Source organism: Andrographis paniculata, unplaced genomic scaffold (genome assembly GCF_009805555.1).
Source record: "Andrographis paniculata isolate CXL003 unplaced genomic scaffold, ASM980555v1 Contig14END, whole genome shotgun sequence".
NCBI classification, from domain to species: Eukaryota; Viridiplantae; Streptophyta; class Magnoliopsida; order Lamiales; family Acanthaceae; genus Andrographis; species Andrographis paniculata.
In genome coordinates, this window is record NW_026137424.1 from 1,628,880 (window position 1) to 1,689,827 (window position 60,948).

General features: G+C 30.8%; 4 protein-coding genes across 6 annotated transcripts; 1 reads left to right on the top strand and 3 right to left on the bottom strand.

Annotated features, from left to right (window-relative positions):
• Positions 1 to 22,873: 22,873 nt before the first annotated feature.
• On the bottom strand, positions 22,874 to 31,100 carry LOC127259078 (NADPH--cytochrome P450 reductase-like). Its single transcript, XM_051286230.1, has 18 exons — positions 30,584 to 31,100; positions 28,710 to 28,769; positions 28,517 to 28,593; positions 28,351 to 28,408; positions 28,175 to 28,258; positions 28,044 to 28,080; positions 26,837 to 26,906; positions 26,580 to 26,756; positions 26,413 to 26,505; positions 25,639 to 25,864; positions 25,476 to 25,559; positions 25,238 to 25,389; positions 25,071 to 25,167; positions 24,844 to 24,993; positions 24,602 to 24,679; positions 24,260 to 24,382; positions 24,058 to 24,171; positions 22,874 to 23,133 (listed from the first exon to the last, which is right to left on the bottom strand). Exons 1-18 carry the CDS (start codon positions 30,851 to 30,853, stop codon positions 23,053 to 23,055), a joined length of 2,031 nt encoding a protein of 676 aa, XP_051142187.1. The 5' UTR covers positions 30,854 to 31,100; the 3' UTR covers positions 22,874 to 23,052.
• Positions 31,101 to 34,595: 3,495 nt separating this feature from the next.
• On the top strand, positions 34,596 to 40,222 carry LOC127257872 (uncharacterized). 2 transcript variants are annotated; one of them, XM_051284372.1, is made up of 12 exons: positions 34,596 to 34,708; positions 35,036 to 35,107; positions 35,232 to 35,360; positions 35,923 to 36,214; positions 36,462 to 36,580; positions 36,674 to 36,806; positions 36,894 to 36,970; positions 37,572 to 37,769; positions 37,944 to 38,133; positions 38,907 to 39,076; positions 39,307 to 39,407; positions 39,866 to 40,222. In XM_051284372.1, exons 1-12 carry the CDS (start codon positions 34,694 to 34,696, stop codon positions 39,990 to 39,992), a joined length of 1,623 nt encoding a protein of 540 aa, XP_051140329.1. In that variant the 5' UTR covers positions 34,596 to 34,693; the 3' UTR covers positions 39,993 to 40,222. The 2 variants fall into 2 exon arrangements, with proteins under 2 accessions (XP_051140329.1, XP_051140338.1); XM_051284381.1 differs by having other exon boundaries at positions 35,304 to 35,360.
• A 4,987-nt stretch (positions 40,223 to 45,209) lies between these two features.
• Positions 45,210 to 47,082, bottom strand: LOC127258944 (uncharacterized). The gene has a single exon (XM_051286037.1). The coding sequence runs from the start codon at positions 47,037 to 47,039 to the stop codon at positions 45,498 to 45,500; it is 1,542 nt and encodes a 513-aa protein (XP_051141994.1). The 5' UTR covers positions 47,040 to 47,082; the 3' UTR covers positions 45,210 to 45,497.
• Positions 47,083 to 49,411: 2,329 nt separating this feature from the next.
• On the bottom strand, positions 49,412 to 55,999 carry LOC127258145 (adagio protein 1-like). Of its 2 annotated transcripts, XR_007840229.1 has the most exons (3): positions 55,489 to 55,999; positions 50,676 to 52,418; positions 49,412 to 49,736 (listed from the first exon to the last, which is right to left on the bottom strand). XR_007840229.1 is itself a non-coding variant. In XM_051284851.1 (2 exons), the coding sequence occupies exons 1-2, from the start codon at positions 55,755 to 55,757 to the stop codon at positions 50,810 to 50,812; spliced, it is 1,878 nt and encodes a 625-aa protein (XP_051140808.1). In that variant the 5' UTR covers positions 55,758 to 55,999; the 3' UTR covers positions 50,431 to 50,809. The 2 variants fall into 2 exon arrangements, 1 of the variants encoding a protein (XP_051140808.1); XM_051284851.1 differs by lacking the exon at positions 49,412 to 49,736 and having other exon boundaries at positions 50,431 to 52,418.
• Between the last annotated feature and the right edge of the window lie 4,949 nt (positions 56,000 to 60,948).

The window sequence follows — 60,948 nt, forward strand, 5'->3', positions numbered from 1 at the left end:
AATATGTTGAACAATAAACATAAAATGAAACTAATTTAATGGCGCAGCAAAAAAAAAAATGATATAAAATATTGGTTGCAACATTTGGATTTGAATTGTATTTCTTCCTTAAAAAATATATATATATAATAATACTCTCTCCATCCCATATTTTATGTCTGAGTCACTGTAGACACGAAAATTTAGGATAAATATAATTAATAGTTAATTAAAAATGTATTAGTAAAAATAATTATTCTATAATATAAATAATTATAAATTAAGGTTAAGATAACTAATTAATTTAATTAAAATTAAAAAAATTAAATTAAAAAATTTTAAATGAGATAAAATGTATAATCATTTTCCTTTTTGAAAAATGACATAGGATGTAGGACGGACATAATAGGTGGGACAGAGAGAGAAATAATTATACGCTTGTTTAACTATAAAAAAAAACTTTAAAGGTATAAATATTAATATTTATAAAATATAGTTAAATTTTTATTTTAAAGTTATGATTGTTAACTTATTACTTTAAAGTAAAATAAGACTAATTAAATGTGACATCAAAATAAATAAATAAATCTTAAAAATAATGAAATAGTAATTCCTCCTTTCTACACCAATTTACACTTTTTTTTTATATATTTTTGAAATTTTTGCATTTTAGATCAAATTTACTAAATCAAATATATTTAATAAATATAAATTCAATTTAATTAACTATATGATATATAGTAATGTTATACATCATGTATGATTACTCAAAACTCCTTTATCTCTATTTATCTCGTAAAAAAAATAAATATTTTTATCTATATTTAAAACACTATTTTTTTTTATAAAATTAATTTATATTAATTATAAATAAACAAAACGTATTTTTTTCTTTACTTGTATTATAAAAAAATTTATATTCTCTAAAATTATATATATTGCATTATTTTTTTTATTACGATATAATTTTTAAAATATTTAAATACATATTCTAATTTTTTTAATTATATGTAATAAATTTATTTTAAATCACTATTATCAATTAATTAATTATTATTATTATTTTAAATATAGTGTGTGGTCAATTATTTTGCAATGGAAAAAGTATATCACAGCCCTAATATTATGCAATTGAAATATTATTAAATTATTGCGACAATAATTATGAGATAGGAGAAAATAAAATAAAATATTTTGGAAGAATAAAAACAAAAAAGGCTGTCAGGTCACCGGAATATAGGGAATGAAGAAATCAGTAGAATGAGGTTATAATATAAAAAAATATCATTTCTTTGTGACTTATATTCATTTTCATATTTGAAATATAACAAAAATTATTTTTGATCATATTCAATATTATAATTATCAATTTTGGTTTTATTAAAAAAAATATTAATTTTTGTCCCACTCAAAAGAAATTTATCAATTTTAGTCGCAAGATGGTTGACTGGGACTGAACACGGCCAACAACACGGCCGTGTTTGATGACTCAGAAGGTGACTGGGCGTCCCACGATCGTGTTGCTGCCCGTGTTCTGAACACAGCCATGTTCTAGGCCATGTTCCTGCCCATGTTCTTAACACAGTCATGTTCTAGGCCATGTTCACGATCATATTTTCAATATGATTTTTCAATATAATCATATTGTAGGTCATATTTATTATTATTTTTATTTTTTGGTTAAATTATTTGATAGATATATATTTATAATTTAACAAAAATATTTTTTTTACAATTATTTCATAATATAAAAAATAATCAATTTTTAATATTTTAAAAATATATAAAAATAATAATATATTAATATATTTTTAAAAGTGATAATTATATATATTTTTAAAAATTTATAGTAGAAATTTTAAAATATTATTTCAAAATAATTATTTTTATAAATTATAAATTAAATTTATTATTCAAAATAATATTTTAAAATAATACTCTTCCATCTCACGTTGGATGTTTGGGTTGCTATAGACACAAAAATTTAAGATAAATATAATTAGTAGATAATTAAAAATATATTAGTGAAAATAATTATCATATAATATATATAATTATAAATTAATATTAAGATAACTCATTAGTTTAATTAAAATAAAAAAATTAAATTAAAAAATAGTATGTAATTATTTTCCAAAAAAGGAAAGTGAAATGAGATTTGGGACGGACAGAATCGACAATGTGGACATGGTAAGCGGGACTGATGGAGTATTATTAAAAATATATATTAATATATTATTATTTTTATATATTTTTAAAATATTAAAAATTGATTATTTTTATATTATGAAATAATTGTAAAAAATATTTTTGTTAAATTATAAATATATATATCAAATAATTTAAAAAAAAATAAAAATAATAATAAATATGACCTACAATATGATTATATTGAAAACATGGTCGTGAACATGGCGGCGTTGAGAACATGTGCAGGAACATGGCTGTGTTGAGAACACGGGCAGGAACATGGCTGTGTTGAGAACACGGGCAGGAACACGGTCGTGTTTAGAAGCACAGGGTAATCAACACGGCCGTGTTGGCTGCATGAGACGCCAAGTGACTTTCTGAGTCATCCAACACGGCCGTGTTCAGTCCTAGTCAACCATTTCGGAACTAAAATTGATAAATTTTCTTTTGAGTGAGACCAAAATTGATAATTTTTGAATGAAACCAAAATTGATAATTATAATATTGAATGGGACCAAAAATAATTTTTACTCTTTGAATTATTTTAAAATCAAATAAAAAATTTATTTGAGTTTGATTTTATATTTTATTATTTTTGAATTTTGTTTTACATAATAGTAATAATAATAATAATAATAATAATACTTTCTTCATTCTACCTTATATGTTTAACTTCCGTAGATACTGAAATTTAATTAAAATATAATTATTAAATCATTTAAAAATATATTAGAAAAATAATTATAATATAGATAATTATAAATTAAAATTAAAATAATAATTAATTTAAGTAAAATTAAAAAAATTATTGATTATGAAATTTAAAATGTAATTAAAATGTATAATTATTTTAAAAAAAAGAATAAATTATATTAGACAGACATAAATAGAAATAATTAACAAATAATGTGGGACGAAAGAGTATATTTTTATAAAAATCACAAAAACTTCATACTCCCTTCGTTATTCAAATCTATGCTCACTTTTCTTTTTGGGTTGTCATAAAAAAAATATTCTCATTTTTTTTTAAGTAAAAAATTATTTCATTTTTGTACTATTTTTTTACTATAACATAATTAACAATTATTACTCACTTTTATTAAAATTTATGCTCGGTCAAATGAGCATATATTTGCATGACAGAGGGAGTAATAAATAAAGTAAAATAATATATTTAAAATATGTTGATAATATAAAAAATTAACATTATTAAATCAACACTGAACAAATTTATTAAGGGGCTGTTTGGTTCAAGGAATCCATGAAATTTGAATTTTAAAATCCCATAAAATCCATGTTTGATTAAAAAAAAGTGTGGAATTTAAAATGATAGAATTTGAAAAAAATGATCCAAAATCCTACAAATAAAGGATTTTTTTTGTAATGAGGTACTCAGTTACTTTTAAATTTCATTCTTAAGATCTGAGACTCCAATTGGATCCGATTATACTAAATCCGACCGATACTATACCCGGTAAAATTTGATGGATCCGAAAAAATCCATTTTTTTACAATTTTAAAATTTTAATTTAAAATTACACATGTATTGGATCCAATGTATATTAAAATTTATGTATTTTATTACAAAAATATTATAATAAAATAATGAATACGTTAAACTCAAAAAATATTTTTAATATAATTTATATTATTCGAAATTATTTTTTCATATGTATACTTGATATATTATTACTATATTACTCCGAACATGATCCGGATCCAAGCCTAAAACTCAAATAATTGGATTCAACTTCAAATAAATAGGTCGGGCCCGGTCAGGTCTCGAGTTTACGCGAATCTATTGTCATTCTATAAAATTATTGATATCTTTTCAATTTATATTAATAATGAATTAGAGGTTTAATTTATCAAAATAAATAAAATTTATAAGAGGACAATTATGTCATTTAGAATATAAAAAATCCAAATTCTTCAACTCATACGAAAAATAAACAAGACGTGAGAAATATAAATCCCACCACATTTTACCAACCAAACATAATATGAAATTCCAAATCCTAAATACTCATTCCATTCCATAAGTAAATATCCATTTATTTTTTCACATAGTTTTAGAAATATTAGTATTATATTGAGATATAATAGAAATAAAGTAGAAATAACTAAAATAACCTTATTAGTACGTGTGATATAAAGATAATGATATTTGTGTAATATATTGTAAGTTGTAAGGGTATTTGTAATGTTAGCTAGATAGTACAGTTACTAAAAAAAAGAAATGAATACTTTGCTATGGGACGAACTAAAATAAAAAAATGAATACTTTATTATGCGACGGAAGGAGTATAATAAATTTCATCATATATAAATCATATTGTGAAATCTCAATCCCATTAAAAAAGTCCATAAACCAAACAACCCCTAAATATATTTTAAAATCAACACTGAACAATATTATTAATTTTTTAATAAAAATACATTATTTTTTCTAATAAAATATCATATCAAAATACTATATAAATAAAAACTTAAATTAAACATCACAATTTGAAACAATGTCAAATTACAATCAAATAAATATTAAATCAATACTAAAATAATATTTATTTAATAATGAACTTATCCATTACTATTAATGGATGGTAAAAAGCCTTATAGCAAAGATAAGAAGAGATCTGACGTAACTCTGTCCATTGTTTTTCTCATTTTTTTGTCATATTACTCCTATATCTTTTTTTATTTTAATATTTTGTAAGTCCCATATCTATGTATCTGTTTATTTTTCCACTGAATTTTAAAAATATTAGTATTATCTTAAAATATAGTAGTGTTAAGCACAAATAATAATAATAATAATAATAATAATAATAATAATAATGATAATAATGATAGCAGGATCTTAAAGGAAGTTAGAACAAGAAATCGGGCGAAAAAAGAGAAAATATGCACTCAAGGTCGGTTGGTCCACGGTTAGTTGGTCCGGTCGGTTGGTCCGCAGTCGGATAAGCAGGTCGGTTGATCCTCGGTCGGATAGGCAGGTCGGAAGGTCCGCGGTCGGATAGGCAGGTCGGAAGGTCTGCAGTCGGATGGGATGGTTTGCAGTCGGTTGGTTCGCAGTCGATTGGTCCGCCATCGGTTGAGTCGGCCAATATGGAGTTTGGACCAAACGAAGGTCTGTTAATTAGTCGCCTAATTAAGTGAACAGTAGTTCAGTCGCTTGGTTGGGGCGACCATTAAATCGTCTGAAAAGACCAGAGGTTGGTCGCTTGATGGGGCGACCAAGGAGTCGTTTGGTCTAGCGACCAGTTAGTTTCTGGATTGGTCGGTTGGGTGATGCGGTTGGCGAGACGGTTGCCGTAATCGCCCAGAGGACGTTTCAAAAAGTTTCGTTGTGGGCGGTTGACAACGGTTGCTGGCGACGGTTCTGAAACGTTTTCTTGAAGAAATATTTAAGGATTTGGATTGATTTTGGAAAGGCATCTTCGAGAATTGCTTTTGGGGATCACCACTTTATTTTTCAGTCTTTAATTTTATTTTTCTATTTTATTTATGTATTCTACAGTGTTTAGAGATCCCTAATCTCAAACACTAATTATATCAAATTCGAAGATAATTTCCTATTTTCGGATTTTACTTTTTTATTGTTGAAAAAATACATCAAGTAGAAATAAAAGTAAAATGACTAAACTAACCTTATTAGTATTGTATGATAAAAAGATAATGACATTTGTAATATGATAACTAAAATTTGTTATTGTAGTTTGTATACAAATTCACAGGGAATTTTATTCGAAAATCAATGAGTAGATTTTTATAGGAAAACGATCAGATATAACAATTGTGTAGTTGTAGACCCTAAATAGTTATCACAATTATTTATACTCTTTTTACTGGTGAGTTTCCAGGTCGAACACAAGGATTTAAAGTCATGAATTTCAATGGTGAAAATCTTGGAGAAAGCGACGAAGGAATACAAGAGAGGGTTCGCTTGAAGCGGGCCTGGATTTTAACTACTGGAAGCGGTAAATAAAGCACTAAAGATGAGGTGAACGGAAACGAGCGAAGCGAAAGCGAGAGGTGGAATTCCAGTGGTAACCAGATGATCGGGACATGAGCGAAAATGGGGACCAGATGATCGGGGCATGGATGAATCGTGGTTATCAGAGGATCGGGGCGTGAGTGAGCGGCATATTATATATATATGTATATGAGCGAATTATAGTGAAGGGGAGGTGCTGTGTCTGATTTGTGCGTTACTAAATGGATAGATTTCCCTGAATGTAGTGAACGAATGACGTAAGTATGTTATCGGAAGAATATATGTATATTATGAAAATGATGAGAGAAAGATGTTGTAATTATATAAACTGGATTATAAAGAACTCATCACGCTGGTATTTTTGACTTGGGGGATTTACAACAAGACTTCAATGACGCCCAGAATTAAGACATTATAAGAAAGAGACCCTACTGTCACTAGGAATTTCTGCGACCTAATAGACCCCCCGTCTATGTCCCGTTAATTTTCCCAATTTCTGCCTCATTAGTGGCTTTACCCCCTGATGTTACTACTATTTCATCAGAATCGAATTTAGCACAGCAGTTAAGCAGGTCGACAAGGCTCCCGCGTACTTAACTACATTGAACTACCTTGAAACCGCTTTTGGCGCATAACAAGGCTTAATTAATCAATTCTTCTCTCGCTCTATACCAGTGATATGAAATTCTCTAAACTTGATTTATATAAGTATGGAAAATTGTGAAAGAATTTAATTCGAAGAAGTGAATAATATTTTTTTATATACTACGAAAGCGCAAAAAATTAGACTACAAAGCTGTAAATGAAAGCAGTAATCTAATCTAATAAAGCAATAAAGACGTGGCCAAGGGAAAGGGAAAACCCCTACTCCCTTGGCCTTTCCTGTGGAGAACTCCCTTACAGGGTTGGAGCTCTCGGAAACAGGAAGATGATGAATGCTATATGTATGCTGAAATCACCAAAAATTCGATATATTTACATAAAGATATCTGGCCCTATTTATAGCAGATGTAAAAAGGCGGTTGCAAGTAGCTGTTAGGCAGTTCCAACCGCTGGGCAGTTAGGCGGTTGCTGGTGGTTATTCTGTTGAAGCAGTTGCTGGCCATAACTCCCAGAGTGCCCGCTTCGCTTGCCTTGAAGGTTAAGGGCACAGATCTTCCTCGCTTGCTGGGGCGCTGGAGGGTATCAGCGCAGCTCGGCTCGCTTGTGCTGGCTGGAGTTAGAATGGCTGTACCGCTGCAGTTGAAGTACTTAGTTGAAATCTGGTGATAGTCTGCAGCGGTGGGTATCTGGACTGTCGCTTGCAAGTAGGAGAGGTTATCGCTTGCGGGCTGTGAAGGTGACCGCTTGCCTCTCATGCCTTAGTATTTTCAAAATATGTTCTGGGCGCTTGCAAGCGAAGGTGGTTGTCGCTTGCGGCGTCTGGCTTAGCTTTTCTGGTTCCAGATTACCGCTTACGAGGGCAAAAATCGTTAATAATCTCAACAACAAATTCTGGATCATGCCTAGTGATATAAATCAATATTGTATGCCGATCACGAATTATTTTGATGGTTCTTATGCAGAAATTCGAGTAATACACATTTTTGTCAAGCTAAGAATATGCTCATATTTGGAGTCATCATAATACAATATATTGTAAATTGGAAGGGTATTTGTAATGTTAGGTAGATGGTACAATTACTTTAAAAAAAAGAAAAAAAAAAGGAAATGGATACTTTGTTATGGGATAAATAAAAATAGAAAAATAGATAGATTGTCAAGGGACGGAGGGACTATTAAATTTATTTTTAGCCAATTAGCATTGAATTTTTTACTTCCTCGTTTATGTAACTAAATATTTATTTACTTTTTATCCATTGATATTTGAATATTAATTATTATATTATAACGTATTAGAAATCAAGAGAAAATAGACAAAATAAAATATCATTATATTTGTATAATTTTTTGTACAAATGTTATTTTATTAGTATTATAAGATACTGATAGAAGTATTTTGTTTTTTTTCCTTATTTGTACTATGTTTTGATATTATAATTAATATTTAAATATCAACATATAAAAAGTAGATGTAACTCTTGTATCAGGTCGGATGGAATACTATTTAGGTTAATATGGTGAAGACATTGTCGGATTTCCAATTGAAAATGACGTCCGATGGGTTATTATTATCTTTATGCTTTTTGCCGGGTTCTTCTCGTAGAAATTTTGCTCGAACCTAGCTACATTCACACCTTTGAATGTGCTTTACTTAATTTATACAATTGGGTTCTTTCGGATGTGTTTTTTTTTTTCACCTTGAAATAGTTATTAATACTCCATCCATCCGCTTCTAAGGATTACATTTACCTTTTGCGTCATTATACTTATCATTAAAAATATCCTTATATCTGTATAATTTTTTGTACAAATGTCATTATATTAGTATCATAAGATTTTGTAATTTTTTTTCTTAATTTGTTCTATATTTTTATATAATAATTAATATTCAAATATCAACACGCAAAGAGTTAATGAAACTTTTAGAGTCGGATTGTGGTCCCTCACGAATGGATAAAAACACACATGTGACTTTATATACCGGTGGATGATTACATTGTGGTCCTATATTGAATAGTAAAATATATTTGGGGGGGGGGGGGGGGGTTTGGTATTTTAGATGTTCTAGAATACGACTTCGAAAATATATATATAATGGTCCTCCAAAGGTGGGATGACGATGATAGCGACGATCAGGAGTGGAATATCTTTGTGAGTGATGAATTTGATAAGGATTTTAATTTTGACAACGAGGATGATATATATTCTAACATGATTGTTCGTTGATCTACGAGAGGACCTTCTTAGGGGAAAAGCTTCTTGAGGGACGACTACGAACCATGTCAAACTTGATGTTAGTGGATGGAACAACGGTAGTTGTAGTGAGAAGTCCCGCAAAATTGGAAGGAAAGCGTGGTTCATCTTACCTTATGATGAATGAGATGACTCAAAGATCTAGTACATATGAACTTGAAGATGGGATTAAAGTTTGTTAATCGGAATAAATATAAGAAAATACTCAGGGATTGAATTGTCTGAAAAGGTTGAAATTTGCTATAAATTAAAAATGAACGGAAGAAGATAAAATCATTTTACAAGAAATGGTGCATATGGTGCATCCGTGCTTTGTGAAGATATTGTATATCTCAGTATATTATAAAATAAATTGAAAAGCAACATTTGACTAATTGAAATTGCTTTACTTTATGGGGTGGTGATAACAAGTTCGAGGTTGTGCAGTTAAAAGCTCGAACTTAAGCATATGACATATTTCAAGTATGTGGCTATCCTTGTTGCCATGTTGTAGCTGTTATAGAATATCATATGTTGTCTGTTGAACTTTATCTGAACGAGTGTTTCAAATCACAAACATACAATTTGAGTTTGAGAAAAATATAATTCGGGCCCGGTTGCACCCCCATCATCAAGATTTGAACTGGGAGGCCCAAAAAAAATGTGACAACATGATGGAGATGATGATCGGAAAAACATGAAAGCATCGCAGAAAGGATTGACCACCACATGCTCTAAATATCGGCAAGAAGGTCACAACTGAATAAGCTACAATAACAAATAAAACAACATGAATAATTTAGGGTATGCAATGCACCTACATGAAAAATAATTTTAAATACTACTCCCTCCGTCCCAGATACTGTGTCTGCTACACTGTAGACACGGTATTTTAGGAGGAGTGTAATTAGTAGATAATTAAGAATGTATTAGTGAAAATAATTATTCTATAATATAAATAATTATAAATTAAGATTAAGATAACTAATTAGTTTAATTAAAATTAAAAAAAATAAAAAATTTTAAAATGAGATTAAAGTGTGTAATCATTTTTTCAAAAAGAAAGTGACATGGAATATGGATACGACAAAAACGGTAACATAGACATGGTATCTGAGACGGAGGGAGTACAATTTTGTAGCTAAAAATATATAACTCTCACATCTACCCAAAAGATGTACATTTTTTGTTATTTTTGTTTATGACTTACATATTTTTCTTTTAATAAATATGGACCCCACAACATTATAAATATCTTTTAAGTTTTCAATTGTTTTTTGTTGTGTTCTATTTCCAATTTTTTTTACAATTTTTACTATTTAGTTTCTTTTTCCTCTTTAAAAATATTTGTATTTTTTATATTATATTAAAAATTACTATTTAATTAAAAATATTATATCAATATATATTTATATCATATTAAATAATTATTCAAATTCAAATTCAAATTTTACTATTCAAACATTCAAAAAAAAAAAAAAAAAAAAAAAACTAAATCCACGACCAAACACACTCGACTTTATACGTAAAAGGTATCCATCCATCAACGATTATTTAAATATAATCTTTATTAAACATCATTTCAACTTGTATTTCTACTATTAAACTTCAGTGTTGTCTAAATTAAATTTTTTTTTTTATATAAAATATTTCACTATACATTATTTTAATATAAAATTCAAATCAAAATTTTTTCAAACCGAACATAAAAACATACTCTAAATGTATATCTTTTAAATGGAAATATATATACTCCCTCCGTCCCAATACAATAGTCATGTTTATCATTTTTTTTCGTCCCAAAACAATAATCTCATTTCCATAAATAATCATATCACTGTAAAACTACCCTTACTTTTTCAATATTATTACACAATTGTCACTACTTTTTATACTAATATACTCACAAGAATAAAAAAGTTTTTTATCCATATTTTTTACTCACTACCAATATAATATTAATATTTCTTAAATACCGTATAAACACAATCCAAATTATAATTTTAGGACCGAAAGAATATATCCTATCTAATAAAATATCATATTAAAATATTATTTGAATTAAGACACAAATACAAAGAAAACACATTGCATAGTGCACGCCTAAATTAAAAGACAAATTAACCCAGCAAAGAAGAGGACCATAGGACCAATGCTATTATTATTATTATTATTATTATTATTATTATTAAAATAATGAAAATAGGACCAATGCCATTTATAGTAACACATGACCGCTAATAAGCGGATAATGTGTTCACTATTATCCTAAAGTATATTTACACGATTTGTTAGGTGATTATTTTTTTGTTATGAATTGACAAATTTGTCCTTAATTGTATGGTAGAGATGAAAAGTAATAAATGAATGAAGGGTAAAAATTAAAATTTGTGTTTAAAAAAAAAATAGGACAATAGTTGTTGAACGTCCAAAATAGGAAAGTAGGACATTAGTTTGTGGACGGAGGAAGTAATTAATTAGTAAGATAATCATAATAAAATAGCTATATGGTGAGTTGGTATTTTACTATTAAGCAGTTTTTCATTTTAAATTAAATTATGATATAATATACTCTCTCTATCCCAGAACTATAGCCTCGATTTTATTTGACACAAGATTTAAAAAATATTGATATTATATTGATAGGGGGTAAGAAGTACATATAAAAAACTTTTTTTTGCCCTTGTGAGTATATTAGTGTAAAAAATAGTCGCAATTGTTTAATAATAATGAAAAAATACGGGTAGTTTTATAAAGATACGATTATTTATGAAAGTAAGATTATTGTTTTGGGACGGACAAAAATGGTAAACAGGACTATTGTAATGGGACAGAGAGAGTATATTACTTCATCATTCTTTAACAATTTATTTATTTTTCTATTTTGATATGTTCATAACAAAATATTCATTTTCTTTAGTAACTGTATTATATAAATAACATTATAAATACTTTTTAAATTTATAATATATTAAACAAATATCACTACTTTTATATTATATAATACTAATAAATTTAATTTTTTTTATCTTTACTTCTACTATATCTCAATATAATACTAATATTCATAAAATTTTGTACAAAAACCAGATAGATAAATATATATGAGACAAATAAAATATTATATTTGACTTACATAAATAAGTCTTACATTTTCTTATTTAGAGATGTCATATATAAGTCTTAGTCTTACATTTTCTTATTTAGAGATGTCATATATAAGTCTTTGTTTTTATTTTTCATTTATAATTTGTGTCGTTCTTGTCCAATTACTAATTCACTCAACTCTTATGTCTATTTATTATTTTTTTCCGTCCGTCACATTTATTTTGATTTCTCTTTTTAGTCCGTTCGTTAAATTTATCATATTACTAATTTTGGCAAAGCAAATAAATCGATATTTAATTATTATTCTTCATTCAATACTTATTTACAACAAATATCACTAATTTTATTATATTTTCTCTCTTTATTTACTTTAATTTTTAGTTAAATTTTAAAAAATACCCTCAACTATCTCATACTTTTTAAATAAAATATTAATTTTTTTAATCTCTGTACCGGACCAAAGTGAACTAATTTTAATGGAAAGAGAAAATAAAATACTACCACACATGCTATAAAGCTAAGGATGTTATTGTCTATTTTTTTTTTTTTTATAGATATACAAACTCACGTAACAATATAATATTGTTAACTTTAATTTACGACAATTCTTTTAGTGGTATTTACTTCGTGTTATACAATTTATTTATTTTTTTAAAAAATACTCCATATTCTTTTAGTGGTATTTACTTCGTGTTATACAATTTATTTTTTTTTATAAAAAATACTCCATTTGTCTTCGATAGAGTGTTAGTATGTATACAAGAATTTAAAAGAAATATAATTAATAAATAATTAAAAATATATTAATAAAATTAATTACAATATAATACAAATAATTATATATTAAAATATCAATATCTAATTAGATTAATAAATTAATAAATTATAAAATTTAAAAGGTAACTAAAATATATATATATATTTTAAGGATGTGTTTGTTTGGGGATTTGGATTTTGAATTGAGATTTAAATAGTAAAAATTTTGAATTTAAATAGTTGTATGATGTGATATAAATAGGTGTTGATGTGATGTTTTGAATGTAAAATTGATTTTTAGTATAATATAAAAAATAAAAAATAAGTATTTGATTTGATATTTTTGAAAAAAAAATAAAAATAAGATGAATAGTAAAAATTAAATCCAATCCCCCAAACAAACACACCCTAAAAGTGACATTGGAGGTGAAACCGAAATGTAAAGTGTGACAAGTAAGACAGAGGCAATAAAATATGTTTTGAAGTTTGTAAACAATAAGTCTCTCCAACTAACATTTCTCAGATAAATAATTCTCTATAAATATTATTAAAAAATATAAGGTCACGTTTGGATTGGTTTCTGCTTCTAAAAAAATAGTTGCTTTTGAAATAAACAGAAGTATTTTTCAGTTAAAATTACTGTTTTATTCTTAATAATAATAATAACAATAATAATAAATACAATAATATAATATAATATAAAAATAAATAACTTATATATTATATTTTAATACAAATTAAAAAAATATAATTAATTTATTATTTTTAATTTATGTATTATATTTGGATTAAAATTTAAAATTTAAATAGCGAATGTAAATAGGAGTATATAAATTTTTTTAATTATTCTTAAATTACTAAATATAATTTCTAAAATACAAATTATATAATATTATACTGTAATTTTATGTTTAATTGATATATTATCCTTAAATTAAAATTTTAAAATATAAATAATCAAAATTTAAAAGTACATTTTTTATACTTTAATTTAAAATCTTTAAATATAATTTATAAAATTTAAATTAAATTATAAAAGTGTTATAGAAAAACTAGTATTATATTAACCGCATGTCTTTTTAAGTAATTGTAACAGTTTAAAAGCACTTTCAACTATATAACGTCCAAACAGTTTTTTACGAAAATAATGATTTATCCAAGCACAAAATCGAATTGCTTCTACTTTTGGCTTCTGTTTCTGCTTCTGCTTTTGGCTTCTACTTATTTTGTAAGTCAATCCAAACGGGCCCTAAATATACACAAATATTAATATAATATATACATTATTCACTCATAAAAAGTAAACAATTAATCCAAATTATTATTTTTTATACTACCAACTACAATTTTGCATACCACACAAAAAAAAAAAAAAAATTACTTTATCTAAAAATGCTAAATGAACATATATTTAAATAATGTGAATTCAATATATATTATTCGACAGTAAATAGAATATTTTTCTAATAAAAATAAATAGATAAGAATTTTAGAAATTTAGAAATTTAGAAATACTAAGAATTAGATATTTGATGTAATATTTTAAGAAAAAAATTATATACTCTCTCCGTCCCATAACTAGTTATCTATTTGTTTTTTGCACTTAGTTTTAAAAATATTAGTATTATATTGGGATGTAGTAGAAATAAAATAGAAATGACTAAAATAACCTTATTAGTAATGGTGTAATATAAAGGTAATAATATTTGTGTAATATATTATGTGTTGTAAGAGTATTTATAATGTTAGATAGATAGTACAATTACTAAAAAAAAGAAAATAAATATTTTGTTATGAGCCGAACTGAAATAGAAAAATAAATACTTTATTATGGGATGAAGGGAGTATTTGATATAATATTTTAAAAATAAAAAATAAAAATTATTATAAATATATGGTGTCAAGATTTTCAAAGTACTATTATGTAAACCGGGCTTAAACACATTTGGCCACTATTTATCTAATATCAAATAATACTCCATTTGTTCCAAATAATTTGTGTATATTTTTTATTTTCGTTCGTGTCACATAATTTGAAAAATTGATTATACATTTTAATTATATTTTAAATTTTAAAATTTAATTTTTTTTTATCTTAATTAAACTATTTAGTTATTTTAATTTTAATATATAATTATTTTTACTAAATAATAATTATTTTTATTAATATATTTCTTAATTACTTACTAATTATACTTTACCTAAATTCTCGTATCTACTTGTAATGTGTCCATCTTATCCACGACGGAGAAGTAGTACTAATTTTTGAATTTTTCCAAAGCTTTTATCCAAGGGGTTCTATTTTTTTTTTGTATTATTTAATTTACTTGTTATCTTTGAAAATAATAATTAAAAAAATCAAATAATAAATATATTCCAAAATAGAATCTGACCTACTCTAGCCTACATGACTTGTCAATATCGATATATATCGATCTCGATTGCCCCAGGCTTCTATGGACCAAACGATTTTGAAATATACATTAATTATATATATATATATATATATATATTTATTTATTTATAGTTACCGATCAGGTGGGGAAAATATTTTCAGCTCTTAACTGAAAAGTTATAAAATTAATTATACTCTCTCCCTCGATTACTTAAATAAGTATTCATTAGCTTTTTGAACGTAGTTTAAGGTATATTAGTATTATATTGATACCTAGTATGAATAAATTAGAAATAATTAAAATAATTTTTTATTAGTACGGTGTGATATAAAAGTAATGATATTTGTGTAATATATTGTAAGTTGTAAGGGTATATGTAATGTTAAGTAGATAATACAGTTATTAAAAAATAAAATTGATACTTTTTTATGGGACGGACCAAAATTGAAAAATGAATAATTTGTTATGGGACAGATGAAATATATAATTATATTAAGGGTAAATTATATAACATATCCTTGTATTTTACTAAAAATGCACATAACACCCTCCTTGTCTAAAATTGTTGTTTGGTTCGAAATAAAGACTTAAATTATGTAAGTTTTATACAAATAAAAAAAAGTAAAATATCTTAAATAATTTTTTTGAATAAAATAAATAAATAAATAATTGATCAATTATTTATTTTTATAATTTTTATAAAAATCAGACAACAATTTGTCTCCAAAAACTATAAAATGAAGGATTAATAAATTATTTATTTATTTATATAATGCCAAAAAAAATTTAATTTATTTTGCGCTTTTTATTTGTATAAAACTTGCGTAATTTAGGTCTTTAAAACTAAATATCAGTTTTGGACAAGAAAGGTATTTCGTGCAAACTTTACATTAATACAGGTTTCACGCAATAAATAAAATAGAGTGTTTTGTTTTGTGCATTTTTACTGAAACACAAGAGGATGTTATATATATTAATTATAATATTTAATAGTATAAATCAACAGTAATTAATATCTAAGTACTATATTACATACTAAGAGCATGTTTGACAAATAGTTTTTTCAACCGTTTTAGCTTATTGAAGAGCTTTAATTGTTTGACAAGTAAATCAATTAATTTTGGTGTTTGATAAATTAGCGTTTTTAATTAACATATTAAGTTCAAAAAACCTAATTTTGAAAACATTGTAACGTTTAAATTAGCTTTTTCATTTTAATCTTTCTTATTTATTATTTGTCCTTAAAATTAATTAATTCTTATACATATTATTAATATATTTTTATTACACTATTTTTAAATTTTTTTTAATATATTTTATTTTAATAACTTATAAATTCATTATAATAAATTTAAAATAATTATTTTTTTATATGTCAAATATTTTATTTATAAAAAAATTTTAAAATTATTAAAATAGATAAACTAAAATAATTAATATTATTAATTTATTATATATTTTTTATCATATAAATTTTTTATTAAAAATGAATACATTTATTTAAATTTATAACTTTAATGAAAATATATATTAATTAAAAAAATTAATTTAATAATAATTATTTATATATTTATACTATTATTAATGAAACATATATCAATAAAATTACATTAATTTTCTACAAAATATTTAAAAAATTAAAATAAATATTTTAATAAAACTTTCCTAATTTTTAATAATTAATAATAAAATTTTTAAAAAGTCTATCCATCGAAAAAAATTTAATTAAATATATTTTTAAAAAAATATCAAATGTTCTTGATTGTCAAACAGTTGATACAAAACTTTTATTTTATCAAACACTTTAGCACAAACAACTAATACGTTCATCTAGTCAAACCAACTATTAAATCAACTAACATCTAATCGACTCAGCAGCTCTCTGCTAATTGCCAAACACCCTCTGAAAAAAATATTTTTAATACCTTTCTGAATAATTATAAATTAATTATATATATTTATATTAATTATATTATTCAATAGTATAAATAAACAGTAATTAATATCTAAATATTTAGCATAGTGCTGAATTAAAAATGATCACCATGTGATATATCATAAAGTTTACAATATTTATTTCTAGGCAATACAGGAAATAAATAAATGATGTCTTTCCGATCAAATAAATAAAAAAAAAATAAACTATTTACATTTTTAATCTGGTCTAAAATATTAGGGCGTAACGTGATTTTTAACTGTTGTTATCATTCAATGAAATACACACGCCATGCGAAGACAATAAATTTCATGCAATAAATAAAATAAAGATATTTAATGCATTTTTAATAGAATGCAAGGATGAGCAACATATAGGGACGTCAACGGGGTGGGTTCGGGACGGGTTCACCACGCCCCGAGACCCGCCCCGCCCCGCCCCGCTTTCACTCAGTCCCAGGATCCGCCCGGGCCAATCCGGTAAATTCGTTTTTTTTTTAAATATATAACTATAAATATTTTTTTAACAATCGAATACTAAAACAAATAGCATTAAAAGCACAAAAAAAATTTAAAAACAATCAAATATTGATCCATAAAAATAAGATAAATAAATAAATAATATATTTTTATTATATAAATGTACATATATATTAGTTATAATAATTTTAAAAAATATCCGGGTCCGAGTCCGGGTCCAAATTGGGGCGGATTTTTAGTAAAACCTGTAATCGGCCCCGAACCCAGCCGGGTTTAAAATTTTAAATCCACAACCCGCCGCGAAACATATTATTTAGACCCAAATCCGTCTCATTAAGAGCGGATCCGGGGCTAACCCGCCCCATTTGACATCCCTAGCAACATATGTGTATATTATTCGATTTGAACCAAAACTATATGTATATATGGAAGCTGCCGTAGTTGTGTTTTATTGTTTTAAATCGGGATATATACCTCATTTGTAAGTAGAGGCATTTTTCGTATCGATTGGTTTTCTTGTGCAAAACTATTACTACTGTTGAAACGTGACTTGGATTTAGCGGTCTACCCGATCCTAAACCAAAGCGAAAGGGCTGTTTCAATTGGCAAGGTTCCTTTTAGGCTTATCCTAATTAATAACAAATGGGCTTAAGGTGTAGGGTGTTTTGGGGTGCTTATAAATAGATAACTATGGTTCTTAGTCGGATGACATATTGTAAATCTTTAAATCAGTATAATAAAATCTCTCCGGTTCCTGCCCGTGGACGTAGGTTGACATACTGTCACCGAACCACGTAAAACCTCTGTGTTCTTTATTTGCTTTCTTTCTCGTTTTCTCATAACAAGTGGTATCAGAGCCATATCTCATTGATTGAAGATGTCCTCGTATAAGTTTGATCTGGAGAAGTTTAATGGGTCGAATGACTTCACGCTCTGGAAGGTCAAGATGAGGGCACTTCTGGTTCAACAAGGATGTGCGGCTGCGTTGGACGGAGAAGACAAGTTTTCTAAAGACACGAAGGATGAGGTAAATAAGGAGATTTTGGCAAGGGCTCATTCCGCGATCTTGCTGTCAGTTACTGATGAGGTGTTACGGGAGGTTGTAGATCAGACAACGGCTTTTGGGTTATGGAATAAACTGTGTGAGAAGTACCAAAACAACTCTCTCACGAACAGGCTATATCAGAAGCAACGTCTTTACACCCTCCGGATGTCCGAAAGTACTCAGGTAAAGGATCATCTTGATACCTTTAACCGTATCATTTTTTATCTTCAAGGAGTTGAGGTCAAAGTAGATGATGAAGACCAAGCCCTAATTTTATTGTGTTCACTACTGGTTCATATGAGAATTTTGTAGATACTATGCTATATGGTAGAACTACAATTTCTGTTAATGATGTGAAAGATGCCCTTATGTCCAAAGAATTGAAAAGAAAGGTTTCTCTGGAAGAGGGTTCTGGTTCAGGTTTGTTTGCAGGTAGGGGAAGACCACATGAGAGGGGTAACGGGAATGGGAGGTCGCGTTCAAAATCAAAATCCTCTAGCAAAGTTAAGTGTTATCTTTGCAAGGAGAAAGGGCACGTTAAAAGGGATTGTCCACAGAAGAAGGGAAATACAAAAGTTTATTCTAGTAACAGTAGCAGCAGTGCTGCTGTGGTACAAGACAGTTCTGATGATGGGGACTTTGGTGAAGTTCTGACAACGTGTAGTGCTAGTACTGCTGATTCCTGGATTATGGATACCGGTGCTTCTCACCATATGACGTTCTCTCGTGATCTACTCACTTCTTTTAAGGAATGGTGAAGTTAGGTGATGATGGGGTTCTAGCCATAAAAGGGAGCGGGATAGTGCAGATAAAATTGCATGACGGTACTGTCAGGAAATTTGACTGTTGGTATGTTCCTGAACTCAGAAAGAATTTGATTTCTCTTGGTACCTTAGCCAAAAATGGTTTAAAATATCATGGTGAAGATGAGTGGGTGAAAGTCCTGAAAGGTGCTCTGGTAATGATGAAGGGGAAAACTGCAGCATGAAATTTATTTTCTACAGGGCAGTTCAGTGATGGGAACGGCGGCGGTATCCCAGTCCTTTGATAAACATGATGACAGGACAAATTTGTGGCATTGGCGATTAGGTTACATGAGTGAGCTAGGGTTGTCTGTGTTGAGCAAGCAGGGTTTATTTGGTGGGGATGTGATAGGTAAAATTCAATTCTGTGAGGCTTATGTCAAAGGGAAGCAACGCAGGGTGAGGTTTAGTACCGGTCATCACACCTCAAAAGAAATTCTGGAGTATGTTCATTCAGATCTATGGGGTCCCTCTCGGTGAAATCGCAGGGCGGGTGTTCTTACTTTGTCACTTTCATAGATGATTATTCGAGAAAAGTCTGGTTGTACTTTCTAAAGACTAAAGATGAGGTGTTTGGGAAGTTCAAGGAGTGGAAGACCATGGTTGAAAAACGGACGGGTAAACAGGTCAAGACTCTAAGAACTGATAATGGGTTGGAGTTCTGCAACGCTCCATTTGATGATTTCTGCAAGAAAGAAGGTATAGTGAGGCACCACACTGTACAACACACACCACAGCAAAATGGAGTTGCAGAGCGAATGAATAAAACCCTCATGGCGCGTGCTAGGTGTATGCGTATATTTGCTGGCTTATCTAAGCAATTCTGGGCTGAAGCAGTAAACACTGCTAGCTATCTGGTTAATAGATCTCTATCAACTGCAATTGACTTAAAGACTCCTCAAGAGGTATGGTCCGGTAAACCCTCTGATTACTCTAATATAAGAATATTTGGATGCCCTGCATACGCTCATGTGAATGATGGTAAGCTGGAGCCGAGGGCGGTAAAATGCATATTTCTAGGGTATACAACAGGAGTAAAAGGTTATCGACTGTGGTGTACAGAAGGTAAAAATCCTGGTAAATTTCTTATTAGCAGAGATGTAACCTTTGATGAATCTGCTATGCTTGATCAGAGTAGAGGTTGTGAAAGTATTGCAGGTACAAAAGATTGTGGTGCTAACCAGAGGGTGGAGTTTGAGACTCCTGACAGAGTTGTGTTAGAGGAAAAGCAGCAGGATAATACTATTGATCAATCCGATCAACCAGATCAGTCAAAACCTCAAGGGAAACCGGTTGAGGGGGAAGCTGATGACGCTGGTACTGGGGTTGAAGATTCCATAGCAGCAAGAAAGGGAAAGAGAAATATTCAGAAACCAACTAGGTTTGCATGATGTGTCAATACGTGTGACATGAATTCTGTTGCTTATGCACTAGCGGTTGGTGATGATCTTGGCTCTGATGAGCCAAAGACATATAAAGAAGTTGTGGCGAGTAAAGATGCAGAAACCTGAGTTATGGCAATGAATGAAGAGATGCAGTCTCTTGAAAAGAACAAGACTTGGGATCTTGTTGCACTACCAAAAGGGCTGAAGCCAGTGGGATGCAAGTGGGTCTTTAAAAGAAAGGAGGGAATTCCTGGTGTTGAACCTGCTAGGTTCAAGGCGAGACTGGTGGCAAAAGGGTTTTCACAGAAGGAAGGAATCGATTACCATGAAGTCTTTTCTCCTGTGGTGAAACACAAAACGATTCGGGTTCTTTTGGCAATGGTGGGTGCTTTTGATCTGGAGCTGGAGCAGCTTGATGTAAAAACAGCATTCCTTCATGGTAATCTAGAAGAACAGATTTACATGTCTTAACCGGAGGGGTTCTACAGTTCTAACGGGGACCAGGTATGCTTGTTAAAGAAATCTTTGTATGGCTTGAAGCAGTCTCCGAGGCAATGGTACAAGAGATTTGACTCATTCATGGTGTCTAATGGTTATGCTCGTAATCAGTTTGATAACTGTGTTTACTCGAAGAAAGTTTCTACTGATTCCTTTGTGTATCTGCTGTTGTATGTGGATGATATGTTAATTGCAGCTAAGAACATGGCTGTAATTAATGACTTGAAGGCTCTACTAAAGGGTGAGTTTGAGATAAAGGATTTGGGTGCGGCAAAGAAAATACTTGGTATTGAGATCTGGCGTGATAGAGAAGCAAGACGGTTATGGGTTTCTCAAGAAAAGTATATTGAGAAAGTTTTGCAGGCATTCTCTGTTGATCAGTCCAAACCGGTAAGTACCCCTTTGGCGGCACACTTTAAACTTGATCGAAGCACTATACCGGCTACAGATGAAGAGGTTAGTTACATGAAAAAGGTTCCATATTCAAATGCAGTTGGAAGTCTTATGTATGCGATCTTATGCAGTTAGTGTGGTGAGCAGGTTTATGGCTAATCCGGGTAAAGCTCACTGGGGAGCTATAAAGTGGATCTTGCAATATTTGAAATGAGCGTCTGATATTTGTCTGGTATATGATGATAAAGGCCATGGTGATGGTCTTGTTGGCTATGCAGACTTTGATTACGGGGGTGACTTGGTGAAACGAAGATCACTAACTTGTTTTATCTTCACTCTGTTTGGATGTGCAATCAGTTGGAAGTCTACTTTACAACCTACGGTTGCACTGTCGACGACTGAGGCGGAATACATGTCAATGACTGAAGGTATTAAGGAGGGTATCTGGTTACATAGTATGGTGCAGAGTTTGGGTCTGATGGTGGAGAAACCGGTGTTATTCTGTGATAGTCAAAGTGCTTTGAGTTTGACTAAAAACCCAGTGTATCATGAGAGAACCAAACATATTGATGTAAGGTTGAATTTTATCCGTGATGTTCTGGAGGAAGACAAGTTTTCTATTCAGAAAATAGCTACAGAACACAATCCAGCTGATATGTTGACAAAGGCGTTACCGACGGAGAAGTTTGAGCATTGCTTGAACTTGGTGAATATTCGCAGGAGGTAAAGCCCTCTCGAGGCATCTGGCAGGAAGAAGACGACTGAGAAATACTGACGAACCTTTGGCGGTTGGAGAAACTCCAAGTCAAGGTGGAGATTGTTGGAACGTGATTTGGATTTAGCGGTCTACCCGACCCTAAACCAAAGCGAAAGGGCTGTTTCAATTGGCAGGGTTCCTTTTGGGCTTATCCTAATTAATAACAAATGGGCTTAGGGTTTAGGATGTTTTGAGGTGCTTATAAATAGACAACTATGGTTCTTAGTCAGATGACATATTGTAAATCTCTGAATCAGTATAATAAAATCTCTCCGGTTCCTGCCCGTGGATGTAGGTTGACACACCGTCACCGAACCACGTAAAACCTCTGTGTTCTTTATTTGCTTTCTTTTTCGTTTTCTCATAACAACTACAAATTAAAAAGTACGTGGAACACCATACCTCGCGTTAATACAACAATTCAGACGTAATTTGCCTAGTTCATAGAATCATAACTTAGCACGTAGACCATGTTTCTCGATCGAACATTGCTCACCAAACATCGCGTAAATATCTTCCGCTCACTTGCAAACTATTCATGAAGCTCTCGGCTTCGGAACCGCTTAGCACACCCTGCAATACGACGGGAGACTATTAGTAACCTCGCAATATTACAATTTTCTCATAGAGAATTTTCAAAATCTATGAATTCTTCTTATTGGTGTTTGGTTTTGTTTTCTAATTTTGAATTCTGATTTAGAACGTGTTTGGTAATCAGCTGATAGCTTTTAGCTGTTAACTGATTCAATTAGTTTTTTGTATTATAATGTTTGGTAAAATAACTGTTTGATATTAGTTATTTATATATAAAATGACAATTGAATATAATATTTTATAAAAAAATAATATATTTTTATAAAAAATCACAATGATTAATGGCCGTACAGGATTTTAAAAAAAACTCCAAAAGAGCTTAGCTTGTTTAGTGTGTTTGATCTATGCTTAAACAAGGGTTTGATATAATATTGTACGAGAAAAAAATATACTATTTTGGTCTTATTTACTTTTGCGTGTTGATCTTTGAATATTAATTATTATATAAAAATGTAGTATAAATTAAGAAAAAAATTGCAAAAATACTTATATTAGTGTCTTATAATATTAATAGAAGGATATTTGTACAAAAATTATGCAAATATAAAGATATTTTTAATATTAATACAATGACGTAAAAGATAAATATGACCCCTAGAGTTGGACGGAGGGAGTATATTTTTTTATCAAGAATTATATAGTAAAAAAAACTCTCGTAATTTTAAATTTGTCAAGATTGACAAGAAAATATGGCGCAAGACAAAAGTCCAGCACAATATTCTTTTCATCAATTTTGACTTCCCAAAAAAATTACGAGACTAAAATCATTAAAACAGGTCTCATATTGGATTCGAAATCCTAAGATGATAGAAATGAATGTATAGTACCAAAATCGCAAATTTTCATACGATCGCAACACAAGAGATAAAGTGCGAAAATTGCACAAAAAATGTAAAACCGAACCTGTTCTTGCACAATTGTGTGTAGAGTTCGATGGACATCGCGTGCCATGCCCTTAGCGTCGCCACAGACATAAACATAGCCTCCATCGGAGATAATTTTCCAAATATCCGAAGCCTAATATTAAACATCATTTTTTTTAATCTCTCAAATTTTTCGAACCAAACATAAATTCGAAAAATTAACTATGATATCAACAACTTACCTTTTCAATCATCTTATGTTGCACGTATACCTTGGAAGGTCCTTCGCGCGAAAATGCAAGCAGAAGCTCGGAAAGAATTCCATCTTCGACAAATCTTTTTAACTCATCTTCATAAATAAAATCCTAGGTCCAAATCGAAAATCTTTAGTCTAACATTCGATTGTTTAGACACATATATATATATATTTTGCAGATCTTGATTTGGCCAAGTCAACATGATACTGATTTGATCAGATCAATATATACTATAAGGATGACCAACATATATTTATATATATTTATAATTTAGCATATGTTATCTACGGATCATATATATATAAATGATTTTCTGTACTGTCTAACCATTTTTCGGTTTCTGCATCCGAAAAATAACATGGCTTGGCCGAGTTCAGCTCCGGCTTCCCTTAGAGCTAATCGTTCCTGAAAGAAAAATACTATTAAATGATCATCTCATCTAAAAGTTTAAACTCGTAGAAAATATATTATTAATTTTCCGACATATACATAATTTTACAGCAATATTCCAAATATAGGATTAAAAAATAAGGCAAGAGAAGAAGAAGCTCGAGATTTTTCATTTGAACCTGAAGAAATCCCCTAAACGGAGCCAAGCCGGTGCCGGGGCCAATCATTACGATTGGTACTTTAGGATCGGTCGGGAGTTTGAAATTAGATGTGCGAACAAAGATTGGAGCCGAACTACAGTCGAGGCTGTCATCCAAAGGCACGGCATTCTGGCAAGAAGCTGATCGTTAAGACTCGAAAAGTTAAAAAGATTCGAGTACGCTCCACATGGAAATTTTAAAAATACCTTCATCCATGTCGAGCAGACGCCCTTGTGGATTCGACCCGTGGGTGTTTTTTCGCAAACCAAAGCACACGTGACGTGGATTCGGGATGGCGCAATCCTGCAAAAGAACAATTTATCGACAAACCAAATTCGACGATGAATGAGAAACAAAAACGACGAATACGCACTTTGGGGAGGATGAAATGGAATAAAATCGAGGCTGCAGGCGAGGAGCGATGGCTGCAAAGAAAACGCCGAGCGGAGGCTTAGCCGAAGAGAAGTCTGCCATGACCTCAAGTAGACTTCTCTGACTTACAGTTACATACAGCTGATATTCTTTCTGAGCTCAAAAACACAAAATTCTTACATGAGAAAGCTAAACAAGAAGTTTCGACAATAAAGAAGGCGATTCGATTTGATCTAAACCTTTCCACGGGGGGATGCAAGATTTCTGAGTCGATATGCCTCAGCAGGGTCCGAAGCATATGCAGCTAAGGCAAGTAGAACAGACTGCAAAACAAATCGATTCCTGATTTAATTTCGCCGCAGGAAATTGACAAAAACGTGCAATAAGTGAAATTTCAAGTACCTTTTTCGGAGAATTCAGAAGATCTGCGTATCGAGTTAGAGCTGTTCTTAAGGTGCATGGAGGGAATGGAGTCGGCAATGAACCTCCGGCGAGTGGATTACCGTCTTCTTGATCGACATGAAGTGAGAAGAATACATTTGGGGGGAGATTTAGTAACTTCTCGGCTTCTTCCACGACTTCGATTGAATTCTCACAGTAGACGCCGACATGGTCCCCTGTTTCGTACCTGTGATAAAAAAAGTGTTGGAATTTTAACGATCGACCACCAATTAGACTAATATACGAAGCAGGATAATAACAAAGAACAATATATGTTGTAACGGATTAGGATTAATGATCGAATAACAAACAAAAACGTAAAGAAAGACACAGATTTACGTAGTTCACCATCAACGTATTGGCTGCATCACACACAAAAATGGAGAGCAAATTTATCGAGAACGGCTAGGTTACATAACACAGATACCGATTTTCGATACAGATTAACCTAAATTGCATACTGTAAGTCTATTTAAATAAACAAAAAAAATACATATTCAACTCAATACAAATTCAAAAGTCCAATACTGCATTAAACTCAAGCCAGGGCCACTCTGCGCCCCTGACCCCAAGCAAGGGGGACCCCTTGACCCCCCTGACTCGCTGACCGGGCAGCGAGACCCCGTAAAAACTCAACGAAGTGGCAAACTAAATTCAATACATATCAACAGTAAGGTTTCTCATTTTGCATCAAATCTAATTAAAGGCGACGACGATCACTAAAAAGAGGCTTACGAAAGTCCAGCGCCGGATATGTCAAACTCCAGATGAGTACACGAACGATCGGATGCAGGAGTGTGAAGCTCTTTTCTTACAGCTACATTGGCTCTTCAGGAAAGAAACATACAGTTGTTATAAAATGGATAATTTTAGACACAGAGAGAGTTAAGCAAGATTATTACCGGCAGGGATGTTGAGAATCATGGCCATTCGCTACGCCATTCTCCGAAATGGACACATCTCTGGTGTCGTGGTACACGACACGGTATTCCAAAATTGAGGCAGTGTACGGAGTAGAAACATCTGCATCATTCTCGCTTCGAAGCAACTTATCTAACACGGGCCACGCTAACTCGCGCCTACCTCGCCAAACGAGTTGGTAAATTACACTGTGTGAGGAGATCAATAGTAGAGAATCTATTTTTTCGACAATTATTACCATGCATAATAGTCATCTTCGAGGCATTGATCATCGTTTCCAAGTCCGACTGGCAGAAGCCGTATTGCTCCTGAAATTACGGAGACAGCAAGAAATACATGGGAAGAGAAGTAAGCAAAACATTGAAAAAGCCAACACACAACGAGAATGATTCGACTTAGATTATAAACTTCCCGAAAAATTGCTTATAAACACACATGTGGTTTGAAAATTCGGTACCATTTTCTATTGTGATTTAAAAGCTGCATGAGATTCCATTGAGTTTTAGAAAATATTGCATAAAATACTTTTTAAGGGATTCTATGCGATGCTTTCAAAATTATGTGTAATATTTTTTCTAAAATATTTCCACTTTTCCACTTCAAAGTATCATTTTTTAATTTAGAAAAAGTAATCGTACATTAACATTAAAATACGTTCGTTTACTTAAATTACAAACATACCATTACACATACAATTAGTTTATGCATAAAGTCAATAGAAAAAAATATCAAAAACTCTTTCACACTTTCATTGATCAATAAAATACTATTGCTCCTCTGTCCAGCTATTTTGTCTCATTTAGCTTAGGCACAAAATTTTAGGTGTTGTGTAACCAGTAATAATTAGAAAGTATATTAGTAAAAATAATTATAATTTAATAAAAATAATTATAGATTAATATTAAGATGACTTAATAGTTTAATTAAAATTAAAAAAAATTAATTATGAATTTTAAAATATAATTAAAGTGTATAACAAATTATGTTCGACGGACAAAAATAGAAAGAGTGGACAAATTAAATTGAACAAACAGAGTATTTCTTAGTCTATTACAAAATCTCAAATGACCCAATTGATTTGGGACTGAGGGAGTATAAGAAAACTTCTAAATCATGAAGTATGATGATTATAACAATTTTGCCTATCCTGCCTCGACAAGTGTTAAGAGTCCTAATTTTATTCTTTGAGAATTTCTTCTTCATTTTAATCGGATTAGAGTCTTGTTTTCAATTCTAATGAGATTGGGAATCCTGTTTTCAACTCTAACTTTGTCGAAAGCTATATTCTAACTCCATTCTTTTTTACTCTAACTTGATTGAGAGCCCACTTGGACCCGCTAACGATTTTGGCTATATTATCTTCAATCTTTCTTAGAAAATTAATTCTAAAATCCAGGCAAATATTATATTTTAAAACAATCGAATATGGTCCGAAACCGACGTACCTTGCTTAGCTAGCGATGCATCTACCGTTCTTCCAACCTGCACGACAAAGAAGATAAAAGTCGAAACATTATCAGTACAAAGTCAAGAACAGATTCTTGCCTAAATCTTCAAATACATCAACAGTACATACCTTATTGAAGTGTTCATGCTGCTTGTTCCCTAACCCGAATACGGCGTATTTGAGATTATTAAGCCATTCGCCCCTCTCATTCCCCTGCAACACAAAAGTCGGCGAATCAATCAGAAATCTCACTGCAGAACAAGAAGTGGATAGAAATACTTTAACCATTGTTGAGATTGTTTCACCCCAATAAGCCATTTATAGAATCGCGCTGCGTTATCAGTTGGAATAGCATCCCCATATCTGCAAAATCAGCAATCAACAAATTCAATGAAGTATGTGCAGAAAATGCAGAGACTTCTTGCTGATGAACACACAGAACAAATGCATTTGTCGATAAAGAAGACGCACGTGGCCATGAAGAAAATTGCTAGCGTCTCCTTCTTGAACTTCTCCTCGTACTCATCATCGTCAGCTGCATAATCATTCTGTCACGAGAAACAAGATGAATTTCAACTGTTACATCGTTGGAACAATTGTAGTTTCGCGGTAAACATAAGGGGAAATGACAAAAACAAGATTAAAACATCGAAAAAAAACTTACCAAGTCATAAACTTTAAAAGCAGCCTGATTATATCTAGACTTTGCTTCCTCAGCAAATGCCTGTTTATTGAAACATACAATTTTAAATCAACAGAATAAAATAAGGATCACTTAAGTTTGAGTTTTTTTATCCAGTTTTTTAATATTTGAGCTCTTTGTTCTTCGTTCATCCGGAAAAAAAAAAAAGCATTTTCTACTCTCATAAATATTGTTTAAATCAAAAGTCTAGGTATCCAAATTCAATCCAGAGTAAAAGAAACACACCGTTATAATTGTCTCATTTATGTACAAAATGATGCTCGAAGAATTGCATATGTTAAGTACAACAATCGAAAGGAATCTTGCAATTGGGAACATTTTAGTCTTATCAACTAGTGAAAATATGGTTTGTGTTTTCGAATTAGTTTTCCCCTTGAAAAACCACAAACAGTTTTTATAATGAAACACATGCCAAATATCAAATCAAATATGTTTACTTATATTTTCAAATCATTTTTAACAGTAATTATCAACGAACCTTTTTTTAAGAACAAAAGTATTTTATCAAATATCTATTTTTTATTTTTTTTTCGAAAATATTACATTAAGAACATAGTTTTTATACAAATTATCATATACAACACTTATTTACATTACATAAAATATTTAATTTTTTATTTAATTTTTTTACTATACAAAACTCGAAAATATATCTAAACACAACCATATTTTTCCATGTGCACATAGTTAAGATTAAATTTTTAGGATTTGTTCTGTTGTGTAACTAAAGTATCATTTTGAAATTTTATAATAGATTAAAAAATAATAATATTTAATTGGTAAGTGAAAATGTATAAAAAAATTTAATTTTTTGGTCATTTTACATTATATATATATTAATATGTACAAAAAAAATTCCCTCCGTCTGAGCTAATTTGTCACTTTAGTTGGGACACGAGTTTTAGATATTACTTAGTAAGTAATATTTATGATATAATAAAAATAATTATAAATTAAAATTTAAAAAATGAAAAATAGTTTAATAAAAATATAATTATATTTCCCAAAAAAAGAGAATGACAATTTATGTGGGACACACGGATATATATTTTATTTTAATTGAAACTAGAATATTACTCCATGAGTCTCTATCATATCTTTTTTAGTTATTGTACTATCAACCTAACATTACAAATATTCTTCCAATTTATAATATATTACACAAATATCATTATATTTATATTATAAGGTTAATTTAGTTTTTTTACCTTTATTTCTACTTTATCCCAATATAATACTAATATTTCTAAAACTTCGTGCAATAAGCAAATAGATATATAATATGGGAAGGAGAGAGTATTTTCCTTCAAAAAGTTATATCACACAATACACTTATTTTGTTAGGGTGTGTTTGTTTGAGGAATTTTGCCAAAAATCTACTATTTATCCAAAAAAATTTCGCCAAAAACATTACATCAAACACCTAATTTTTTATTTTTTATATTATTTTAAAAATCAATTTTTCATTAAACAGCTCATTCAAATCTCAAATGAAAATCCAAACCTCAATATATAATACATAAAATTTATTTTTATTCAAAATATCAAATCTATAATTCTTTCCATCCAAAAATTTTACTGTTCCTAAATTTCAACAAATCACAAGGAACGAAACGAACTCAGCCAATCAAATAAACACACGTTGTTGTAACACGAAAACACACAAAATCAAAAGTATCAATACTCTTCAACTTCTTAGCTAAATCTACCAAAAACCTTTCACCAATTTTCTAATTCCATTAAATACCTAAATCTCTACTTCCACAAAATTCTGCAAAGTTTCAGAAATTCGAAAATCCTTACTGTATATTCCTGATTTTACCGATGCATTTTACCTTAGCAAAGCCTTCAGCATTGCCAGTCTGCGTCCCAAAAAATACACTCACTCTCTGCTTTCCATCATCTTCCTCCCGCTCCGCCACCGCCGCCGCCGCCTTCTTTTTCGGAAGCTCCGCCGGCAGTTTTTCCCTGGATCCACCGAGCCACCGCCACACCACCACACACCCTAAGAGCACCGCGAAGGAAGTAGTAATCGCCATTAAAACGTCAATATTCGTCAGCAACATCGCAAACAGATCCAGCTGCGGCGGCGACTCCGATTCCATGACCTTCCGGCTGATTCCGACCTCCTGAAATTACTGAACCACTTGGAAACAGAAATATCCCCAAACTTACTAACTACAACTCCATTCGCTGCTGAACATCGACGAATGGCCGGAAAATGGAAGGGAAGAAGAGCAGGAAATGCAGTGCAGGCGACGAGTGATTGAAAGAGAAATAACTAAAAGAGTGCTACCAAACCACTTGAGCAGCATGAACAGCAGCTGCACCAAACACCGCTTAACCGTGGTAAGAAATTGGCAGCTCTGGTACTTACATATATACTTAACTATGGTTAGCCATTCCATTGCCATTTGCCAGCGCTGGCTTGTGCGTTAGGTGTGATCTGCGGCTGGAGTTTAAACTCGTTTTCTTTATTATATTCTAAGTTTTTCGTTTTGTTTTTTCTTTTACTTTGAAATATTTAAAGATATTTCTTTCGTCTCAATACAATAGTATTGTTTTATTATTTTTGTCCGTTTTAAAACACAGTCTATGTCACTATAAAAATTATCCTTATTTTTTTATTATTATTACACAAATCTCACTACTTTTTATATTAATACACTCACAAGGACAAAAAAGTCTTTTACCCGTACTTTTTACCCACTACCAATATAATATCAATATTCTCGTGCTAAACACAAGCCATACTATAATTTTGAAATGGAGGGAGTATTATAATACAATTCTACAAAGTAACCTCTTATGGTTTGTTCTTTTATCATTTAAAATTTGAATTAATATTCTTCACTTTATATAATTTTAATAAAAATATCACATCAAAATATTATTTAAAAAAAATTAAATCAACATTACATTTTAAATTAATTTTTAAATAATTTATTATTAATAACTTAATAACCTGAGCTACTTAAAATATTGTGTTCCTAACAAACTGGGTGTTTTTAGGAGGTTGGAGGGAGTAATAGTAATTGTAGTATTTCAACAGGTTTTTATTATTATTACCATATATATATATATCTATAAAAATAATTTAAACACATTTTTCATTTAGTTATATTTAACAAAAAATTAATTTTTCATTTTAAATATTATCCTAATACTTATTTATATTATACTACTTCTGTTTACTTTAAAATTTTGCATTTGATTTTTAGGGGTCGATATTTGAATATTAATTATTATATCAAAATATACTACAAATTAATAAAAAAATATTACTTCTATAATATAAATATAATAATATTAAAATTAAATATAAATTTATTAAGTGGATAAAAATTGTATTAAATAACTATTTTAATTTAAAAATTTTCTCATCAAAATCAGACCTAAAACTCAATCGACACAAGCAGACACGGCTTATCAATTCAGTCAAACTTTTTCAAATCAAACACAAGTATAACCATTGCATGATGTATGTATATTATTGTCCTGTAAGGAATGACCGGTGGTATAGGGGTTAAACTTATGATCGTAAAATTATGGGTTCAAATCTCCGATGTTTTAGGTCATCTACCACGTATGGTTCGCCTAGTGTGATTTTTCGGTCGGGCCTAGTTTGCAGTGTTTGATCATATACATAATTTTTAGAGTCCACATTTTGCTTTTAGTAATTGATTTAGATGGATTTCTACGGATTTGATTGAATTCTTCGTAGATTTATATGAAGATGGTAAAATAATTTTTTTATAAATATATATTAATTATATAAATTTATATCAAACAACAAATTTTATAAATATATGAAATAATTATTAATAAAATAATATTTAATATTAATAAATAATACTCACTTTGTTTCAATACAATAGTCTTTACCATTTTTGTCCGTCTTAAAACAATAGTCTCATTTCTATAAATAACCATATCACCGTAAAACTATCCCTATTTTTTTATTATTATTACACAATTGCCACTACTTTTTACACTAATATACTCACAAGGGCAAAAAAGTCATTTATCCTTACTTTTTACCGACTATCAATATAATATCAATATTCGTTCAACACAACAAGACAAGAGTATACTTTTGGGACGGATGGAGTATATAAGTATTAATAATGTAGAAGTATTGTAACATATGTAATACTACTATATTTTAGATTATTAATTTATAATTTATAATTTTAATATTATATTATCATTCAATATATCAAATTTGTTTTATATTTCTTTATTAGTTATTATTATTATTATGTATATAACAGTTTTACATAAAAAAGTATACGTATATAAATAAAATAAAAAATATAGTTTATGATTTTTGAAAAAACATAAAATAAATAAATAAATATAAATTAACGGTTCAACAAAAAATATATATTTAAATATCTATTTTACCGTCATCGTAACGATAATACAGTGTATTCGGTAATTGAAAAGAAAAGACAACAGTAATACATATTTATTATAATAATAATATTTTAAAAAATTATATTTATAATATAAAAATATATATTTAAAAAAAATCATAATAATTTACTAATATATTTTAGTTTTAAATTATTATTTTTATTAAAAATTATTATAATAGTAATAAGTATTATCATATTATTGATCACATATACAACAACAACAACAATAATAATAATAATAATAATAATAATAATAATAATAATTTTAAGAACTTATTAAAATCTCTTAAGATTATGAGAAATTTGTCCATGTACAAAATTTTCTATTAAAATCCATTAAAATTCATAGATTTTAAAAGTCCATTGATTGTTGAATATCTCAAGATTTTAAAAGAGTTTTAAAAGTCTATATTGAATACTTTAAGATTTTAAAAAGACTTTTAAAAGTTTTGATTGAATATACCAGATTTCGAAAATGCAACAAAATCATACAAAATCTATATTGAATACACCTCCAAAATATCAATTTATTAGAGCTAGTATTGTGTGAAATTACCGATTTTTGATTCACTGACCAAATTCGAATTAAATTCAAAATTTTGAATTTGGTAACTTTGTAATTTGGACGATCTTCAAATGTGCCAAATTTAATATTCTCGAAATTATTTGAATATAATTTTACTATTTATCTAATTCGAATGTACCGATTTCGAATTAAAATAATTATTTTATTTAATACTCCCTCCGTCCTAAAACTATAGTCTGATTGTGTTTGACACAGTATTTAAAAAATATTGATATTATATTGATTGGAGGTAAAAAATACGGGCAAAAGACTATTGTAAGTGAATTTGTACAGTGACAATTGTGTAATAATAATGAAAAAGTAAAGGTAGTTTTACAGTGATATGATTATTATGAAAATGAGACTATAGTTTTGAGACGAACAAAAATGATAAATAAGACTATTGTATTGGGACTGAGGAAATATTATATTTATATATCTTTTATTTTTCAAAAAATTATAATTTTATATTATTTATTTTATTTATATTTAATTATATTACTATAGTATTTTAAATAAATTAATAAGTTTAAATCATCACAATTCAAATTTATTAGGTTTATAATGAATTCGATCAATTCGTTGAATTTAAATTAATTTTGAATTGAGAAATTGAATGAAAAATATTATTCGAAATTGAATTTTGCATTTTCTTTCAAAAAAATCAAATTCAATTATCCGAATTACCAATTTCGATTCACACCCCTAATTAGAGCTTATTAATCTAATGCTTAGGGTTAACCTGCAGGCGAATAAGCAAATCCTATGCGACATATTAAAGTCGTTGTTTTCAAAACTACGACTTTAAAAAAACTTTATAAACACGACTTTAAGTGGCTGATATAAAGTAAGTCGTAGTCACTTGTTGCTGAGCATCCTTAACACTTTTTGCAGCCGTCGTTGGAGAGGCAACTCTGCCCCTACAGCTTTTCTCCGCCGGTTTCTCGCTTCGCGCTACAATGGATGCTGTTCAGGTAAGCCGCCTTTCACTCACGACGAGCTCTCGAGTTTCAGTTATGCCTGTTGTTGTTTCATCTGCAACGATTCATTTGATTAACTTGTTTTTTTTTTTGAAAGAGTTTATGATGTGTCATGTGATACGAATGTATTGGATGATTTCATATTGACTTCAACTGCTTATTGTAACCCTATCTAAAATTGTGGATGAATCTAAGCTACCTGCAGGTTTTGCTTGAGAATTATGGGAAATTATTGATTATTTTGTTTATTTCCGTTGATTTATTGGAAATGAAGAACTTGATGCTAAGTGGTTAATGCGTTTGTGTAATTATTTGTCGCAGCCTCAGAAGGATAATGAATATACATTCGTTCTTGAGCTTGCTGAAACTGATCCCTTCTATGAAAAAAAGAAGGTTTGAGAGTTCTGAGTAGCAAATTGCTTGTTAGATTGTGTTGTTAGTATATATATCCATGTATCTTTATCTTTTTTTTTTTTTTTTTTTTTTTTTTTTTTTCTGATCTCTAATCTTGGCGTAGAAATTACTTGAACATATGGATTTTGGTTCAAAGATATCGATGAGTCTTAAAAGATCTTCTACACCTGATCAGCAGAAGGACTTCTTAAACGCCTTTCTTCAATGTGCAAGAATAATAAAGTTAAATGAGGTATTATTCTTTGGTAACCATTTACTTTGAGTGAATTTTTCCCCTACTTGGTTAAGATTTCATATATATATGTATCTATAATACCTTTCTAAGGGGATATATATGAGAAATTCCACTTTTTTGAATCTTAAGAGGATCATAGATGAAGAGGGGTTTGGGAGATTAATATTGTTCGTGGGAGTATAACAGGCTATAAATGAGTCTAATTGCTATTGGTACAGCGTAGAACTTCCAGAAAATTTATCATTTTTTTAGAATTAAATGTATTTATTTTATTTTTTTGATCGGAAAAGTATTTTAAATTGGTTTTATGACCAAAGATTACATGGTTAATTGGTTATCCAGTCTAAGATTGTCATTACCAGTGGCCAGTGAATTCTTAACTGAATGTATTTTAATATTAGTATCTACTGTAATGTAGAAAAAAAAAAAAAAAAAGCAATACTCTGAAATAAAACAATCATTTAGACCAGAAATTCTGATTTATTATGTTGACCGAAACACTTTTACTTGTTTAATATGAATTCTTAGAGGAAAAAACTCTCACTGGCTCGTGTTTCAGGTAGAATTGTATTTTGCTAGTGATGCAAGTAATACAATGGAATCATGTAGCCCAGGAAATGAATTGGAAGCTCTCAATTCAATACTTGAAGCCATTGATAAGTCTACATCAGGAGAAACGATGAAAGATACACAACAAAATTTACGAGATGCAATTATTAACAGAATCCATGAAGTTGGGAGCACGTTCGGTGAAGAGAAAAAAATCTTAGAAGACCCTAACTCTGACAAAGAGAAATGCCTATTAGATTGGGGAATCCATAATGGTGTAAAAACCAAATTGGATATAGCTCGTGAGTATCAGCTAATACCTTGTTCTGTTTAGTCCTTGCTTGTTAAATGCTGGTTTCATGTGTTAGAGATTGTTTTAACTTCAGACCTAAACAAGTCTAAATGTTTTTGGTAATTTCAGATGAGGTTTGGTTGTGGTGTTTGATTTTCGCTCCTTAAATCTTTGAAGCTAATCTTTTTTCTCACTCAAAAAATCTCCTTACTTTCATAAAAAATTGATCATGTTTAATGTTTTGTACTTGATGGTAGATGTTGAAGGGGCAGGAAGAGGAGCCATAGCTAAAGAGGACATGAAAATCGGAGATATTGCCTTGGAGATCCCTATTTCTGTTATCATATCTGGGGATCTTTTGTATAAATCTGACATGGTAATCTTTTTGCCTTATAAGCTTTTGTGTATGTAAGGATTTTCTATGAAGTTCCTTATCTGCTTATTCTAAATAATTCCATTTTGAAGATAGTTTCCTATTCTTGAAAAAATTGATGGAATTTCTGAGGAGACAATGCTGCTCTTGTGGAGCATGAAAGAGAAGTACAACAGCAATTCTGACTTCAAATTATATTTTGATACATTGCCAGAAAAATTTAACACAGGTAAATTTTCTGCTATAAGTTCTGGTTCAGGTAACTTATAAATTATAGATTAGTTTGATGATCTTTTTTTATTTTTTGGTGACTCAGGTTTGAGCTTTGGAATTGATGCTGTGATGGCTTTGGATGGAACTTTGCTGTTAGATGAAATTGTGCAAGCCAAAGAGGTGTGGCGCGTTCAATATCTAAATCCTGATGGATTCTAACTTCAAACTATTCTTATTACCAAAACTGTTATTGTTTTAAGAAGAATATATATATATAATATTTCGACTCAGAATAAGAAGATGTGATTTCAAATTGAACAAACTTAGAAGAACTACCTAAATTTCAATATGTTTTGAGTAAATATATTCTGAGGGGCTTTGGTGAGTTCCCAGTGATAGGGCATATGATGAAAAGCATTCAAAGTTGTTAGCGCTGATACTCTGTTTTACACTGCATCAGCTTCTTGACATTTTCTAGTTATAAGCTTCTGTATCAATTTTACGTGAATAATAAGATGGAAAGAGTTATTGGCATGTGATTGCACTTTCTTTATAGATAAGGAGAAATGGTTTATAGTTGAACTTAGCATCCTATATGCAGGATATTGTGCGACTGAACCAGCATATCTTGCACAAATCATTCGTTTATAATTTGACTAGTCTCTTCAAACAATATAATCTTTGATAGGCTGCCAGGACATTGTTAACTATGTTGATTTATTTTTATTCTTCATTGTATATGAGTATTTAGGACATTTATGCAACTTATCTTTTGTTTTAGCACCTTCGCAGTCAATACGACGAGCTTTTCCCAGCATTGTCCAAGCATTATCCAGATGTCTTTCCCCCACATTTGTACACATGGGAACAGTTCTTATGGGCTTGCGAGCTTTGGTACTCAAATAGCATGAAACTTATCTTCGATGATGGAAAAATCAAGACCTGCTTAGTTCCTATTGCTGGCTTTCTCAATCACTCGGTAATTTTGGTTTATATGCTCCATACTTTTATGTTCCTCTAATGTAATTCTTTAATAAGTTTCAATTCATTGATTGATTACGGCGTATATGAATTTGTTTATGTACATTTCAGCTATTTCTTGATGCTGTCCAAGAAATTGTCTATACCCTCATTAGATTTCTATCATTCACAGATATGCCCACACATAACGCAGTATGGAAAAATTGATACATCTACAAACTCCTTGAAATTTATTGTGTCAAGACCCTGCCGTACCGGGGAACAATGCTTTCTTGGTTATGGGAAATTCTCCAGTTCTCATCTGCTGACGTTCTATGGCTTTTTACCCAAACGTGAAAATCCTTATGATGTTATCTCGCTAGGTATGTTTCTTTACTTGCCTTCGTGCATTATTAAGCATGACCATGAGAGATTTTCAAATTCCAAAATGAAAAACATAGATTTGTTCTTATCCTTAGGAAATAATTGGATGGGTGTTTTCCAATTACACCAGTTTCTTTTAGCTCAATCTCTATTGAAAAAAGCTCAAGCTCAACTATGCTCAAGTTTTTGGAGCTTGAGTTTGGAATATGCTATAAAAGTGGTACAGATACATCGGCAGAAAATTTGGTGGCACATAATTTGAGTGAAAGTTCTGGGAAAATATTATTAAGCTCTTTGAGCTCAATAATTAATTCGAGCTACTTGATGCTCAATTTAATTTTATATATTAATTCAGTTAATTCGACTGTGTTCACCTCTAATTCTACCCATTTGAAGGAAGTTGTTCTAAACTAAAAGTAGGGAAGTCTGATTTCTTGTTGGCTTGCTTAAAATGAAATCATTTTTATTTATGTAATTTGATCTATAGAAAAAAGATCTATTATTTCCCTCCCTTTTTTTTTTTATTTACCGGTTAAAAGGTATAAGCTCTGTTTAGATAAAAAAATTTTGAATTTTGAAAATTTTTAGTAATAATAAAAAGTTGAGTATGTGACTTGATGTTTGTTAAGATATTATAAATATTTTGATGTGATGTTTTAAAAGAAATTACTATTGATAAATAATGTTAAAATTTCTAAATCTTTGCACCTAAGTATTCTCATTATTTCTCACCCTAATTAGTAATTACTTTAGGCTCATCATATTGTTCTAGATATCGATGAAGATGCTGAAGACGGTGCACCAGCACCAGAATGGAGCTCTCACATGGTTAGAGGGACATGGCTCTCCCGAAACCACGGAATCTTTCATTATGGATTGCCAGCTCCATTACTCGACCATCTTCGCAGAGCTAGAAATCCGACATGGCAATCAAACAACCCGGTGAATTCTTGCTTACTCTATTTATAAGAATTTTCACATAATTTCAATTCTATTTCGGTCATTTAGTTGCTTATTTAAGTACCATTGTTGAACAGGTAGTTTTAGGATAATAATGTCTCGATTCATATTGAAATTTCGAACGAGATTGGACTTATAAATAAAAAAGCAGTGTTTACTTATTTTGTTGGACACTCTTTTATATCTAACGTTTACATACCACCTTTTTTTAGACACGGGAAATGTTGGAAACCGACCTAGATCTACTTAGAGATTTGAGTTCTACTTTCGAAGCAATGATAGAAGCATTTGGTGAAGAAAACCCCGAAAATAGGTATGTTCTACCTCCGTATAAATAGATTTGCTTGATTTTTTATTTTTGTGTGGTACGAGGAACTGTTAGAAATATAAAAAATAATATTTTGTGTTGAATTATTTTTTATGAGTGGATAATATATATACTACCTACGTCCTGAAAGAAGAATAATGTTTACTTTTTGCACGTAAATTTTTTAATATTAGTATTATATTAGTTTATAGTGAAAAAGACAAAAATACTCCTATTAGATTATATTATATAAAAGTAATGACATTTGTATAATATATTGGAAATTGTAAAGGTATTAATTATGAGGTAGTACAATTACTAAATAAGGAAATAATATCATTGTTTTAGGAGGGACAAATTATAAAAATGAATGTAGTATTATATTAATGTATGTGTATATATGTATTTTTTTAATAATATTTATGGGAAATTATTCCATTGGGAAATGTCGAGTGAATTTGCAGTGAAGGTGCGGCAGGTTGGGATGTAAAACTTGCAATGGAGTTCAAAATTTTGCAGAGAAGGATCGTGTCCTCGATTTTGGCTTCGTGCGAATCTGGCTGTAAGTTGTTAGATTCTGCACTAAATTAAGTTTAATATCCCTTAGATCAATCTTCTCTACTTCAAATATGAATTCATTTATTTGGCTAGATTGTTGTCGAATATGCTTTAGTTTCTATGTGCTTTGGGTTGTAAATTTGCATGCACCTATTAAGCTTATTACAACCTTTTAATCTCGAGGATAAATTATTTCCTTAATTCCAATACTTTTTTGTATTTGGATTTGAGTTTTTTATTTGAATTTTAATTTAAATAATATTTTAATGTGATATTTTATGAGAGAAAATTATGTATTTTTATTGAGGATCGGGCAAGTTGAATAATAAAAAAAAAAATTAGTTCCAAGAGCAAACCAAACTGTGCAACTTTTTTTTGTTTTTTTGTAGTACTTCTTCTGTTCTACTTATTGTGTCTGTCACTTCTCATATTTTTTTTTAAAAAAAAAACTATGCATTTTAATATTATTAATTTTCTAATTTATAACTTTTTAAATTTTAATTAAATCAATTAATTATTTTAAACTTAATTTATAATTATATTTATTATATGATAATTACTATCAATAATATATATTTAATTATTTACTATTATACACCTTTTAAATTTTTGTATCTATAGTAACAAATATACAATTTTTTTGCCGGCTTACGTCCCAGAAGAACAACTTTTTTGCCTTTTACACCCCAAGAATAGTTTTTTCTTTAGCTATGACCCACAAGAACAATTTTTTCTCCAGCTACGACCCCATGAGAATAATATATTCAAGATCAAAAAATGTTACGGAAATTCCTTGGAGACTTTCGACACAAGACACCTCCACAGGTCACAAGAGATTCCCACAACGACCCAATGTCTGATTCCTCTCAATCAACCCTACCAACGAACCAGACTCTGATACTACATGTTACGAAAATTTTCAGGAAATCAAGATGAGATAACAAAGACAAAAGAACACAAGAATTTGGTAACCCAGTTCGATCACGATGCCAAGCCAAAAATTTTACTATAAAATATGCAGGCACATGTTAAAGTGAAAATACATGGATATTTATAGTCTAAGTCTATGTTAATAATATCTAAATCCTATATCTAAAATTTAGAATATAATATCTAAATTATATCCCTAAATTTTAGGATATAATCAGGTTTCATATCTCAACAATCTCCCACTTGAAGACTAATTACATCTTCCACTTCAACATTATACTCCATCGGCAATGACAACACCAAGTCTCCTTCTTCACTCATCGAGGCTAATTGAAGTTGAACATAACCTCAACTCATCTAAGGTGGTGTCCTTAGAATGTCTTTTAGGATTGCTCATAAATTGACTCACTACTCCCACTACACATGCTTTTCACCTCCTAAAGGTATCAAAAACATCATATTTACACTTAAGGAAATATACTCATACCTCCCTTGTAACGTCGTCAATGAACGCGGTGTAGTACTGTAAGCCTCCAACGGTCGATACAAAAGCTGGTTCCCGCAGGTCCGTATGAACCAACTCCAACTTTTCCTTTTCCAAGTCTCTCCCACCCTTTGAGAACGCCACCTTTAGTTGCTTCCCAAAGATACAGTCCTCGCATACTCTAATATTAATGGACTTGAGACCTGACAATCTTCCCTTTGAAATGAGCTCCCCTATTCCCTTCTCGCTCATGTGTCCGAGACGAGAATGCCATAAATTTGTGTCATTATTTATGGCCACGGAACTGATTTCGTCTTGCATGGTTTTCGTCATGTAGAGAGTTTCATCTCTTCTCCCTTGGGCCACCACAATGGATCCTTGAGTTACCTTCCACGACTTAGTTTAAAAAACTGTCAAGTAACCTACCTCATCCAATTGTTCAACGGAAATCAGATTCCGTTTCAGACCCAAAACATGGCTCACGTCATTCAATCTCCACTCCCCACCATTCGGTGTTCTGATTCGAATAATTCCTTTACCTAAAATTTTCAGTGTCTCATCATTTCCACTCCCCACTGCATGAGTGAAATGACACTCGTGAGACCAAGATCCATGACTCTATTGGACTGCTGACGTTTAAAATCAGCACATCGGATATCTCATCCGTTGTGTTTGTCAAACCCTGATCCTTCTCCAGTGCCCTGCACTCTCGTTTCAAGTGCCCCTTACAATTCCAACATACCACCTGACTTGCATCTTCATTGTCCTTGTTCTTCAGCTTCAACTTTGACCATTCTTGATCTTCACCCTTTCCTTTTGCCTCGGATCTAAATTCAGTCGAGACATTCTCCCAAAGGGTTAGTTGAACCGCACTTATTGTCTTCCTATCGATCTTCTTGTACTCGACTTCATCCATCTTGACTCCCACAAACAAACCTAAGGTTCACTTGATATTAGAGCACATCGGATATCTCCTCCGTTGCGTTTCCCGAAACCCTTATCCTTCCCTGCCAACCTTGCACCACCTATCATAGAGGGACCCGCTGCCTAACCTACCAGTCGGGACCGACCCAACACCGCCATGAGACTTTCGACACAAGGCACCTCCGCAGGTCACAAGGGATTCCCACAACGACCCAATGTCCGATTCCTCTCAATCCACCCTACCATCAAACCAAGCTCTGATACCACTTGTTACGAAAATTTCCAGGAAATCAAGATAAAATAATAAAGACAAAAGAACACAAGAATTTGGTAACACAGTTTGATCACAATGATCTACGTCTGAGGGCGCTGCCAAGCCAGAAATTCTACTATAAAGTAAGCAGACACATGTTAAAGTGAGAATACATGGATATTTATAGTCTAAGTCTATGTCAATAATATTCAAATCCTATCTCTAAAATTTAGAATATAATATCTAAATTATATCCCTAAATTTTAGGATATAATCAGGCTTCATATTTCAACAAAAAAATATATTCAAGATCGAATAATAAATAATACTACCTCTGTCCGGCTCGACTCTAAAGATCTCATTTACTTTTTGCGTATTAGATTTTTGAATATTAATTATTATATCAAAATATTGTACAAATTAAGAAAAAAAATTACAAAAATACTTTCATTAGTATTTTATAATACTAATAGAAGAACATTTATATAAAAAATTATACAAATATAAGAATATTTTTAATATTAAGTATAATGACGCAAAAGATAAATGTGACCCTTAAAGACGAATCGAGAAAGTATATAAATTTTCTACACAAGTCAGTAACATGGACTTCATATTCATAATCAATAGTTGAGGGCATGTTTGACAATTAGCTCATAGTTGTTAGCTAATTCAATTAGTTAGTTGTTTGTATTAGAATATTTAAAAAAATAATTGTTTGATATTTAACTGTTTATATGTAAAATGACAATCGATGACATTTCGATTTTAGTTTTTTCTAATATATTCAATTGTGTTCTTTTGAGTTTTAGAATATTTGAAATTTTGTTATTAGTTATTGAAAATTGTAAAAGTATTATAAAATAATATTTATTTTATTATAATATAACACACCAAAGCCCGATAGATTGTTATGTCTAATTCAATAAACAACGTACAAGTATATGAATTGGCCGGGATCCTGTGTGATCCGGTCAAGTCAACAATGTCAGCATAAATACACATAGTACAACATATGTAAAGTTATAAAATATGTTTAATTATAATATAACACACCATGCTAACTTGACCAAATCAGCAGTTACCCATGCCGATATGAATTATTATATCAGAACATAGTACAAATTAAGAAAAAATTGCAAAAATACTTCAATTAGTGTCTTATAATACTAATAGAAGAACATTTGTACAAAAAATTATACAAATATAAATAAATTTTTAATGTTAAGTACAATGACGCAAAATGTAAATGAGACTCTTAGAGGCAGACGGAGAGAGTATAACACATATATCTAAACTCCTATGTCCATCTACATTTACGATGATTTGGGTCCCTTAAAAACACAATGCTAACAAACTCAATATTAATATAACTTTCAGTTTACCAAAAATTGGTATACCAAATAGTTCGATATGGTATGACCTTTTTCCATACCATATTTCAACACAGGATACAACAATCACACAACAATCACGCATCTTATGAGGTGTTGCTACAAGTAATGGAATTGCAGATAAATGAGATAAATAACGAAATTATAAACTGATCAATATAGACAGATGAAATAATAAGTTGTCCTCTGTAAAACAATCGAACCAAAAACCGAAAATTATTGACTAATCTAAACTCTAGTCCTGCAACATATACGTACATATCTATATGTATTCCAATCCCAAGAACGATGTTGTGGAAAAATCCGCAGATGAAAGATACTAAGCATGCGAAAGATTGAAACCAAAATGAGATTATTGAAACTCCTGAGTAGTTAAATAAATTACCCGTCAACCGCACGTACACTAAAAACAAGTAAAGGAAAAACACCATAAACACATTACATAAATAGTTGCGCATACAACGCAAAGTTCCATGCTTTCCATGTATCTACATATTACTCCCCCTCCTTCCCACATATAATGTCATATTTTCTAACACATCATATTTTAAATTTTATAATTTATGATTTATTTACTTTTAATTAGACTAATTAGTTATATTAATCTTAATTTATAATTATTTTATTATATTGTAATTAATTTTACTAATACATTTTAATTATTTGCTAATTATACTCCTTTTAAATTTCACGTCTACAGTAACTATGACATTATATCCGGAACGGATAGAGTAATACACTACTCAAAATCTACGGACAAAAAGTACATATTCATAGTTTGACATAGCAAACGCCCCAACTCGAACCATTTAACCTTGTAGACTATCCTAGTAATCAATACGTTGTGATTTCAGTTTGAAATTGAAATCATCACCTCTCACCTCATACGATTTCCAATAAAAATATGTTATTTTCTCTCATAAAACATCATATCAAAATACTACTTGAACAAAAATTCAAATCAACTAAAAATATCGAACCTCGCAAGAGCTCCAAACATATAGTTCTGTTTACTTATACTTTCGACTTTAATTTTTATACTATTCATAAAATTCTCTTTACAAAATGTCATATTTAAACTTATTTTCATGCAAAATATTAAATCAAAAATCTATCTTATATTCATACCATCACATGAGACGCCTATATTTCTTTCTGCATCATAAACTTACTTTTTATTCAACTTTTTACTATTCTCAAAATATATTTAAGTGTAATGCTTGCAAATCTAAAGATAGAACAATCGACCATAGAGAGTTATAGCCAACGCAAAGGTAAGGTATAAATTTTGTTATGGCATAATAAGTTTCCTAACACAACGGGCATTTTAATTTCGACAATTGACAAACATATTTCCCACTAGCACAACAAGCCATCATAACGAACTTCATAATTTCCCAAACGCATTATATAACTTCAAATGATTATAAATAACCCGAGAAACTGCTGTAAAGAATTCATGTGAATAATCAAACTCAAGATAAAGCATGAAAATAGAGATATGCAGATATACCGTCGCCGCAAATGGATTGTTTCGGTGTATACTTCATCGATTATTTTTTAAATTTCTTCTTTTTCTTCTTCCCCTTCTTTTGCTTCACCTTTTTCTCGACATCCGGAATCTCCACAACAGGCCCCGGCAAAACCCCCTTCTTCAATGCACTACCTCTTGGCATAACCGAGGGCGGCAATCTCAAACTTTCCGGAGGCAACGGATTCTGAGGCTTCCAAATTAAGTTGCTCTTCATCGAAAACCGGACCCTCTTCACACTCTTGTCCGAGCTCGTTGTCATCCCATTTTCGTTCGGACAACAATGATCACTATCCATCCTTTTCTGCTTACTATTTTTTAAAGAACTTTCGAATGAGTCGGAGTCTGAATCCGAGTCTTCATCCGTTTCCGTACCTATTTCGGCGCCAAACTTATCGAAATGCTCCCGAAGATTAGATATAACATCTTGATTCAAAGACAACGCAGCTTCTCCATCGATTTCATCTTCAAAACTACTAATCAATCGCACATTGCCATCGCCATTAACCCTATCCGAATCATCGTCATCACTCTTCTTCTTCGGCTTCATCTTCTTCTTCCTCCTCTGCTTATCGGTGATTCGATCAAAATTCATCGGGGCAATCAATGGAGGCATCTCAACATCGTAACGATAATCCGGCTCGACAATTTCAACTCCAGACGACACTAGATCGTTTTCCAACTTGAGAAACTCGCTGTGTAACCCCAACACAACCTTCCGATTGCCGGGAACGCAATCTGGCGATGATCCGAGGACGTAAAGCCTCCCCGAAAACCCCATTCTCAAAGCAACTACACCCAACAATGTATCCCCATCCTTCTCATCGAATTCCATTCCCATCTTCTTCTTCGACAGCAAATCCTTTCCCATCCTCAAAAACTCATCGAACAAACAGGTCTTCACCTTCCCCAACAATATCTTATCCTCACATCTCATCAGAACCTCCAAAAATGGCCGCAAAACCGCGTCCACAACCTCGATCCTCGCCGGAAAACCGCCGACGGCCTTCAATTCCTCCAGAAACACAGAAACCACGTGGTAATTCACACCGCTCCCCTGCAGAGCCGTTTTGTCGTCCGCCATTAAAGCATCGCTCTGCAAAACCCTAAAATACTCCGTCAATACATCTACATCCCAATTTCTCATCCTCATCAGCTCAAATAACGCCTTCACGAAGCGGCGAATCAGTAGGTAGAACTTGTCCAATCTCAATCTGTCGATCCCCGGCCACTCGCGGCGGAGAGTCTGCAGAAATCCTCGGAAAAACTCCAAACTGATGGGCGGATGGAGCGAGAGGAAGAGAGAGGCTAACCGATCGATGAGCGCGGCCTGATTGGAGGCCTTGTCGGCGTGCCAGAGGGAGTAGAAGATGCCTTTCCAGAGGCGTTTGATGTCCCATTCGGAGAGAGACTGGGAGTGGGAGGCGAGCCACGAGTGGATGAGGCGGAGCGATTGGGAACGGACCGACGTGCTGCAGGAGGCGAGATACTTGATCAGCGCCGGTCCGGTGGCGGATGCGAGCGCCGGGAGAAGGGGGTTGGGCTCTCGCCGCCGCTTCTTCATCGATCGGAGGAATTCTGGATTTGGATTTCTCGAATTAATTAGGGTTTCGATTTTGAACAAGTTACCGCTACCGTCTGTTTATTCCTAATTACAGTCAGTTGTTTTAGGGGTATGTTTTGGGGTGAAAAAAAAAAAAAAAAGACTAAAACATAACAAGCAATAGTATTGTTGTTTAATAAACTATTAATTTTTTTATTTTAATAAGTGTATTGTATATCTAACATTATAAATATCATTTTAATTTATAATATATTATATAAATATCATTACTTCATATTATACGAATATTAATAAAGTTAATTTAATATTTTTATTTTTATTTTTATTTTTAATATAATAATAATATTTCTAAAATTTTGTGAAAAAAACAAACTGATATTTAGATATGAGAGGGAGGGAGTACTATAAAAATATACTCCCATTCATCCAGGAAAAAGAATATAATCTAATTTTTTGAAATAAATCTTTGAATATTAGTACTGCCTCCGTCCCAAACATCCTGCAATATTTCCTTTTTGATATGTCCCAAATACCTTGCAATATTTCCAAAATATTAAATAATTAATTATACTTAATATTTGTCTCATACTTTATCCTCTAGCATCATCTAAATAAAAAAAATAAAATATATATTTCTGTCTTCATCATGTCACCTAATTTCTAAATTATCCTACCTAATACTACCCACCTAAAAATTCGTGCCAAAAACAAATTTTGCACCTTGTTTGGAACGTATTATTCTAGTAAGTAATTAAAAAAGATAAAAATATTTGTAAAAGTAATAATATTTTTATAATATATTGTAACTTAATAATATATTAATTATGTTAGTACAATTATTAAATTATAAAAAAAATATATATTCTCCTTATGGTGCAGGAGAAGTATATTTTTTTCTAAAATAAAAAATTAAAATTATTTCAAATTTATGTATTCAACATTAAACAATATAGATACTTATACTAATTTTTGATATGCTAACTTGTTATAGATATGGTAAAATACGAGTGGTGTTAATTGGATTAAATTATATAATCATATATAGCAAATTACAATTGCATGCCGTCTTAGCAAATATTTGAAAAGAAATACTCCCTTGTCATCCAAATGTGCGCTCATTTAATTATGCACGAGTTTTAATAAAAGTGAATAATAGTTGTTAATTTTTTCTTTTATAGTACAAAAGTGGAATGATTTTTTACTTAAAAGAATATTTTTCAATGACAATCGAAAAAGGAAAGTGAACATAAATTTGAATGAACGAAGGAAGTAGTACATATTAATATATTATATATATTAATAGCAAATTATATAATTGTAGTAGCAAAATGTAATTTTAATTTCAGTACATAACACCATAATATATAATTCACACAACAAATATTAATACAATATACAATATAACATATTATACAATTATATCTAACAATATAGGGTGATTTCAGTATGAAATACTTCTTTCTGTCGTTCACTCTTTCTATTTTCGTTAGTTCCACATAATTTGTCATTTTTTTAAAAAAAAATTATAATCTATAAAAAAGAATGTATTTTAATTAAACTATTTAGTCATTTTAATCTGTACCTAAAATGGGACATCCTATGCTAACTGAGACAAATTAGTTAGGACATAAATAATATAACTCACACAACACATATTAATATATAATAATATATGTTATTTGCCTTATAATAATTTGTTAATTATTTCGAATGAATGTATTAACTCAGAAATATATTATATGTACGGTGATAATTTACTAATTATTTCAAATTAATTTGCTAACTTATTCAAATCTAACTTGAACCTAACTTGATCAAATATAATTTTGGGTGTGTTCGTTTGTTATTTAAATAAATTTTTGTATTATTCATGTGGTACAGTTCTAAAAATATAAGTTACTTTTTCTCACAATACATAACATCAACCTGGTAGTGTAGGAGTTGGACTTGTGACCGTGAGGTCATGGGTTTAAACCCCTGCGCCTCAGGTCACCTGCCATACATGATTCGCCTAGTATAATTTTCCCGGAGGTTTACGGGTCCCCACTTCAAATAAAAAAACTAACAACACATTCTCGGGTGTGTTCTTTCAACCAAAAACACATATATTTTTTAAAAAATATTAATATATTACACATATCTATTATTTTTATATTCTCTGCATATTTCTCTATATTTCAAATAAAAAATATATCTTCAAATTATTTCACAAAATAAACATACCCCTAATATTTTATATACATATATTATCTATTATATTTTCATGTTATCTATAGTATTTCAATATGCTGACTACGACAATGAAGAGGATTTCTTGGCATGGCTCCACCGGAGACTGACAGTATCAGCGGTTCCGGTTACTTCTTCGGTGGACACTCGATTTTCAGTTCCTTCTCCGGCAGATATCGATTTTCGATGATAGAAAAACTCTTTTTCAACTGACTCGAATTCCGGCGACTAGAAGAAATCCTCTAATGCACACTCCTCTCCTCCAATTGATTTCCGGCCGCCGGTTGGTATGAAAGCGCCAAACAAATGAGAGTTGCTGATTTTTCTCAAGAAACGAAGGTGAGAATAGATTAAACAAATTGCGACCCAGAAGCTGTCGAGGTGGCTTCTACCGCACGAAGCCAATGCGATGGTGAATAAAAAATGATGCCTCTACTTTCGTCTCATTGCGTGGTGAGTTTTTCGAGTCTGACAACAAAATCGTTCGAGATGAAAAAAGAGGCTATCGAAACACAAGTCATTGTAACTCACACAAAACTCCACATAAATAAAGCCCAAAGCATTCTTAAACTTGAAGACTATACTTTAAATTATATAATATCGGAAATTGGACCGATGCTAAGCTAACTCCCCCGTATATAGATGATCTGACATTAGGGCATTTAATATTTAATAAAAATTAAATAGATTGAATAGACTATTCGTGTCAACAATGTACACATTTCTTTTTCGAAAGATCACTTAAAAGAAATTATAAAGTTAAACATGTTTATTCTACTTTGAGAATTGGTGCAAGCACGTAAGAAATACTCATGTTTACCTGTGGAACTAATTTAATCCCGACACACCTATCAATGTGGTTTGCAGGCCGGAGTGTTACAAGTTATCTCAACTCAATCATTAATTGACACCAAACTCCACAAACACATATTAGTAAGTAGTAGTACATATGTTTAATGCATATCTATTTTTATCCATATTGATGCAAATTTTCCATTGTTCCATAATCCCTATTGATTGCTCATAAAACTAAGCACACAACTATTTGAATCGAATGAAAAAAAAAAAACAACACAAGCTCAAGCTAGAAGCATCAATCAATTATTGATCATAACAAACAAAAAACACAATCAAAAAAAAAAAAAAAAGAAAAAAAGAAAAAAAAGGTAAAACACCACACATACATAGCCAACATTTTTCTCTCTAATTATTGATCCAAACTACACAGTATACTTATCATCATCATTATCATCATCTTCTTCATAATAATATCATCCTCTACCATTCCATTCCTATCAACTCTACCAGTAGCCTAAAGGAGAGAGAGCGAAAGACACAGAGAGCTACGGCCCCAGCCCGGCCCATCAATCAATCCCGACAAAATGAAATTAAAGAAAACGTACGTACCAATTCTCGTCGCGCTTCGTCCAGCAATCCCTCGTTCTCCGGCAATGATACAACAATGTGGGGCTGGCAAGGGACCGTTTAAATTTCTCAGAGGCCCCAAAAGAATGGCGTTTGATGATTCGGCTCGCGATTGTTCATATAACAGAGCTTGTTAGCGACAACTCGTGAATCTCGCTCAACATCCACTCTTCCCCGGTTTGGCCCCCAAGGACTATAGCTCGCGTCCCTCCGACCACACAAGTGCTGTGCCCCCACGCAAACCTAGGGGGCCGTCCGGGAACATTTAGAATTCTCCAAGTCGGTTTCTCTTCCGTCGGATCGAGTATGTAGAGTTGGGAGGCGGAATGTAGGCCAGCGACGGACCCGCCGAAAACGAGGATTCTCCCTCCGGGCAGGCTCACCGCCACATGGTCGAGTCGGGGCGGCGGAGCGACGCCGCCGGGATTTCCTGCGCCGGGCATCCCACTCCCCGTGACGCATCTCCAGCACGGTTCGTCCTCGCTTAAATCCATGGTGAATACGTCGCTGGATCGAAATCGGAGAGGCCCGCTCTTGGCAAGGCCCCCAAACATCAGGATTTTCCGGCCACCGTAGACGGAAAGCGTGTGGCCTAGACGGGAAGGCGGGGTCCACGCGACAGGTATTTCCCGCCAGATCGGCTTCTCCATCGATAGATCGAGCAAGAACGTGTCGCTTAAAAGCACTCCGGAGTCCGCGCATCCGCCGGAGACTATCAGCTTCGTCCCGTCGAGGGTGCACGAGCTGTGCCAAGATCGAGGAAGCGGAGGAGCCAAGCTCGAGATTTCTCGCCAGTTCGGCTGTTTCGCATCCAAGTCCAAGACAAAGACGTCGTTGAGTAAGCCCTGTCGGCCGCAGCCGCCGAACAGGACAAGGTGGGACCCGTTGACGCAAGAAAGCGTGTGCCCCCACCGTCCGGGAGGCGGAGAGGTCACCTTGACATGTTGCCACTCGGGATTAGTCGAGTTCAGGTCCAACACAAAGGTGTCGTTCATCGGCTGCATGTTGACGCCTTCCCCGCCGAAAAGGACGACTCGGTTGCCCACAGCGCACACGCTGAAGTTGCAACGAGATGGTTCGACTGCGCCTCTGACTATCACCTTTCTCCATGCTGCCGCTTCGAGGGTCGTCAGCTCCCTCGCCAATCTACCCCATCCAAGTCGTTTAGCACCCGGCACAGTCTCCAACACTCGAGTCGTTTCGCTTCCCCAAGCATTTTGGCAGACCATCCGCCAAAGATCGTCGTTCTTTGTTAGTTCATAGAAGTGGTGGCAAACAGAGCCGACTGATGCAATATCCCGAGGGGTCAGTCGAGAAAGAATCTTGAGAGCAATTACTTCGTCACTAAGCTGCATGATTCCGCAGAGCCCGCTGCGGCTGACATTTCGGGTACCATCCGAGGTTATGCCAGGAGATACATTAAATCTAAACCTATCAGCTGCTCGGGTGGAAACCTTAGTTGAAGATCCTGGAAGGGGCCCCAGATCAAGAGTTGCTTCCGTAAAAACTTGTATACCGATAACATGGGTAATAGTTTCGTCATCGCCATATATCGGTGTCATGCGTAGCTTATTCATTAGCGGAGATCCATCTTTCCGGAAATTTAGCAACTCCCCTTGAAACTCAATCCCTTCATCAAGACATTTTCTTATTTCAGCAACTATTGTGGGGCTCACTAATGGATGTCTTCGCTTGGCAAATGGACCTCGGCATTGCAGGAACCGGCTGCAGCATTTGGAAAACAAAAATAGAACTAAGTCGGGTAAAAGTATATGTAAGTCAAGTCGGTAACAGAATAATGAGGCGGCACGGAAGGAAAATTCAAACTCGTTAATTATCATTGAATCAATATGGTTATAGCTTAAGAAAGCAAAACATTATGTCTAAAAACAATATCAGGGCACAACCTAGAAACATATGATTTTGTCGCCAATAACTAGAAATTGAGAACCAAAACATTCATTCAATCTCAAATAGACAGCAATCAGATCCTAAATTTAAGAAAGACCTGACAAATTCATCGTAAATAGAGAACTGCCACCAAAGTTGTAAAAACCACCAGCCGTGTTTCTATACAAAAACTTCCAATGGAAGCTATGGAATATCCTCCCCCCCCCCCCCCTTCTCTCTTTTTGTTTGTCATGTAATCTAGCATGTTGTAAGGACTAGCATGTTGATTACGAACATTTAAATAGGTACCCAAAGAATTACAGGGAAAATACCAGAGTATGAAACCAATAGTAACAAAGCAATCTAAAGCTAAAAAGTCCATCGATATCTGACACTCTTCAAAGAGGAAATATAAAAGCTCCAGATTGATTTCAAAAGCTATAAAGTTCTTGTCTCGAAGAAATTGATTTTCTTCTAGCTCCAACATGTGGTAGCACTGACAAATAATCCTCAATCCCCAAAGAAAACAAATTAAATGGATAATGCATACTAGATTTTGATTTAATGAAATCAATACACCTATACACTAAAGCAGCATGCTACAAATAGTTGAACGCAACAAAAAAAGCCTTAGAATGAAAAACCACCTAATATGTGAACTTACATAGACTAAAACAATTTGTCATGCCTTTTCATGACCAATGAATTATATTAGTAAAACTCAATAAAATGATTAAAGCTTACAAATTTATAACAATAGCACCATTAATGTTGTCTAGCATAAAATGAGAGACTTTTTTTTAGTAATATTGTGGCAGAAAAACTCGTAGCATTGAACAAGAAGGTGCTACAATATAATCACTGCTCTTTTAAGAAAGCTTCTATATCGATTGAATATTGTCAGTGCCCAATTGGAAGCAGTTCCCTTACTGAAAATAAAGTTGCTAATGAGACAAAATGGTATTGCTAGGAAATTTTTATCGGGAACAAATTTAGTTGTGCATCAAATCAAGATAGATTGATCCTTGAAGAAAGTTAAATTAGGCTGAAAAGATAAAAAGGATCAATCACAATCAGTTCAGATAAATCTGCTACGGAGTCTCACAACTTCAACCAACCATTAGAAACCACAAACTAAAAGTTCTTAACTTACGATGCATGATATAACGAGCTCTTCCAAGCAACGTGAAAATACACTGATATGAATGGACCAATCCACCATTGTCTTACAAATGGAAACTACTTCATAGACAATGAGCATGTTTACTTTGGGTGATTAAATAATATTCACGATCACCCTTATTGAACATGCCCAATATGAATTAAACAAGAGTGCCAACAATAAATTATTATGAAAAGGGCAATATATAGCAACTTATGAAAGAATCTATAAGAGGGCATAACAGAACAACTCCCAAGCTAAGATCAACATTCTGCACAGAAATTAAAGAGAATGGCAGCATGATCATGTACTCGAAACAAGAAACGACTCATTGGAACAACTCATATGAATGAGCTAAACTGGGGATTTTTAAGTTTCACACAATTGAATTTGTGACAACTAAAACATTAGCTGTTAAAAACGATCTTATTGTGTGCAATTTTCTTGGGAGCCCTAATAACTAAACTATGATCCTAATGGTATAAATATTCAATATTAGGATCAAGAAAGCCAACTAAAACTGAAAGCTGATTACATTTCCTTATATCTTGGAAGCCCTAATAGCCTAACTATGATCCTAATAGTTTAAACATTGAAGATAGGATCAAGAAAGTCGACTTAAAACTGAAAGCTGGTTACATTTCCTTATCTCTTGGAAGCCCTGATAGCCTAACTATGATCCTAATGGTTTAAACATTCAATATAGGATCAAGAAAGCCGACTTAAAACTGAAAGCTGATAATACCTTGGAAGCCCTAATAACCCAACTATGATCCTAATGGTTTAAACATTCAATATTAGGATCAATGAATGCCGACTTAAAACTGAAAAGTGATTACATTTCCTTGTATCTAGGAAGCCCTAATAACCTAACTACGATCCTAATGGTTTAAACATTCACTATTAGGATCAAGAAAGCCGACTTAAAACTTGAAGGTGATAATATCTTGGAAGCCCTAATAACCCAACTATGATCCTAATGGTTTAAACATTCAATATTAAGATCAAAGAATGCCGACTTAAAACTGGAAAGTGATTACATTTCCTTGTATCTAGGAAGCCCTAATAACCTAACTATGATCCTAATGGTTTAAACATTCAATATTAGGATCAAGAAAGCTGACTTAAAACTGAAAGCTGATTACATTTCCTTATATCTTGGTAGCCCTAATAACCCAACTATGATATGATCCTAATGGGTTATACATTCATTCAATATTAGGATCAAAGAATGGCGATTTAAAAATAAAAAATGATTACATCTTTGCATCTGGGAAGCCCGAATTACCTAAATATGATCCTAGTGGTTTAAACATTCAATATTAGGATCAACAAATACCGACTTGAAACTGAAAGCTGACTAAATTTCCTTACACCTTCAAAAGACAGTTTGCAATGATTAATGTTAGCTTTTACATTGTTTCTTGGGAAGAAATAAATTAAGCAATCAAATCCATCCAAAATATTTAGCAAATTCACATCTATAATATGTTATAAAAACAACAAATTGGTGCTTCCAAAACTCGTAAACATTCTCTACCCAATAAATCCAAGGGATTGTGAGTGAAGGGCAAGCACCAGCGATGGAGAACCATATGAAATCGAACAATTTAAGAGATCATAGACAAACCAACAAGAACAAAACTATAAGCACAAATCCATTCTTATCCCGCAGAAAAACTCAGAAGCCAAACTGAAAAAAATAAAATAAAATTGAAGAGACAAAATCAAACAAATACTAACCAATTACGCCCGAGAACTTCCTCCGCTCGATAACCAGTGACCATCTCGAACACGGAATTGACGTAAATGATGGGATTATCAGGCTCCAGAGCATCCGTCACAACAAATCCACACGGCGCCGGCTGCAGAAGCGCCTCGACGGGGAACGGCAGCTGTCCTCCGCCGCTCTTCCTCAGCAGAAACCCTAACCCTAACCCTTCCTCTTCTTCCTCCTCCTCCTCCTCCTCGCCGCCGCTCATATCAGACTCCGAATTACTATCCCACTCCATCAAACCCTAACTTCGATCGGCAGACACGGCTCCGGCTCAACCCATAGCGAAAATCCAGCAATCAGCAGCAGCAGCAGCAAGAATCGGTAGAAATTGGGGGTAAATTAATGTGTGGAGGAAAATATGTCTAGTTAGGGATTGGTAAGGGCAGGGGTGCAGCAAGAACCGCCATAGAAGGACAAATTGGGCATCAGCGAAAATATCTGGGAAAGAAGCAAATGCCACTTTTGGTGGTTAGGCAAAAGAAATTATATATATATTATATATACATATACTGTATGTATAGGCGGTGTAGAGTGTTGCGTGTAACTGTGTAAGGTAGTCAGCCTGGCTCTGGATATTGTTATTGACTTTCAACAAAATATCCTAAACCTAAATAGTACAATGGCTCTCTCTATTTACAATTACAACCCCCAAAAATTACTTAATTCGAAATCAACCTGTTTATTTAGACGAATCAAAGATCCGATGCCAATTCGACATGTTCAAATTCAACAAATTCGAAATTAGAATGTTTATCTATTTTTTTTTTTTTTAAAAAAAATTAAATAGATTAAAAAATTCAACACAAACAAACTCGACTTGAGTAATCCGAAATCAAAATATTCACATATATAAAAAATTTCTAAAATTTATAATTTTTACAATTTCTTTTATACCGTGGTTAGGTAAAAGTAGTAAAATGACATTTTTGCCCTTATTTTTTTTGGTATAAAAGTAATGATGTGATGTAAAGTAGGGGTATTTGTGAAAAAAATGAAGTATTTAATGAAATGGTTACTTTGTAATTGGACGTCCCAAAATAAAAATATGTATACTTTCTAACTGACGGGGAGGGAGTATTTATTTTGATTTAAGAAAAAGACAAACATGAAGATGAAGGAGTTTAGGTTTACCATTTCTTTTCAGATTTGTTTCATTATTTTTATATAAAAATTTTCTTTTTTTATCTTACTATTTTGGGGAAGATATATAATCACAGTATTTATTTTTATACTTTGTTTAGTGTATAAATAATTTAATATTGTATAATATTTATTTATATTTTGCAAAATCTTATTTATTTTACAGTTATTTTTTTTTGTTAAACTTAATAATATTTATAATTGATAATTTATAGATTATTTCAATCTCATTTCTATTCTTATATTAGCTTTTTCTTATAAATTTTTTATCTTTATCGTTTTCAAAAATATTGAATTCGATAAGTATTAAAATATATTCCCTCCGTCCCGACAAATATGCAACATTTTGTTTGGGTATGAGAATTTATGTAGTATAAATTAATTATTTAAATAGTGATTATTATTATTTAATGATTAAAAAAAATAAATTATGTCTTTGAATATTTTAAAAATTATATATTTCAATAAAATATATATACCATATGAATATTAGTTTTTAGAAAAAAAAAAAAAAAAATTTATTAATACTAATAAAAAATTATTTACTTTATTTATCATTACTATAAATTAGTTTTGTAAAAAAAATAGAAATTTTTAAAGGTAAATAAAATATTTGTTACTTGAGAAGACATATAAAAATAAAGAGTTTTGAGTGGTCATACGTGTAAAATATTACAAATTATTGAATTATTAAATTTACAATAAGAAATTAAATGACTATCTACTCATTTAAAAAAAAAAATTAAAATTGAAAGTTAGTTTTTAAAACAAATTCTCCATTTTACTGTAGTAGTTATTCTAATTTGTATAAATAATTTAATTATGTCATATATTTTTTTATATAATAACTATATTAAAAATTGTTACATAATTATTGTATAATATATACTAACTTTATAATTAATTTTTCAACTTATTTAATGTTTTTATTTTTATATGAATGTTAATTTTTTTTATATTATTGGACGAATTGATCATATTGATGTTTAAAATATCTAAAGTGAAACTAATTTTACAAAGATTGTATGTTTATATAACTATAAATACATCATAATTTTTTATTTATATTTTATGTCCAATCTTTAATATAGATATGATGCTAATTAGACAATAAAAGACGATACAATTAGTTTATACGTATAAATATACATATATATTATTTCAAAATTTTAAAATTGTCACACAAAAATTTCAATTTATCTTTCTATTTCAAAAATTTACAAATTCAAGCATATTTTATACGTATAAATATACATATATATTATTTCATTGTTAATTATTTTGGTATACTAATATCTTTTTTAAATATATAACAGGAAATGATATATAATTAGTACGAGAATTTATTAACACTTTTATAAATTGTTTATATATATAGTACTAATTATATCTTCGTCGACACAATAAAAAAAAAATAGTCACATAGTAAATTTAGTATTAATTGTTGATTACTTTTAAGAATATTTGTATGCTTCTACAAAATATTTTCCCTATAATTAATTACTCCGTCGTCCCAATACAATACTCTTATTTACTATTTTTGTCCGTAAAAAAACTATAGTTTTATTTCTATAAATAATCATATAATTATAAAACTACATTTATTTTTTTCATTATTATTACACAATTGCCACTATTTTTTATACGGACAAAAAAGTCATTTATCCTTACTTTTCACCAACTACACATATAATATCAATATTTCTTAAATCCAGTGTCCAACGGATGGAGCATTTGTTTAATATTATTTCAACAATTTATACAAATTGTACATCGCACGGATTTACACATTAGTAAACAATAATTTTAAAACATACGGGAATTCATAAGTCACTGTGACCATGGACGGACCTAAATGGGGCCTAGGGAAAGCCGAACCCCGGCCCCCAAAATATATGTACTTTTAGTATAAAAAATAATAAATTTGTGTATTTTTTATTAATTTATCCCCATAATTTTTTATTTTATAGTATAAAAAAATAATAAAAATTTTGCTTATTGGTTAATTTACACTTTTAGTTTTGGAATTTTTTATATTAAAAAAATATTAAATTTTATGTAGTTTTTTTGAAATTTTTTCTAAACTATTTCATTTTTACTAATTTTTTCCTTTTTTAAACCCGGTTGTACTTAGAAAAATCGAAAAAAAAATAAAATTAATTGATAAAAAAAAAAAATTGATATTTTGCTCAGGAATCCTACGGTTAATTCTGTCACTATCGGTGACAGTGTAGGTATTATCATGTTCAAATCAACACTGTGCTATATGATCCAATCGGCACACATACCCAACACATACAACATATCTTCTATATAGCATAATACTTTAATCTCTTATATAGAAGTATGCATTTTACAATTTATATATTGTGTTATATTATATATATATATTACGCTGAAAATCAATAATATTCTTTCTGTCTCAATTCAGAGTACTATTTTACTATTTTTGTTTATCTAACTTAAAAGTATTTTTTAAAAAATAAAAATAAAATAAAAGTAATCATACAAATAGATCATTACAATACAATTATTTTATGTATAAAGTTAAAGGGTCAAAATATCAAAAATTCTCACACTTCCACTAATCAATAAAATACTATCATTTTTTAATCTACGCTGAAAGACCCTTTTGAAATTTGACGGAGGAAGTATAATGTATTGTCAGAATATATATTAAGGGGGTGTTTGACAAATTAGCTTATTGAATAGTTTTTAGTTGTTTGACCAGTTTGATAAATTAGCTTTTTGGAATAGCTTTTTGGACCAAAAAGCTCATTTCCAACATTTTGAAATAACTGACCCAAATAGATGATTTAATACAAAGCATCTATTTTTATTTTAAGAATACATTTTTTCATATCTAATATAAAAATATTTTAAACTCAAAGGGTTTATATAAAATATAATATTATATCTATTAAAAATAGATGATTTAATACAAAACATCTATTTTTATTTTAAGAATACATTTTTTTCATATCTAATATAAAAATATTTTAAACTCAAAGGGTGTGTTTACTTGTATGTTTTAACTTTTTATTTTATTATTTTAAAAAAAAATTCATTTAAAAATATCAAATTCAACATTCATTTTTTATTTATTTTATTACACTAAATTTCATTTTTAATTATCATATCAAAATATAGTTATATCACATCAAATAATTATTTCAATTCAAATTTAAATTGAGTCAATCTAATTTTAAAAACACACTTTCATGTTAACTTTGAATTTGTTCATTTTTAATTTTTGGATGAATGTCTTTCTATGTTAGATGTGAGGAATTAATTTGATAACATAAAAAATAATATCTTATATTGAATTATTGATTTTTTTGTATATATATATTATATATTGTGTTAATATATGCATATTTTATTTTTTAAATTTTTTCTTATGGAAGATCGTCTTAGAACAAACTCTTTAATTATTTTATTTTATGATCTTATTATAATTTGTCAGGTTTTACACCTGATTTTACTATTACAATTTTTTTTCAGAAATTATAAATATATATATCAAATAATTTTAACCAAAAAGTGAAAAAAATAATAAATATAACCTACAATATGATTATATTGAAAACATGGTCGTGAACATGGCCTAGAACATGGCTGTGTTGAGAACATGGGCAGGAACATGGCTGTGTTCAGAACACGGACAGGAACACGGCCGTGTTCAAAAGTGCAGGGTAATCAACACGGCCGTGTTGAGACCAACACGGCCGTGTTGGCTGCTTGGAACGCCCAGTCACCTTCTGAGTCATCTAATACGGCTGTGTGTTCAGTCTCTGTCAACCATTTTGGGACTAAAATTGATAAATTTTCATTTGAGTGAGACTAAAATTGATAATTTTTTTTTAATGGGACCAAAATTGATAATTTTGATATTGAATAGTACAAAAATGATTTTTACTCAAAGTAAAATATAAAAATGTGGCTATTATCTACCCCATAAGCTAGGCTCACCCCAATATGTAATACTATGCTAGCATAGTTTGTAAATTATTGTATTTAACAGAAAATTTACTCAATGGACACAAGTCTAAAAATAATGGTTGCATATTCTAACAAAATTAGAGTGTGTTTCGATTATTGAGGTGAAAATTGAGTTAAAAGTGATTATTTAATTAAAATTTGATTTATAAATATAATGTATATAATATTAAAAATTGAAAAAATATGTTTAATTATTTTAATAATTATATTTTAATAAAATATATACGATAATATGAATATTATTTTGTTAAAAATAAAATTTGTTATAATATAAATAAATAAAA

What these genes read in the sequence shown, in the direction of transcription:
- LOC127257872 (XM_051284372.1), top strand. An exon ending in TTATGATGTTATCTCGCTAG is followed by an intron (nt 38,134 to 38,906) that starts GTATGTTTCTTT and finishes ATATTGTTCTAG; the next exon opens with ATATCGATGAAGATGCTGAA. An exon ending in GAAGAAAACCCCGAAAATAG is followed by an intron (nt 39,408 to 39,865) that starts GTATGTTCTACC and finishes GTGAATTTGCAG; the next exon opens with TGAAGGTGCGGCAGGTTGGG.
- LOC127258944 (XM_051286037.1), bottom strand. Translation starts at nt 47,039, where the DNA reads ATGAAGAAGCGGCGGCGAGAGCCCAACCCCCTTCTCCCGGCGCTCGCA.
- LOC127259078 (XM_051286230.1), bottom strand. Translation starts at nt 30,853, where the DNA reads ATGGAATCGGAGTCGCCGCCGCAGCTGGATCTGTTTGCGATGTTGCTG. An exon ending in CGTTTAGGGGATTTCTTCAG is followed by an intron (nt 24,680 to 24,843) that starts GTTCAAATGAAA and finishes TTTTTCTTTCAG; the next exon opens with GAACGATTAGCTCTAAGGGA. An exon ending in GATGCAGAAACCGAAAAATG is followed by an intron (nt 24,383 to 24,601) that starts GTTAGACAGTAC and finishes ATTTGGACCTAG; the next exon opens with GATTTTATTTATGAAGATGA.
- LOC127258145 (XM_051284851.1), bottom strand. Translation starts at nt 55,757, where the DNA reads ATGGAGTGGGATAGTAATTCGGAGTCTGATATGAGCGGCGGCGAGGAG. An exon ending in GAAGTTCTCGGGCGTAATTG is followed by an intron (nt 52,419 to 55,488) that starts GTTAGTATTTGT and finishes CAAATGCTGCAG; the next exon opens with CCGGTTCCTGCAATGCCGAG.